Below are 72,089 nucleotides of genomic sequence, written 5' to 3'. Positions count from 1 at the left end.
TTGTAATTGACTTTGACACTCCACTTGGGTTAAGTGGCTTTCCATCATCAGTCCTGTACAAATGGTAACCGTGGTAACCAGATAACCATCTGTAGTCTGTCTGCTGTTTTGGATCACTCTGACTTCAACCCTTTTCACTCTTTCCCAGCCAGCCCCAACTGGTGAATTTCACCTAATACCCCGGTAACACAGCACTCCATGTCTAAATCACGTACAAAAAGTTATGAAAATCTGCCGGACGTGGTCGTAAGTGGTAATTTTTTGGTCAATTTTGGTTTGGCCGTGCTTTGTACGGGGTATGGCCGTTGGCGGCTGTTCCACTGCTGAAGCACTACCTAAGCACAGCTAACCACGTCCAGCCATGTGTATGTACGAGGAAAAATCAATTTGTCAGTGATAAGCCGCTAAACACACGCTATTTCCAGTGATACCAATGCGTAACACACGTCAAATGATCGTGCATATGCCCGCTAAATTTTCGCGTCTAACTGCATCTCCCCAAGCGTTAATCACTGCCGGAACACGGATTATCACGTGTATTTAACATGTATTGCACGTCTTTACCACGTGTGCCACCCTAGGTTGTCCACGGAGTAAAATTTTGAGCAGTTCAGAACTTTTTACCGCGTCCGACGCTGTTCCAAATTTTCCCCGCATCCTGCCACGTCTATAAATCGACCGCAGCTCATCTTACACTCGGCATCAAAGCGAACAACATCGTCTGCTTCACGGGAGACCACTTTTAGACGGGTTTTGGCCGTGATTAAGCCGTAAAGTGCTGTGTGACCGGGGCTTAACAACAAAAAGAAACGAGAAAAGCACTCTGAGAGTGCAGACCTCTGCCAAGCAGCTACTTTCCACTGATGATCTTGTTCTTCCATCAGTGATTTCCACTCATACAATGTATGCATGCTAAAAAATCACCCGATTTCCCAATATGGAAGCCTTTGTTACGTCATAAACCCTCTACTGTGTGGCGCGCCTCGCCCTAGCAGAAACTAGAGCATGCACATTTGTGCGCGTATGAAAACCTCAAAAATGCGCAGCTTGAACTCCCAAGTTCATTGACCCTACCTGCCAAAATATAAAAAATCCTTCATAAAATCCATAAAAGTTTCTGGATCACTACCTAAATTAAGTCATTTGTTCCTTATGTCATTCTCAACCTTTCCTGCAAGTTTCATCTAAATCCGTTCCAAACTTTTTGAGTTATTTTGCACACTGACAAACAAACGGTAATGAAAACATAACCTCCTCCCTTGGCGGAGGTAAATGGCTCGACACCAACTTTTTCTCTGGTGGCCCATTCAAACCACTAAAATCTTTAAATCCAAAAGTTTGGTGGCCCGAAAAAGAAATATATTGGCTCAGCAGATTATACAGAAACATAGCAATCCATTTTGAATCTTAAGTGCCTGATCAGGCTGGTACCAAAAGATAGCTTTTTTAGAAATTTCAAAATTCAATTTTTAGTGGCCCCAGGCCACAGGGCTGCTGCTACTGTCAAGCCCTGCATAGCAAACTTTTGGAGACCTGCATTTTTTCCCTGAGAGATCCCCCCTCCCTTTCTTCCATACCCTTCCCCTTCCCCACCCATCCCCCTCCCCACCCACCCCCCCCCCCCCCATTGTCCTACAAAATGCACTGATACCCCTTTCAGGTAATCGCGGTTCAATTACCCGCATCCAAATAATGCGGATGAAGTAGTCAAAATCGCGTTCATATATCCCATGAAGTGCGCACTACTTTTACGAGCACCCGTTCATATAATGGTGCGAAGGACGGAGTTATTTGTCATGGTTACGGCGCACGCCTCTATAATGACGTAATGCTTCCGGTGAATATCCTCAAGCGCGCGCTCGCGAGGGGCTTGGGGAGAATATTTCTAATCGACACATGCACGTGCGTGTACAACTGCAAAACTGCGTATACTATAACTCACGTGTATGCACACCTCTCGCGCGCTCAAGCTCAGCAATCAGCGGTTGTGTGGGAAATCGAGTGACCTTTGACCGAACTGTGGAATGTTAGTGCGGATAAGTCGTAAAACGCGTTCATGTATTCTCGATCTACTCCTCATGCTGCAATTATGCGCATAATAGCAGCATCAAAATAATGCGCACTTTTCTACTCCTCTCCCGTTCATGTAATCGAAATTTTACGACTTAGTGCTCCTATTATCCGCATCCACGATTACCTGAAAGGGGTATGAGTGACACTTCCAAAAGTGTGATCGTCTGCTATGATTTTACTCAATAATGGCCCGACTCTTGACAGATTGCATTTTACAGTACTTGCACACTGCTTCACGCTTTGTTTCATAGACCTCTATCTATATCTATCTATCTATCTATCTATCTATCTATCTATCTATCTATCTATCTATCCATCCATCTATTTATCTATTTATCTACCTCTTCTCTCTCTCTCTCTCACTCTATCTCTCCCCCCCCCCCTCGTTTTGTCTCTTTATCTGAAAATCTTTCCAAAAATCTGTCGCATCTATCTATCCATCTATCTAGTCATTTTTTATGTATTCATAAACTTTTTTTTGCATTGTCTGTCTCACAGCATATACACCTATCTCTTTCTGCATCTGTATCTTATTTATTTACTGTACTCTCTCCCTCTCTCACTTTCTCTCCATTTTTGTTATTTTTGTTTTATTAATTAATTAATGATTTTATTATTCCTCTTTTTCATATACAGTTACAAAATAGTTTTGTATTGCTAACTTGTTTATTTATCGAAAAACAAAGTAGATGATATTATTATAATTGTATCCATGTTTTGTTGAAACTTATGTCTTTCAAAGTTCCTTGAAATATCATGTACTCATGTAAGCATTGTGTATATTGCTTTGTATTACTTTATGTGGGAATAAAATCACTTGAATTGAATTGAATTTTCAGTGAAAATATCTCAAGCAAGCAAAGGTATGTCACGACTTATGAATCAGACATACGTCAAACGAAATTCAAGCGTGCGTAATGTGTTACGGTGACAGAGAGCCAAACTGTGTATATTAAATGGTGCATCTGTAATTTCAGGAAATTGAAGCGTTACATTCCCCCGTAGTAGGCCTACATCTGTAATTAGTTTCGATCAGGAGAAAAATGCAAAGGAGTGAATCACACAGTGGCGCATCCTCCTCAGTTAGTGATGCGCTGTCAGACAGGACGCCACATTTGCCGGTGTTTAGCATACTATGTGAATGACTCAAGTTCTGCACCTTCTATTTCTCTCCCATCATCTCCTTCTCTCTGTCATCCTTTCCATCTCTCGTTCTCTCTGTCTCTCTCATCTCATGTATTCTACAAGTTGACTCATGAATGTTTTTGCAGGGAAAATGTAGTTTTAGAGTCATATTTGGGTGTGTTGAAATGAATAAATTTTCTTGTTTTCCACCTGTACATTTGACATTTTCTTTCCATGCACTTATTTGTTGATTTATGAATAATATGAGAATTGGCAAACCATGAATGAATAAAGTACTGGAACAGCTTCGAAATACTGAATATGATCAGAATGCCAAGCATTTTCTTTGTGTGCAAATGCAGTATGTGAGTCTGGAGTAGTGTTTTGAAATGAACTGGAAGACCAAAAGTTTTTTGTCTGTGCCGTAGTATGAACAGGCATTGCCAGTGTAGCAGTATGTCGACTTCTTAGAATTCCTACAGAGCAAATTCCTTCTTTGCTTTTGACATGAGTTGTACCATATTCACTAAACACTTCAGTGGAATAGCACAAAGTATTTATTTTCTTTGTGTAGTATAACTTCCACTAACTGTTAATCTGGATGAAATCTGTAGAATTTTTCTTTCAATGTTGTTCTCACTGTTTTTCCAAACTTTTTGTTTGTCTCTCCCTCTCTGTTTTTGTCCTAGATTGGAGCAAATTGTTGTGGACACTGTCCAAGGCAAAGACAGGATGTACAATGTCATGTTTGTTGGAACAAGTAAGAGCTTGATTTAATTGTTTGTTTGTTTCTTTCTTTCTTTCTTCCTTTGTTAGTTTGAATTGGTAGTTTCCACTTCCATTATCTTTTTTTTTTTCATAAAGTTCGATTAGATTCAAAGTAAAGCAGTATGATTATCATAATTTCTGTAATTTTGTTATGATTGTCAGAGTCACAGTGGCAGTTTTCAGGTTTGAAAAATGCCTACTTATTTTATTATTATTTTTTTTTTTTTTTTTGGGGGGGGGGGTCAGAATTTTAGTGTGTTTAACCCGTTGAGGACGGACTGATTTTGCTAAAATATGCATTTCCCATAGACTCCTGCCCGAGTATACTCGGGACTCATCCTCAATGGGTTAAGATTTCAGTGTTTGGTCATCCTTCCACTGTTTTTATTTCGTTTTTTCCCCCCAGGTAATGGAAAAATCAAGAAGATGGTGAGCATTGAAGGAAGGGATGATGCCTGCATTGTGGAGGAACTCTGTGTCACACCGGTAAATATCCTATAGGAAATAACCCCTCTGCAGTGAATGAATTCTCCCCATTTTGCCATTAGGAACAATAGCATTGGATTGTACCATTTAGTTGTCAGAGGGGAGAGGACTCATCCACATGCTTTTGCCCGTAAACATAGTATTGTTTGGCTAAGGATTCCATTATCAAAGCCCTAGTTAAAATGTTATCATATGTCAGTCTTGACTTCTAGTGAAATTACCAGAAACATGAGAATAGTAAAGAAACACTCATCCAAAATCATGAGAGCTGAAGCATATGTGGCTTCTTGAGTCAGAAAGAAGTTTACACCTGTGAGTGTTTTACATCACTTCCTGGTCTGGTTTAATGCAATTTGCCTGTGGCACACAACATGTACCATGCAGTGACAATGTTATCTCTTCTCTGGCTACCTACTGCCTATTTTCTGTAGAAATGGGAGTTGTTCGGGTTACAAAGAAAATGGTTACCTTTGCCAACAGGGATAACAATATAAAGCTTGTTTCCATGAAGCATGGCAAGTCATTCTCATGAAGAAGACTACTCTGTGCAATCACATCTTACGTGTGGAAATGTGCGCACGGTAAAAGTATTCCAGCATAATCGAGTTATGAAAAAGTACCTCCATTTTAAAGGTTATACTGCTTGTTGATTTCTTTTTTCCCTGCCATGCTACCATTGTTCATTATTCAAATGACAGTGTAAACACAGGCAAGCCAGAGTCTGGTGGAAATTTCTCCATTAATTTATAAAACAAACTGCTGGTAAACACAACAATAGAACAACTGAGATAATTATGGCAAGTGTGATACTGCAAAGCAAGATATATTTTTGCGACATGTAATTTTTGCGAATTTGAGTTGCTGGCCTTTTTTGCGACATGAAATTTTCACGAATTGTCACTGGCATTCAATGCATTAAATATAGACAAAAAACTTTTGCGTGTGTTAAAATTTTGCGAATCTTGGCATTCCTGAAATTAAATTGCATGCGATCATTCCTTGTTTTACAGTAATAATATTTGAGCAGTTTTTGTGCGTTTTGTGAAATGCTGCAAATCAACTTATTTGGCATTGCACTTTATTTTTTTTCTCTTTCTTCGCTCTCTCTGTCACCATGCAGATGCACAAATGTGATCCACTAAGGGCGCTGAAGATTGACAAAGTCAAGGTGAGTCTTTCTACCACTGTCAATCGAAAGCTGTCATGAGGGTCGAGATGTGATGGTTTAAAAGTTGGAAGATTCGAGGAGGAAAACAGTGTGTAGCATTGATGACAGCTCTAATCATATTCCCATTTGTCCGTCACGCACGAGTTCTGGTTTTCAGATCGATGCCTGGCCAGGTATGTGGCCAAAAGTATTAAGCTCATACAAGGAGGGAAGGCAGAAGGCTTTCGATTGGCCGAGGATTGGAGAACGCAAACATTTTCAGCCGGCCGGCCGGCCAGGGAGCTGTGTGAAGGCGTGACGCCCAATCCTGGAATTCCTCCCACGTTTGGTTTCCGCACCCGTAGCACCCGCCCGTATCCCATGATTCAATTTCCTGGCCGAATGAAGGAGGCCATTGTGGTGCCCAATTTGTCAGCTGGCCAACATGGCAGAGGGTTTGGGGTAAAGGGTGGAGGAAGGGGTGTGGGGAGGGGGAGGGAGAGGGGTAGTTTTTAGTGATGAAGACCATTTCGAGTTTCTCTGTCTGTATTTCCGGGGGGGGGGGGGGGGGGGGGGGGTGAGAGTGATGCGCAGCGCTTCTTGCTAGCCCTAATCCCACAAGACATGAATGCTACACTCATTTATGACTGGACCACTCCACTTTCATTTCCTGTGATTTCCTGCGTGGAATCCCGACCAAATGTGACACTCTTCCACAGAAGCTTTTGCAAGATGAATGATGCATCTGTGAAGAGACTGATGTTTTTGCCGAAAATCCACTCTGAAATGATCCCATCGCTTTGCCAACTGCTGCCAAGGGAGAAAAAAAAAAAGAACAAAGGAAGAAAGAATTGATACAAGGGCCTTGTGCCAATTTGATGGCCCTTTCTCCGAAGTAAGCAAAGCTCATAGTGGAATTAGCCAGAAAGGTTGATGTATTCTATTGTTTGATGTGAACAAAATGAGATGGCGAAACACCATTTTGAGTGTTCTGCTATTTGTATCTAATTTTCTCGGTTTCCAAGCTTCTCTGTCTTGCGTTTTTCTTTTTCACTCCATTTTTCACTCTCTCTTTTTTTTTCTTTCTGTGTCTGTGTTTGTGTGTGTTTGTTGGTGTGTGTACTTTTTGTTTGTGTCCGTGCAAGTTTTTTTAATCCTGTAGTCAAGTTGTCATCACAATTCATACATGTGTCCTTGCCGAACAATCATGCTAATGAAAGCAGACCTGCTTCCCATTCGTCCAAGGTTGCATTCCTCTACAAGCCCCGAACTCACACACACACGCCGCCCACCGAAGCAGAACGCTAAGTGCAGAGTTGGACTTCAGCAAAGAGTGCTTTTTTTTTTCCTTTTTTTCTTTTTTGGTGGGGGGGGGGGGGGAGAAAGATCCTGAGGTCAAGGTGCATCCGGACCACTTGGTGCTAGCTCCGTCACCTCTAGTGGACAAAATTTCTCCCGGGATTAGCAGGGAAAAGCAAAATAGGTGTCCCCAGAAAATTGACTGTTGACGATGTCCCTTGCTTAAAAATAAAAGAGAAAAAAAAAGGAAATATGAATTATTCTGAAAGGCCATGATTCCAGCTGTAGAAATTTCTTGACAGGGTCGGGTACCCTCGATTTTGTCCTAAGTGGGTGGAGATGAGCTTAAAGCATTCGACTCAAAAGATCTGTCCATTTTATTCAATTCAATTCAATTCAAAAGGGTTTCATTTAATGAACTTCAATGCAGGTAAAAGTAAAATGACATTCACATTTGCAAAGTACAGTGTATATCAGATACATAAAAATGTAATAAATGTGTGATACAATTTAAAGTGATATTAATGATTTTATATACACTGCAACGATATCACACACACAAAACAATGCATGTCCAAGATTTACTTATATTTGTTTAGATTTAATTGTCAGACACAAGTAACGTAGACAAGATGGGAAAAACATGTCATTCATTTCATTCACTGACTCTCCTTCTGAAGCACAAATAACCACAAAACAAGGTATGTTGCCACTTATGCTTTTGCAGTGAAGACAAAACAATCTTTTCTCTAACTATTGGGTGCTTTGAGGATATTCATTCTTTAATTTATCATATCAATGACATGCAAATTGTGCAAATATCAGGGTTTTTTGTGAGAATGATGAATTTTACTGTGACTGGTCTTCTGTAAGTGCGTGGGTAAACAGTTGCTATGTTTATTGAGTTTGTTTGGGGAGGGTTTTTTGGTTGTTGTTGGTTTTTTTTTCTGAGCAAGAGAGAGAGAGCTTTGAAAAGAAAGAGAAGGGATGAGATGGAATGAGAAGCGGGTGGGGAGAACTTGCCAGACTGTCTGGTCTGGTAGGGATGATGCAAACCGCAGATGTCCGCCTCCGCAGGTCTATGTCCCTCTCTCCCTCTCTCCATCTTTCTTTCTCCCGGTCGGAGCAGACAGCTCCGGCTGGGGATGAGTCTGATGAAGAGCAATGGGAGTCGATCTCGCTCCCGTCCCCGGCTTGCCCAGGTGAGACGGTTTTGGGCGGGGTAATGGGGCGTGAAATGATGTCAAGTTGGATCCACTCGGGGTGGAAAGGATGTTGGGGAGGTGACTCATTCCAGGGAATGGAAGGAGTGAGAAACAAAAACCAGGAGGATTTGATGAGGGATACGAGACGTGGCGGGAGTTGGACAGCCGAGCGAAATTATGATGAGACATGGCGAAAATGCAAGGCGCAGTCATGCGGACATCATGTTATTGATTTTGTCTGTGTGCGTTTGCGATGAACCGCGCTTTCGTTGTTCATTGGCCATGATTGAATCGGAAGACGGGTCCGTTTCCTCCCCTCATCCGACCGTGAGATGCGAGTAAATTGGTTTCATGTTCCCGAGCGCGCAGAAATATATGTACCCAATATTTGAAAGTAGGGAAAGATGGGATATGAATGATGTGTTTCTCTCTCTCTCTCTATTCACAAGATGAGTTTCTCCATACTCTGTATACAACCCCCCACTTTCCCCCTCTTCATCCCAAACCAGTCACCATGTGTGAAGAAAGGTGCATTCTCGCACCCTTGTGAGACGGAGAGGTGTGTAAAACCCAACTTGACAATTTTGGCACCCGAATCGAACCCAGCACAAATTCTTGCAGATGTAGACTCGGCATATGGTATATCCCCTTTCCCTTCTCCTACCATTCCCAGTCCCTCCCCCATCCTCTCAGAGAGGCTTGTCCCCATTCTTCCCTTTCATCTGCGATCCTTTTGCCGCCATCGACCCGTACTAGCCAAAAGAAGTAAGAAGACGAAGAAGAAGAATTCTAATCAAAGAAAGGTGTGAGGAAGGGTTGTGTTTCGCACCCTAGTTAGCCCTGGATTTGAAAAAGAGACATGCCTGGTTTTGATATCCTAAGGATACTTAGCCGTGTCCCATATACCTGTTGGAAATCCATGGTACGCCATTCCTCTTTTACTTCGCTTTTCTCTCTCTCTCTCTCCTTGTTTCTTACTTTCCTTTTTTTCTTTTTTTTTTGAGATTCTAGAACATGTCCTGATTCTGTTGGATGCAAGTGTTTAGACATAGAGAGGAATTGTCACAAAAGAAAAAAATCCTGTGAAATGAAAAAAGACTATTGTAGCTTGCATTTTATGCTCATGTTAATAGTGTGAGCATGCAGTTATGCTGTAGGAGGTTTGTTAGATCACACCATTTTCATCTCTCATATTGTGCTTGTTTTTTGTCATTTATCATGTGTCTTGAAATGTTAAATGCTGCCCGAAGTTAAGTCTGCTTTAAACAATGATTTTGTTCTGCATTTCAACCCTTTTATCATTGATGTCTACCCAATGATAATCAGAAGTGACTATTGGAAGCTTATTTTAGTAGTCTTTTTTTTTTTTTTTGCTAGATGTTTACAGATGTGAGGTCATTCAAAATCCTTCACTTTATTAAAATTTCAGTTGATTGTAAGTGCAATATCATTCTATAGTCCCGTGTAGTCTCTCAAAGAGTATATAGTTACTATATGTACCAAGGAAAACTGGAAGACAAAAATATGAGATCAGAAATAGAGTCATGCCAGTGACTGGGACATCAGTTTCGGGAACTTTGTCAACAGTGTGAAAGGTGCTCAGCCCAGTGTGGAGAGCTGGTGTCACCCTGGTTAATTGGAAAAGGTGCGAGAGGAATTCTGGTGTGCCACATAGGCATACGGAGAACAGAATGGCACCCAGAGATGGAGGGAGGGGGGTGGGGGTGGGTAGCCCTTGTGTTACACTCTAGCCTTAGCCTCTGGTGCATTTAGCAGGCACCAGGTGATAGGAATATATCCCCAAGCCATGTAAAGGTTCAGTTCATTGGACAACGTGTCCATTTTGAGTTTGATCGAAGCACAGTTTGATAGAATAGTCAATCTATTTTCTGTATTGGTACATTTCATCTGCTTAGAAATTGAGATTGCTCTTTTTTTAAACAAGATTTGTCATCATTTTTAAGTGTATATAGTCATTGTGTAGGATACATGATTATAGTGTAACCAGAGATAATAATTTAAGTTTTGCACCAATGTATTGATAATTGCATAGTATACATCCAAGGAGGAAGATGGAATAGAGACCCAAACAAGAGAAGGGTTAATGCTTAAAAACAGATTTGTCTTACATGCAAATTGAATCGACTGACAATCACCGGAGCGTGCAGCGTAATGGCGCGTGGATAAGTGGGAGGGAATAAGGGGGTGTTGTGGTTGTGTATGTCCTTGGCACTCCCCCGATTGGCTCTCTCATCGACCCAGCGTGCCATCTTAGAAGAAAGAAGGCAACAGCATCACTCCACGCTAGTTGAAGAAAACAAAATGATCAGTGCCCCTCCCGCTCCTCATGTAGATCGATTTAAAGCTGAGCTGAGTTAGTGCAAACCTCTGATTATTTTTATTATCTGTAGGTGATAGTTTTCAATCATTAAAAGGCCTTTAAAATGTTTTCCAAAGCCACCTAATCAAGGTGCTAAAATTATTGCATTATATGATACCAAATTATTACTTCACTTTAAAAAAATAAATAAATAACAAGTGTAAATGAATATATTATATACACACACAAAAAAAAAAAAAAAATCTGATGAAGCCTCTCTGGTTCTCATGTGCAGCCAATGATATAGGAGATGCTCATTTGTGATTGCTTTTGGGAAAAAAACAAAACAATAAAGCAGGAATCCTCGTCTCACAGGAAAGAAATGGATGGAAGAGAAGACATAAGGGAAGGAAGGAAGAGCAGGAGGAAGAAGGTTGAAGGGAAGAGAGGAAGATATTGAGGAAGAATTAAAGCCAGATGTGGATAAGGATGTGGAAGAAGGGAAGGAAATAAGAAGAACGTAGAAATTTTTACGGAGAGCAGAAAAGAAAAGTGGACGCAGAACTGAAAATTTAGTATTAGGAGAGATTGAGAAAGATCTCGCGGGGAAGAAGAAAATTGTTTGCTCTGAAAGTTTTGCTAAACCACTGATAAACATCAAATTGAAAGGAAATTACTGATATATCAATCTAATTGTTTGCATGTTGATTTATCACAGGTAGATAAATAATTTCTTCCTGTAACATGCTGGTCACGTCCACTTGACGATGCATCTCTCTTCAAGTGCTGAATTAAGGGGTCCCAATCAATCGGAGACGATCGATGGAGAGGACATTTATCAGATTCTTAATTTGATTTCGCGGCACACAGGCATCCTGTTTACCGCTGAAAACGGGATCCCAACAGAAACAATCCGAGCAAAATATCGAGCTGAGGCTTTGCCAAGCTAACCGCTATCTAGGGTATGATGGGATAGGAGGATGACAGTCTCAGATATCATAATTTTTGTGCAAAGTTTCAATTAAACTGTGATGCAACGTGACACACATTTCCATTAGCTACGATGTTTATCCATCTCTGCGAAAGGAAGCATAAGGAGAGGAGTAGCACCAACCCAGATGAGGGGCAGAAATTAAAAACAGTTTATTAGCTCGGCTCCGGGAAGTAAGGGCTCTGAGAAAATCAGGTCGTGTGCCAGGCCTCGATATCTCTGGAGAAATCAGCGGCGAACCTGACATTAATTCCTACGTTGCCGATGCCTGGCGAGTTTTCGACGAAGACGTGGGAGCGGGGGATGAGAGTCCGTAATTAAGAGCTCACTCGCACACTTCGTCCTTGTCTCCTGGTGCTGTGTTTTTGTTTGCAAAGTCGAGGAATGAGTGACCGGCGAGTTCATCGAGACTGATTCGCACTCGAGTTCAGCGTGCGGAGAGATCTGATGGTTATTTGCTCTGCCAAGACAGTGCGGTTATTTTTAGCAGATCTGCTCATTCAACATGTTAACTTGCATATAACCTTGATGAGAACTTAACTGTGTTGCACTGATGTAGATGTGACGTGAGGCAGAATTGAAGTTGAATTTGTTTGTGGAGGGAGGTGTTGCTACACAGGTACTGCAAACATTTGCTTGCCTTCAGTTACTTTTTAATCATATCACTGATTTCACACATAAATGCGGAGAAGGCCAATTAGACGATATTTGTTTTAGTCTGTTCATTTTAAGACAATTGAATAATCACTCTTTGTTTTTTCCCCTTCTTCCTTAACCTGCTTTTCATTATTTCCCCTATTCCTGTCTTTCTATTATCATCTGACTATTTTCTTCCCTCATTTTCCAACTGTTTCCTTCATTTCTAAATCTCACACTTCTCATTATCTCTTCTACCTCCATTCATATTTCCATTTCTCTCTCCTCTCTCCCTTTCCTCACTCTGTCTATCTTTCTATCTATTCATTTACTGCAATCTTTTTATCCATCTATCTATATCTATCTATCTATCTATCTATCTATCTATCTATCTATCTATCTATCTATCTATCTATCTATCTATCTATCCACCAATCTGTCTATCTGTCGCATCTTCCTGTGTCTTCGCCCCACATAGAATGCCCTTTACATAGGATTGCCGGAGGCAGTGGTGAAGGTGAACGTTCAACGCTGCCACCAGTTCGTAACCCAGAGGTGAGTCCATCCCTGAGGCGATCTTGGGGCAGAACCATACGTCTGTCCTGCACACCTAGTCAACCTGTGTCCCAATGCTTTAATAGCTGATGTATGAATTCTCTTTAAAAAAAAAAGTGATCTCTCATAAGTGAGGGTACAAAGCAACACTATGGAATATATGTAATTGCACAAGGAAGTCTTGCTTTACTTTAATACACAGTGAAGGTCTCCTTTTTGTTGTTGTTCAGATATTTTCTCTTTTTTTTTGGGGGGGGGGGGTATGAAACATCAAGTAATTCAAATATCTTTACACAAACTCTCACATTGACCTTTTTTATTCAATATTCTTCCATATTTACAATACTCTTTTCTTAATTCAAGGTAGTAAACATATTTTCTCCCCAAGGATATAGGATTTGAGTATGATCTGTAAACTAAGAGAGTTGTGCTGATTTTTGCTCCATAATCTTGAAAAAAAAAATCAGTTTATTTTGAGTCATAAGATAGATGATGTTTTGTATTCTGTTGACCATCATGTGGTGTATACAGGCAGTGCTGTAAATACATTAAACACAAACAGATATGCTTTCTCAACTTCTCAACTTACTTAGTGCGGTAAGGGCTGTGGCATGGTCTATCCACAGATATTGGGTTGATTATTCTGTGGGATTGTGGTGGGATATAAGGATAGAATATACCCTCTCTCTCTCTCTCTCTACATATACACTGTATGTGTATCTCTTTCTCTCCCTCCCTCTTATATGCAGGGAATGCCTGAACGTGAGGGATCCGTATTGCGGTTGGAATCAACTCGAGTCTGCATGCACAACATATCCAAAGGAGTGAGTATACAGAACCGCTAGCTCTATATCCACTACTCATATTACATCATGATATATACTCAGTGAGATTGGTACATGAAGTATTCAACAAGGAACCATTGGGCAATATTTCATATTTGCTATGCATATCCACAAGCTAAGAGTAATATTATGATGTCACAATTGTGCTTTGTTTGGCTTGTTTATTCGCTGCCTAGAGTGATTTTTTTTTTGGGGGGGGGGGTGGTGATGATGTTGTTGTTGTCTTGTACTTGCCAGAGATCATGTTAGAAGATTTAACTCAAACAATTGGACATGAGGTCTGGGTCTAATTTGACTTCATTAAACATGCCAGACACATGATATTGTCAATAAGTAGGTATAACTATAGTTAAGTTTTACGTGGGCGTACCTAAGCACTATTCAGGCCGGTGTCTCTTTATACTGGTTGGAGTCTAATGACCCTCAGCGCTGAAATTTCCCTGTGCCGGCATCGTACTCGAGCGTGAGCGAGCCCGAAGAATCGTCGTTTCATACAGAGAACAAGATGACATCTCTCATGATGACATCAGTGGACATGCTCTTAGGGGAAATAAAATTCATTATGTGGATCAAGATACATCATTCATTGATTGAGTGCTAGCATTCGATACTGTGTTGCTTGGTAGTGGTGTCTGGGAAACAAAATGAACAAGGATGGTACAGTGTAGAGAGGAAAACCCCAAAAGGACCTGCAAATATGTCCAGTCGATCCATCCTACCAAGTGATTCCTTCATTCCCATTCTCTTTTTTTTTTTTTTTCTTCATCCTCTTCATTCGTCTTCATTTCTCCGTCGTTGTAGCTCGGAAGACATGTCAGAATGTATTTCTCTCGGATGCCTCTCAGATAGGAATCCGATCTGGAAATGCCGTCCCCACGAAACGCGGCGTAATTGTTTCAGTGTGATGCATGTGACGGCGGAATCCGATCATCCGTATCACTTTCACTTGCTGGGCGGTCGGGCAAGCGGGGCTCTCTGCCTCTCGTTTGCGGAGCCGTATCGTTGCGGAGCAGACGATGACGAAACGGGGACTGAATCGATGAAGACTGATTGAGTCTTAGTGAAGAAGTTTTTTAGCTTTATGGAAAGGAGAAGGGCAGGAAAGGGGAAGAAATTAAAACCAACATGTCCAGGAGTTTAATCTCCGTCTGAATGTCTGCAGCTTTTTTCTTTCTGAATGGCATGTGGCCTTTGCACTATATGACTCTACATGGTTAAATTTTGTACTTTCCCCCTGGGTGAGCCATATGAAATATATCCCCTTTTATTTTGTATCTAGTTAACCTTTTTATTTTCCCTTCCATCCCATTTCTTCAGCTATTGAAGCTCATTTTGTCATGGGGGGGGGGGGTTAGGAGGGGTAATTTTTGCCCATTTTTCTAGTATTTGAAATGACTATCACATTCATTTGGAGTTGTTTGGTTATTGGTCTATATAAGTCTTGACACAAACAATATAAATTTTGTTCAACCATTCTTCCATGTTTTTATTTTTTCTAACTGTTTGGGTGTTCAAATTCAGATGTGACCATCCATCTTCTCTCCTTTTTTTCTGTTTTTTTTTTTTTTTGAGAGAGAGAGAGAGAGACAGAGACAGAGAGAGTCTGACTCTTGAGCCAGGAGTTGGAGTGCCTGTGCTCTCAGAGGTTTCCAGTCCATGGTTTCTCAGCACATTCTGCGTGGCGATGTTGTAGAAGGAATGCGGGGAGCAGTGTTAAGGAAATCATTGTTAGCTGTGACCCCAGCCTGACATTCTGAAAATCCGCTAGCTGCATCCTGCTTAAGCGAGAGAATGTTGATAAGAAGGCGTGAAGAAGGCCAAAAAAAAAAAGTGACAAAATGGTCTGAAGTATGCAGGGCACTTGTGAAACAATACACATCCTAAAAGAGAGCGAGATAGTTCTGTGAGAGGGAAGTTTCTATCAGGCCTTTTTTTTCTGCATCGTTCTTTCTTCTTCATCTTCTTCTTTTTCCGGAATTGTCGCCACTGAACTTTCACTGACCTCCTTGCCTGAGGATCCAGGCTTCGGAAGTTGAGTTTTGATTTGGGGGTCCGTGAGCCGCCTCCCTTAGGAGCACACCAGCTAGGCCAGTACTGGCATCGGTTACATGGATGGAAATGCCCCAGCTTGTAGAAAGTGTTTTTTCAGGGAGGATTTACTTCTCCAAATTCTTAGTGTTGATTTTTCTCTTGGACACCCTGCCCACCCCCACCCCGCCAAAAAAAAAAAAAAAAAAAAAAATGTAATCTGGAATAGCCTTTTGATTTACCAGGGTGAAAGTAAAGTCAATAACTTCCATGGTTACTCTTAATGCCACCTTTTGATTAGATTTAGTGATGAAGCAGTTCACCTACAATATCTTTTCAAGGAGTATTTCTGAATAATGAAATGATATCCAAAATATACATCTGCACATAATTATTAATACCTATACTAATTCGATTATGAATGACCATATTTGAGTATAAGTATTGCTGTATATATGTGCATCTAGTACATAGATTTTTAAAGAACTCTATTGATAGAGTGATATTTATGCCTACCCGTAAGAGGGCATTTGGTATGAAGAGAAGTATTACAGTTCTAAATGGGACAGGACTTTATAAGAAAGTGGAGGAGGAGAGAAGAGGAGAAAGTGAGAACAAAAAGATAATTGAAGAGGAAAAGTTAGAAGGGCAGAAGAAAGGATTTGGATAAAGTGGATATGGTAGTATGGATATGAGTTATGTTTACTGGCACACACACACACACACATGTAGTAGTAGTAGTAGTTGCATATCTGTTGTTTGCATCACGTTTCTCACTCTGTCTGCCATCTTGCGCTCCTGGCCTTGAACTCCTTTCATCTCCATGGCAACGCAAGTTCGCTGGTCCCCCATCAGTATGCGAGCGATGTGGAAGAATTCGGTCTTACAGGTGGTAGCCCCTTCTTGCATGATGCCTTCCAAAGCTACAGGAAATAGCAGCATCAATAAGATTCAATAACCTTAGTTTGTTGTTTTAGACAATCCAATTGTATATTTAATTTTTTCATTTCTTTTTTTTTTTTCCTTTCTTTCTCTCCTTTGCAGTCCTGAGGACTTGGAATTCTGGATTCAGGAGATGGTTGGATGTCCCATAGTAGACAACACAGGTAAAATTTTCATTCAATGCATCACTTAGATTGAACTTTTGGAATATTACAGGGACTTATGTTTGTTTCTCTAGTGAGATTGATTCTTTTTGACTGACATAAAGGTATGACTGATAGATCATGATTTACAATGCTTTGTGCAGATATGTTTACACCACAAAGAATCACTAATCTTGTGACACTCAAGTATGGAATATCAATGTTAACAGAAGACAATTCGTCACAGCAAAATAAGGAAAATATTTATCATCCACCTGTTGCAAATTGTGTTCTTCATGAAAATGACATCCATTGATGCCTTTTATTGTATCAAACATAAGAGCAAACTGCATATTAAACATGTACAGTATCTTGCTGCAAAAATGTCATCAAAGTTCTTCTCTAAATTTCTTCCAACTCACAGTGGACGGTGGTTTCGGCCAGTGGTCCAACTGGACGCAGTGCACTGATCCCCAGGGCCTGGAGGCGTGCATGTGTCGGTTCCGGGACTGCGACGCGCCCCGCCCCCAGTGCGGCGGAGCAAACTGCATCGGAGAGTACCAGCAGGTTGCCAACTGTACAGGTAGACCCAAGAGCACCAGCACGGCCGTTGATAGTTATCGACCAGGTACTTGGATGCATGTCTGTGCATTTTGCCATCCATTTTGTGTTGCCATCTTCAAGGTTCTAATGTTTCCATCTCCTTGTTCCTTGTTCTCTTTCTCTCTATTTCTCTCATCATTTTCCCTTTCTCGTTGTATTTTCCCCTTATTTCAGTCTAATATATCAGATATTCTGTCCCTATTAGCATTCTATATTTAATGGTATCTTTTCCCTCACTTCCTCTCCCTCTATTTTCCCTCCCATATATCCTTTTCACTGATTTCTTGGTGTCATCCTCATAATAAGTGCAATGCTGCATCAGTCGAGGTCATGAGGGAAATAAAAAAGGAGACATTATGTCGGGTCGAATGTAACCATACCTTTGATCTGATAGTTTTGTTTTGGGTTTGTTTGTTTTTTCACTTGTGAATATTTATGATGATGCAAGAAGTTGCATTTTATGTCACCCAAAAGCCGCACATTTCAGTCTTGTTTGTGTGTTTTTTCATATGCCCCATCTGTCACCTTAATCATTTCTTTCCCAAGTTAGTGTAATATAGGGACTTCTAAGACAAACTTCGGCAGCATATTTTCAAGTCACTGGTCATTTTTTTGTTATCTCTAACACTGTCATGAGAAGTTCAACCTCTTTTGTGGTCCTTTCTTGAAATCAATAAAGTAGAGTTTTTCATTGTCCTATTTCTAACAAATCTTCAGTGTTGTCCTGAATGTAACATGCATTTATGATGAGTTTCTTGAAGGGTTGATTAGCACAATTTGTTTCGCATCCACCTCTGCAATGTATAGTAATGCTTCAAAAGTGTTACAGAAAATGGACTTCTAACACCTCATTTATTTTTCCTCTAAAGCTGAAACTTTTCTTGATTCTTCACTGAATGTGTGTGATGTTAGGTCCTTTCAGGTTTTCTCTTTCTAAAGAATCCTTTGGGACGTACTGTTCACTCAACTTCAAGAATTCTCTAAAATGGTCTATTCTACACTTATTTCTTCATGCATGACCAGCTTGTAAATCTAAATCTGACAATGTGATTTTTAAACAGAATGACAGCATGTTAAACTGGTGCATCGCATGGTTCGTGTACATAATGCAACCATCTTTTTTTATCCTCAAACTTGTCTCTGTTGAAAACAATATTAAGTTCAGTCAATGAAATCCTGAAAATGGTTATGTGAGCACTGTGGCATGGTTAGGGAGCATTTTGGATGCCATGATGGTTATGGATTATGTATAGTTTCTGTTGAAAATGAGACAGATGTAGAGTCTGATGAGAGAGGGGAAAAAGTCAGTGCATGGTGTCAGATTTTGAAGACAGTGAGTTTTGCAAAAGATATGCAACTTTAGCATGCAGGCACTTCCTTTTCCGTCTTTTACTTTTGCATTCTCTTTTCCATCTTTTACTTTTGCATTCCATCTACCCTAAATGTTTTATCATCATTAGACATCATCTTTAGTTTATCATAAACAAATGGTCATTTACGAGATATGCACTTGAAAAAGAAAAAGAATTCCACATTTTGCACCCATCAGACACCCTTGTCCAGGGACAAATTGTAAAATATGACCAATGGCTGTATAATGGAGGCCATGTAAGATAACCCTGACAAGTCTTTCAAACTTCAGGAAGTCAGACGTATGTCATGCATATATGCATGCTGCATAAATTAGACTTTGTGGAAGAATCAAGCACAATATATATACTGTCTACTAATGAGGTATTAAAAATGCCCATTATCAATATATGTGTTACGCAAAGCTCTGCATAATAGATCAAAAATTATTTGAATTTGGATTAAAATGCTAATATTGTTTAATCTAAACATGAATTGGGTGTAGGATGTTGTTGCTTCAAAGTCTTTGTAAAATCTGAGTCTTTTGAGTATGGTATTGATTAAATGCAGGCATAAAACATACAAATATGTACCTTACAAACGTACACTTGTTCAGGATGGAGGCATATATATTACAGACTGTTTGGGTCAAAACATTAGGTGTTTGCTATACCATTTTGAACAGTCCATTTTTTATTTGGTGTATAATTTATTGGGTTTTTTTCTTAATGACAGGTTTCTGGGGTGAATGGACCTTGTGGGGGCAGTGCTCCGCCCCTTGTAATGGTGGGATCCAATCGCGCGTCAGGGAATGTGTGAACGGACAGGCTTGTGTGGGAGATTCCACTCAGACAAGGGAGTGCAACAAGCAGACGTGTGAAGGTAAGGCCAGAAAGTATTCATTAATAATCTGAACATTACTCTCTTAAGAGGAGGGACATGAAAACTGTCTGTTTTTACATTTCATTAAAAATGATTTTTCTCTTGTACCCCATATTTTGATATCAAAACACATGATTCAATGGAGGCATAATTTTCATAGATGATCCTGAGGCCATATTGACAGCCGTAATAAGTCCAACTGTATCAATTGGTGTAATAATCAGCACCACACCCGTTAGTTGCCTCTGAGTCCTGGGCAATCCAAAAAGTAAGCTTATTCTATGATGCACTCATCTCAGGGGCATGATACAAGTGTACATGCCTCTCTAAGATTTGTGATCCCATGATGTGGAGAGAGGAAAGACCATATAACTAGTAGAGTGATGCTTGGGAACACCCATTAAACAGTGGAAGTGGTTTTTAGATGTGCCATTAGACTGGAAGGATTCAGTACCATCAGTAATGGATGCAGACAGCTTATTACCATGGAGACCAGAGAGTGAACACATGGTGTCCCCCCCTCCCCACCCTTGGAGTTAACTACTAAGTTTTAATGTAGTCAGTCAATGATGCAGAAAGACCGTTGCCATGGAGAGAAGAGAGGTGATGCATCTCTTATATCTTTCTCATCGGTACTTTACAGCCAAAACATATAGTTCTCGCATGCCTGCAGAACTGTCAATTTTTGCTCTAAAATGTACACATACACATAAAGAATGTGTGAAATAATGCTGTAATGATATGATGTCAGTTGGGTAACTATGCCAATGCAAAATATTAGCCAAAAAAGTTCACCAGATGTAGTACAGTCTCCTAGAGCATACGCGATCATGATTTGCAACATAGTTTTCATTATCGATCATCAATATAATAAAAAAATGAGGCCACAACAGTATCCACCGATCTTCCATACTAAAGTGAATCGCATGCAGCTTGTTGAAAATTACAATCGCTGAGGCAGGATTGATACGTAATCATGTATTGTTCTACCTACCCACTACCGAATGGGAGAGCATTTCATTGATAAAAGTCGCATGCATACAATCAAAATCATTTTACACTTTTGATCTCAAAATACCACAAAACGCTTAACTTGTTATCCTGGCCAATTGCATTAGCCAGACAAGTTTCTAGGTAGAACCTTTCAATATATTACAAGCAAATTCCAAATGTGAGAAGATGAACTTTGAGCCTTTCTGAGAACTTAGTTTTATAGCTTCAACTTCTCTGCTTCAGTTTTATCATTTTAAGGATGTAGACAGATTGTTCACTGTACCTTGGAGACAGAAAGAGAGTGATGTCTACTGTCTTTCTAAAATGCCGGTACAGTATATCCCTTTTTTTGCATGGTCAATTTTTTTGCAGAAATACGTCACCCCACGCAGTGGACTCCTTGGCTCGTCCACAACGTGTCCGAAGACGGCCTCCTAATGCAGCGGTTCAAGTACATCTGCCGAGCCCAGGTCCCATCAAAGACCATGATCTCCGTTGGAAGGCTGAAGAGCAAATTTAAGTTCTGTCCCTTTGGCACAACTACCCGGGGTTGCTGGGCCGACAGTGGTGAGTGGAAAGCATTGAAATATTCAGGGAGCACCCTGAATTTTCATAGTTTGGGAACCGAGTTACCAAGTGGTGTATAGTGTAGTGTAACATGAGCGATGTAGTGTTAACAGCTTTTAAAGTGGTGTTGATTGGTGTCATTTTGGCATAGGGCTACAAAGCTTTGTAGTCATGAAGGTGGTGTCATGAAGTAAACCCCATAGTGTAACACGGTATAGTGTTGCATACGTGTTTAGTGGTGTAGTGCGATATACATGAAACTCAGTGCGAAGTGGGAAATCTTCACACAAGCCACAAAACAACAAGACCAGTGGTCACATCATATGTGCACAAGTGATGATATTAAGTGACAACAAGCAGTGGTCAGATGCAGTTCAGAGCTAAGGTGTAGAATATGGACAGTGATACAGAGTGTGCCGTCCAAATATGTCAACGTTGGTGCAAAATTGATCCACACATAACTGTTCGCATCAAATAAAGAAGATAATCAGAGTGATTGATAATGATTACAATGATATTGATGACAAGTTTATTGCTATGGTATATGAAAGGAATACACTGTAGTGATGACATGATACACCTATAGGCCTACTGATGATATTGGTGATGATAATGATTAGGGTCATAATGTTGATGACTGTCGTGGTGGTGGATGGTTTGGTAGGATTTGTGTAGCTGGCCATGATAAATTGTGAGATGATAAAAGGTGTAGATTCAGGCTAGTCATGATGATGGTGATAAAACTGTCTACAAGGGGACTGTACCTTTTAAACATGTAAACAAAACTTAGCACTAGTTGTATAGATCCATCACATTCAAACTCAAGTTTCTTTTACATCTTTTGTATAAGTTGATGATGTTCACTGTGTTGTTAACACTCACATGTTGATTTTCAGTTGTTGAATGCCTTGCACTGACATACTGCTGATGTGCAAAAGTTTTCCAATCTTCATCAATGAAAACTGCATGAATTGCATTAATTGAAAAAAAAAAAATGAATTAATGTTTGTTCTGTCCAGTGTGTAGCCAACGGCTAAAAATGTCAGTCACATGCAAAACAGAAGTCATTGCAGATTCTGCGGTGAGCGTCCAAGTTAACAGAGACTGGTTTGTTAACCATAACAATTAACAAGTTGAAACTTATTCTTGATGCAGACAGTTGTCATCTGTTGCCTTTTCATTCTGATAACACGGATCAGGGAGCATGGTTTTTGGCTCTAACAGGAAAGCATTTTTGGAATTAATCAACTAACAATGGTCAGACTGTTTGCAAATACATTCCGTGACATATTATCAAGAGGATGTTAAAAGCCAAATCATTTTTGCCCTACATTGCAGCAAGGACTATTCAAAAAAAAATCATACCAATCAAATATTTTGATGATTTTTCTTACATTCATCATCCATCATCTTCAATGTATATGCAAAAGTGTAAAGTTATATAGCAGGATAACAGCATTCCAGAGGCAGTACAAAACTAACAGCCGAATCAGCTCACAAGGGCATGTCACCAGTTTTGCTCTGTCAACGTCACTTCAGAATGATAGGCGAGTGGGAATGAACAGATTACGAGTTTGTTTCCTCTTTTAACTCATCATTCTAACATGCCCCTCCTTTCCCCAACTCTCCTTTCTCTCTCTCTCTCTCTCTCTCTCTCTCTCTCTCTCTGTCTCTCTTTTCAATCACCTCCCTCCCTGAATTCCCTCCCTTCCATCCAATCAGAAAATTTTGGTGGCTGGACCATGTGGTCACCATGGCAACCGTGCAGCTCATCCTGCGGTCATGGCGTGCAGGTCAGGCATCGCAACTGCTTCCCGGACAATGCCGAGTGCACTGGGCAGTTCGTTGAAAAGCGCGACTGCTTGTTAAGCATCCCTTGCCCAGGTAAATATGAACACATAGTCGTGATGAATGTGCCTTCTCCCAAGTGCAAACCGTACCCCCTCACCTTTCACCTCTGTTTACCATCATCTACCACCCCTCATGATCCCATTGTGGTGGCCCTCATCCTTATGATACCCCTCCCCCCTTCCAGTTCTTCTTCATCTGTTACCCCATCCTTCTACCCCCTCCCCTGCAGAATAAATCGTCAGCCACCTGCCGTTCATTGTCTTGCCACAGTACCTTTACGGAATGCGCTTGAGGACATGAGATAACTGATGTGGTGTAATGAAACATTTGCTGCTTTATATGTATGTAACACACATTTGCCTGGTATTAACTTGCACATCACATGTCTCAGGACCTCCTCTCTGAGCAAATTGTGTATACCCTATCTCATCAGTTTAGATGTAGAAAGGCAATGAAATTGAAAATACCTAATTGACTGTCGGATGCCCTCTCTCTTCTCAACTGTTGTTGTGTTCCGTTGTCTGTGCCCTCTTCAGATGTGTTTTGTAAATACATGCACTGCGGAGATCTACATTTACTAGCCTAGATATGTTATAATGTTTATACATGTCTGTTGCTAGAGAACCAGCAGGGCATTAACCCCAATCCTGAACTCTGCACAGAGTTGAGATCCGTTAACGCCCACTAGGTTCTACACCAACGCTCTTTGGTTTAGTCAAAACGTTATCTCAACATGCCTTTCTGGACCCTGTCATGAACGTTTCACCAGTTAACGGCGACTGGAACTGCTGGGGCGAGTGGAGCGCCTGCTCGGTGACCTGTGGGAAAGGGGTGCGGCGTCGCTCCCGCGAGTGCAACATGCCGGCACCCATGCACGACGGTCTTGACTGCGTGGGCGAGGCCACGGAGGAAGAGGAGTGTGATGAAGGAGATTGCAATAAGCAAAACCTCTTTGAATGTAAGTGGGACTGTGATTTGGACTCTCATAACTCTCTCACTGTCAATTAACAGATGAATTAACATATTATCACTGGCAGTGCATATGAACAGGTTGCTTGTGAATATCATAGGGTCAGTGAAATTTTTCCTTTTGTCATTTTGTTCTCAGCACATACTTGATACTTTTATTCAGACTGTCTAGTAAGATTTGATGTCACAAAGTTTTCAGCTCTCTCATCCCCCCCCCCCCCCCCGACTAAATGGCTTGCCCATAAGACTTGCTGCTCTGAAGACTATCGAAAGTTTATTTCAGCTTCTTGTCAATCGGCACATTGGTACCGAGCTTGTTGCTTTGAATTTGAATTGAATTGAATTGCTTCACCCTTTCACATGCAGTTAAGTGTGGTCTAAGATGGTCTCAGATGATCAATTGTGTTTGAAGATTTGGTGGAACTTGCAGTAAAAGTGAATTTGTCTGTTTCATTTTAACAGAACAGGTGCGAAGAGATAATAGAGACAAAATTATGAATTATCGTCCAGGCAGAGCACTGCATTCTAGCTGAAATCTTGTCTATTTACCATTCTTTTCTATGTTGAATTCTCTAATTTGAAACAAGAACAATTCTTTTTGTCCAACAGTACCTGATTGGCCAGGACTCTCTGTGAGGTCTGGTCTACGTCCATCCGACCCTTCGTCGGAGGCCAGCGAGGGCTGGAAGGAGTGGAGCAAGTGGACCTCCTGCAACCACAAGGGGCGTCGGCACCGGAGTCGCAAGTGCGAAACGGCTACGCCCAACTCTGGCCAGTGCGTGGGCTGCATCAAGGAGATTGCGTGGTGCTTTGGAAATGGTAAGGGAGATAAACGGATTCACACACCGTGCACTAAACCCATTCATTTCCCTCCTGAGATTCTGAAATGCGCATATAAACTGTGTGTAGACCGCATCAGTTTTCAGTAGCTAATGGGACAGACATACCATTATCTTAATGTGTTCCAGGGAAAGAGGGCAAACTTAAATGGTAGGCAGTATGTCTCATGTTTGTAGTTGTTTTTACAGATGCTTCATTCCAAAGAGTAAGAACACTTGTTGAATTATATAAGGAGTTTTGATGTAGAATTGATACTAAGAAAAAAGGAATGTCATTCTCAGATGTGGGAAAAAGAAAAGATATGATACTGTACACGCCATATATTCAGCAAGTTTGATTTTGTGCAAATCAGGACTTTGCAACAATTTCACGTGTGGTTAAATTCACGATCATGGAGTACGCTGAAGGACAGAGAGTGTACATGTGCACGTCGCATTCGTGTCAGGATCAGAATTAATATTTATGCATGTCTTGAAATTTGTGAATAGCACCAGACTCGTAAAATTCACAAAAATAAAATCCCTGTGAAACATATTGCGTATATATATATATATATATATCCCACAGTAGATTTGCTTTGAATGGCATCAGAATGATCTCATTCATTCCTTCCTTCATTTATTTTTTTCATTTCCAACAGAAACATGTAAATATATTACAGAAATTGAATACAAAGATTTCATCATATTACAAAATAAATACTCAAATTGCTCCTCCTTCCCTCTGCCACCTCCCAGGAGAGGACTCACAGTCCTCCATCTTCCAGGCTCCAGAGGTGCAGCGGCTCCAGGCCACGCCCGCCAAGTGCCCCTCCCAGACGGAATCCATGGAGCCCCTCTATTTCTGCGTGGTGGCGCTGGTCTCCGCTGTGGCCGGTTCCATCATGTCCCTCTCGGTCTACGTCTCCTGGCACAAGAACAACAAGCGTCGCCAGGGCAACCACCCCGACTACGACGATGAGGAGGATGACTTCGGCGACATGGGCCAGTACTCGGACTCGGAGTACTCGTACGACGGCAGCGAGACGTCACCGGCGCACATCACGGCGAATCCCGCAGATTCGGACAACGAGAGGTGAAGAGGACGGGAAGATCGAGGCAAACGGATTGGAGTGGTCCCCCCTCAGCAAGACCGAGCAAATTCCAAAATTGAAAGTACATGCACACTGCATAGTGAACTAAAAAAGAAAAAAAAAAGATCCCAAAAAGAGTTTCCGAGCTAGTTGTCGTGCTGCAAAGCTAAAATTGAGAATGTGACGTTACATGACGCCATTTAGAATCCTCACCTTCGGAGCAGTGGATTATTCTCTTCTGTGATATTGTGCACCTTATTTATATATACATACCTATTTTTCTCGTGATTTTTGACCATATCTTGAGTGATGTAATCATCGTGTAGTACAGTGTGTCTGTGACGAGCAATTCTGATGGGTGGATCCATCTTTAATCTATGGAGCAAACGTTAAACTGTGTCGGACTCCCTGCAGCGTTGGATGAGACAAGCGAAAATCTCTGACTGCCATCTATGCAAAGACTAACGTGCACATTTTTATTCTTCAGAAGGATCAGTGCGAATGCCAGACAAGACGATGAAACCTGCAGAGACTGACAACTAGGATGGAGAAATGAGACTTAATGTGTGCAGTCATAAAATCATGACTTGTTGGTTTTATTTTTTAAAAAGTACTTAAAAAGAGTTTATTCATTGTCAGATATTCTGATGCACTTTAAAATTGATGTACTTATCACCACAGCTATGCGTTGCATTGTCCTACCGCAGTTGGTTTGCTTTCTGAGGGTAAAGTATTACAGTCAAAGGGGAAAAAAATGTAATAGGATGATCCCAGTGATGAAAACGTGAGGATTAAACCCTGGTAGATGCAGTAATTGGTGTTGTTTTGTTTTTTGTTTTTTTTTCAATATGTGCATGTAGGATCTTCATTTCATTATTTATGATATCAGCAATAAATTTCCTTTTCATTGGAGATCTAATTTTGAATTTATCAACCATAACATGGAAGTAAGACATGTATATTTCTGTATTCATTTTTGATCGGTCTTGTCAAGTTTCAACATGAATAATTGCATCTGATTTCTCGAAATATGCTTGTGAAATAAGATGATAGAGAGATGTTTGCATTTTGCACATCAGCATACTATTGCAGGAATGCATTCTTTCCTGTTTGTTATATAATATATATATTATTATATACGTCACCTGCAAGCGACAACTTTATATAGATTAACTGCCAACCTGAGAGTAGCATGTTCCAGCATCATACGATTTATCCTCTCTCTCTTGCTAGTTTGTTCGTTCAGCCTCACATTTGCACTGTACATAGCTCTTATTTATATCTGCAATAGTCCCCATCCTGTGCTGTTGCCTCCAGTGTACCGGTAGTTCTCACCAAATGCAAAATGTTTCTTTTGTTTTTGTCTTTTTCCTTGTAAATAGCCGAGGCTTTTGTTGATTTTCTTTTCTTTTTTCTTTTTTCTTTTCTTTTTTTGGGGGGGGGTTGTGTTTTTTGGGGGGTGGGGGGTGGGGAGGGCTTGGTGAGTCTTGTGAATATCGTGGCATTTGAAGTTTGTTGATGACAAGGGAAAGCATTAGATCAATGAAATGAAAATCAGTGGAAATGTTGCATCCCTCCACTCTGCGGTCCGGTCCTCGTAAGTGTGAAAGTGCGTTTGTGTGACCGATTCATGTCGAGTTAGCTATGCAAGTAAATAAATCATATCATCACTTTGCTGAGTATGATCTGCAGCTTTTCATCAATCCTTTAGGGACCGTGCTCCTCCTAGCTTCATTTTCTTTGGCTTGACTTTTCCTCCTCTTCTACTTTAACTCTTGATCCATTTGGCTGTGCTTACGCTTTCATCTGATGAGCACCCAAATCCCTTCCCCCCCCCCCCCCCCCCCCCCCCCCCATCACCCAGTGATCTCTCCTTATCGATAGGGGTTCAGCTGCTAAGTTATTCTGCTGTTAGCAAGTTATCAGAGGCCCCCACACCTCGGTAAACAGTAATTGATTTGAGAGCTTGTTTAACATGCCGTAGCCCTTTTAGTTAAGACTGATATGAATCTAGTGATTGAAAACAGATTTTCCTGGCTCAGATCATACCACTAACTCATTGAGGCCACTTGTTGACTTGTCCATAGCAATAACAAACTGAAAAAAAAAAGATTAAAAAAAATAAAGGCTGCAAGCCCAACTTTTGGCAAATGAAGTGGCAGCACAAATGATTTATGATATTATTTTCTCTCATCATGTCCCAATATATATGTTTGTTAGTTTGTTGTTGTTTTCATTTTTATCTGGTTGTATGTATTAAAATGTCAATATGGTATTCTTTTTAATATGCTGTTCAAAATGTCTGTATTCTGACAGTGGTATTTATTTGCCCGCTTTGTTTCTTAAATGTCTTACCAAATTTGCAGCAAGTGTTGAGCATAAGCAAAGTTCTCTAACTAGTAAAAGTTAAGAGAGATTTAAAGAGAGAGGGAGAGCGTGTGTGTGTGTATGTGTGTGTGTGTGCGTGTTTCTGCGTGTGTTCATGAAGTAAAACTCACAGCTGTCATTGTGTATTAAGATAATGTACAAAGCCAGACAACTATATATCGTATTTATATTATTGTAATATATACTGTAATGAAATTGTACAGGTTGCCTTGGCTAAATATACATTTTTGTACTAGGTGGAAACTGAAACAACAAAAGCACATGTCAACATTGTGACTTTTTTTACAGAATCAGGTTTCACACAAAAGAATATTTTTGTGGATTTGTATGATGTATTGTGTGTATATAATTATGTAAACTTGATCATGTGTGTTCAGAATATGTAAAAACTGTAAAACAAAGACAAGAAAACTGGCCACTATGGTGAGATAAGGTTAATATTTTTATTACATTGGAAAAAAAAATTAATGTACTTGCCTTTTGAACAATCAAACTGATAATTATCTTAGAACACATCACTGCAGTGCTCCTGGCATCTCAGTTATGTTGATGTAAGCTTTGCCTTTTGAAGGACACAATTCTAAAATCGCTGCAGATATTTCATGTAGATGGGCAACGATTCAAGGTAACCATTGGCTCACTTAAATTGCGCAGTGTACAGTTTGATACCATGCATATGTACTGCACACGCTATGCACTGCCAGTAAAACAAGCATGTTTAAGGCTTCACATAATTTGTTCCGACATAGTATTTATGTGAAATTCACTAAGTCGATGTGAAGTTACTGTCCCAAGAAAAGTTTAATTCTTTTGATTTTTTTTTTTTAATGTGGGATAGAGATACTATGTTATTGTTTCCAAATATTTAAACTTTCCACCCATAATTACATTTGTCTTTTCATTGTAAACCATACCAAGACACATAAACCTTTACCCTAGTCCCACATACTCTAATTTGTTGTATGCCATCATGAAAAACAATCACAATATTCTTCCAGTTTTTTAGTTGTTGCTGTAGGAAAATGAAGATTTCTACAATCTCTGAACAAGTAATAAGTGCAGATAGCCAAGTGAACTTCCATTTTAGACATATTTTGCGTTTCTTGATATTTGCTTTAATTTGTTGCACGTTAGCCGTTCTTTGTAATGTATTCGCGTCTTGCATAGTTCATGTAATATGTATATGAAGGGGGCAGCCTGAACAACAGATTCAACCTATCAATAATCTTTTATTTTTAACCAACTAGTGTCATTATCTCATGTGTATTTCTGTATTCAAATCTATGTTGTTTTTTCTCTCCCTGGAATATTTCTAATCCAAGTTATTTGCATAAAGTGGTCTCATTTTCCCTCTTTACCAGTATTTTACCTCGCTCTTTAGTCATTAAAAGTCAGATTGCTCTTCTTAAGAAAAAATCCAGATAATGAGTTTGCATGCTGTTCTCATTTGTTCCAATACTGATACTGAGTATGTTAAAGGGACTGAACAGTACTGGTTGTGGTGAGGATTCAGGTTTATAATATTTTTTTGTCAGATAATGAGAAACCTCTTATGAAATATGAAAGAGCATGTAATTCTAAGAAGGATTCAACGTTTATTTGATGAAAATTGGCCTTGAAATGGCAGAGATATCAACAACAACAACAAAAAAAAAAAAAAACCGATCCTAATAAAATTGACAGGCCACAACTTTTATAAGGATCTCTTTGTTTTTCCTTGTTTTTAGATATCTCGGTCATTTCAAAACCGATTTTTATCAAATAAACTTTTGATTTCCCTTAGAATTGTACGTTCTTTAACATTTCATAGAGTGGTTTCTAAATATCTCGCAAAACGTTTCAAGCTGAATCCTCACCTCAACCAGTACTGTACAGTCCCTTTAACACGTGTGTGTGCTAGTGTGTTTGGGATGGTAAACACATTTTATTTCACTTGAATACAGCAATTGCAACAAATCAACACAATCATTGCTATTGACATTGTTTTTAAGGTGTGCAATGCTCGTTTTATTTCTGTATCTTATAAAAGAAAAAAAAAAGATAAAGACAGCAAACATGGAGACTGCCTATATTCATTGAACAGGAAAAAATTCACACTGTATACAGGTATTACAATAACCTCATCCCCTCCCCCACAATAAAAACAGAAGCTTGCAACAAGTGTTTTCATTCATTACAGGCTTGAACTGTATTTGGTGGTGACAATATTACCTCGAAAGAAACTGACGGAATATTTTGTTTCAAATTACTGATTATGGGGACTTCCATACACAATTACTGAATTAACATTTGCAGTAATTTGACATTCCTCTCAGGAATGTTTTGTACCATTTATTGACTACTGATGTAACAAAATAGGTGTTTTCACATCAGCCCGATGTTTCGAAATAGCGCGCTATTTTCTGACTTGGGAAATTAACCCGATCACGAAATAGCGCGCTATTATGATAATGTGAATACAAATCAGCGCGCTAATTGACCGAGAAAATTTCTTGATTCCAACTCGGGAAATTTCTGAAATAGCAGGATAATTAATGCGAACTAGCGCACTATTCAATAATATTCGGGCTGATGTGAATAGGAAATGAAATAGCGCACTAATTTGCGATCGCGAAAAATATCTCAAGCTTGGATTTTTATCGGGCTGATGTGAAAACACCTATTGTGTCTGATGGAAAGCACAAATTGTCATGGTCCCAAGGATCTCGTTACACTGAGTTTCCACTGTATGTTTTACTGTACTTCAACAAGTGGAAATTTTGGCACAATTCCCCCCCCCCCCCCCCCATTATTAACTTCACTGACCATTAGCATGTTGCAAGCACTTGTAAAAATAACTCATGTGATGAAGCAAGAGAATTTTGCAGTTGTATTTTTTTCCATAGACACCTGCCCAAGTATACTCGGGACTAGTCTCCATGTAAGGGTTAAAATGAAATATCCACACCACAAAATTTGTCTCATGGTGGTGTTCTACTTCTGTTAGGGTAAGATCAAATCAATAGCATGCAGGCGACTATATGTACACATGATCAATTTAAAGTTTGTTAACATGTCATACTTCTATAACTGTAATGTATTGCCTAATCCTACACCATAAAAGATTAAAACTTTGACAACTTTACAACACTGGTATGAGAGAAAACTTAGGAAAATTCAAACAAATAGTGACAAAATTCCCTCACAACTTGATTTTTGTTACAGAGAACCCTCATTGTGACACTGAAAGGGTAGCAATAACTCATTATACATTACACAACACATTTCTTTGTCATTTTTTCAATATCACATATCAGACACTGACATTAAAACAAAAAGTTTCCATGACATTACAAGTGAATTTGTACTCTTCTTGTGTCTATCTAAGTACACCATACCAAAATTGTAAGAAATAACATCGCAAATGATGCTTATTCTGGATAAAATCAAAGCGCTTCAGACATACACTAAAAAGGTATCAGTACATAAAAAGTGTAAGAAAATGAGATAAAACCAAATCTTACTTCAATCATTCACATACTTCTTTTCAAGACATGATCCTTGGGGAAATAAAGGAAAAATGGCACGCGTTGGTATCTGAAGATATTTAAACAGTTCTGAAGTTGAGGACATTGATGAGAGTGAGGAAAATTAAGCCAGATAAACAATTTCAAGTCGAACATATCAAACTGAAAAATCCCACAAGTATCTTTAAAAAGGAAAAAAAATAAAAGGAATCATGCTTTTCAATTTACGACACGAATCACAATGTATGAATTACGTCTACAAGAATACAAAATATGTACATAATTTGTGTACAACCTTCAGCATGTACAAAAACCACAAGAGATGGAATGACCCATTTTCTTTTCAGTGGTTCAGAAATGTCTTATAACTCGATATTCCATCTAAGTTTTAGTCTTAAATATGAACAATGAAATCAATGTATTCCTTCCATCCTGGTAGACACATTTTCAAGTAAGTCTACTCACATTATTCGTGATTTATATTTGTAGTCATCTTTTTGTTACATTATTCTTGTTTTGTTACATTATTCTTGTGATTACACAAGGTATTCTCTTGAGTAAGCTCAAACCACATGGAAAAGTGCATTACATTTCAAGTTAACAGAATCTGATCATTAACAATTGTCATACTTGGAGAAAAAAAAAAAAAGAATTCAACTCAAAACACTGTATTTAACATCCTTCAAATATCATCTTGCAAACACTCTTATATTCCGTCCCTCATACTGCCTAGCGACGCCTGGTCCTTCTCTTTCCTCTGGTAGCAGTGGCAGGACTCTTCTTGGTAGTAGGGGGCTCCACCTCCTGCTCCTCTTCCACTGGCTCTTCCTTGACTGTGACAGCAGCGGCAGCTGCAGCTCCTTCCCCAGCCGCCTCCTCCTCCTTTTCCTCCTCGGCACCCTCCCCCTGGTTCTCCCCTCCAGCTTCGGCCTCCTGCTCCCCCTGCCCATCCTGGTCTCCCTGCTCCTGCTGGTCCCCCTGCCCCTCCTCCTCCTCCTGCTGCTCCTCCTCCCCCTGCTCCTCTTCTCCCTCTGGCTGCACTTGGTCCTCTTCTGCAGCCTCCTCCTCTGCAGCCTCCTCCTCCTCCTCCTCCTCCTCCTCCTCCTGCTTTTCCTCCTCTGCCACTTCCTCCTGTTTCTCCATCTCCTCCTCCTCCTCCTCTTCTTGTTGTTTTTCCTCCTCCTCTTGCATCTTCTCTTCCTCCTCCATCCGTTCCTGCTGGCCCTCCGCCTTGTTCTGCTGGGGCTGTGCCGCATCAGCCTCTACCTTCTCCGTACTCTGCTCATCACTTCCAGATGGCTTGCACTCCATCGCTTCCTCGCCTTCGGGGGAGAACACAACGTAAAAATTGGACATGTGCAACTTTCACACTGTGCTATCAGTTGTCAAGTCACTTGCAATTAGCCAACATGAACCAGCAAGCAATAAATGCTGAGCACTTTTTTTCCCCCTCACTCTGCTTCTCTATGGGGAAAATCTCTTTAGATATTAGGAAATGTTTTCTCTTGATCTAGAGAGACTTGGGACCAGATCAGACCAGTGAGCTCAGTTTTCTGATTTTCCCATTTTGAAAACCTGCTAAACCTAAAATTTAGCATAGGTAAAACTCAGAGAAAAATAATACAATAAAAATGTTGATCCATCTCCTATACATCACCATTAACAGGTGCTGATAAAAAAAAGAACATGAGGTTGAATGAAGTTTCTTTATGATTATGGGTTGGTCTCTAGTCCATTGTCCTATGAACAAATCCTGAGCTATAACACATCCTTGTAATGTTTGCTGTTGCAAGCGAGTGGATAAGACTGAAGAAAGCTACAGCGGCAGATTTCTACAACTGTTTTCTTACTCTTTTTACAGAGGAAACCTCAAACAAGAGATTCAGAGAATATCTGTTCCCAAATATGCTCATTTCTGACAAATTGAGAAATGCCATGAAACAATGGTTCAGAGATTAGCAGCCTGTTTGAACTTACTTCCTTCTTCATGTCTAATGGCATGACATGTACAGGCAAAGGTAGCTTCAAACCTTGCACTTACAGAGAACTATGAAGTAAAAGAACTAAAGCATAATCACTTGTGTATCATACAATAACTCAAATCACAGCACACTTATATCTGATTGGAAGCAACAGCTTTATCTTCAAACAATTAACTGAACATGATCAGTAAATTATTGCTACCCTGCTGGCATTGTAGCAAACGATTTATGATAGTGCAGAGTTAGCCTTGGGGTCCGGCCATGTTCGTGGCAGGTTATGAGGTTCGTCTTACCTTTAGCCTCCTGTCCAGTCTTGCTCTTCTCTTCGCTCTCTTCCTTGCCCCCAGAGTCCTGGCTGGCCGACCGCTTACGCTGGGCCAAGGCAGCTGCAATGGCTGCTCTCTTGATCTATGAAATGCAGTGGACAAATTCGGACACCATTCCTAACATAATTCGACAAGTAGTATACATGTGAGCCTGTTTAATTAAGCACATCACTGCCCTAGCACTGCACTAGTCCACAGTGCTGTTCCATAGACACCCACAAAAAACTTGATTAAGTTTTCAAGGTAATATAGTTTGTTCCTTCATTTATTTGACTTGACATGGTAGCAATGTGTGCAAACAAGCTATCTCGGTGCTTTCACAAGTCTATTTCATGTAAGTGTGTACCTACACGGGGATCAGCGACAATGCTGTAAAATAATTCGTTGCAGGGATTTTCAAATGTATTGGAGTCAGGTAAGCTTCCCATCGCATTGTCTCCCCACAATACCTGGTCTTTAATGTGAGCAGACAAAAAATACAAAGAAGCAGAACACGAGTATGAGGTCCGACATACCTTCGTTTGCTTGTAGTGGGCTTCGGTGCGGCAGTGGGTCACCCAGGCGCTGGTCTCGTTGGTGTAAAACTTGCGGCACAGCTTGCAGAAGAACCCGGTGACGGGGACCACAAACTCAACGCCTGTGTGGAGATCGTCCAGCGAGAACGGCAGAAAATTGGTGATAGGCTCAGAAATAGCACTCCGGGTCAAGATGTGACCTCTAACTCCTCTCTGAACCCCCCCCCCCCCCCTTAGTACTGATCATGTAGCCCAAACACAGAGATGAAAGCGCCATCACACAATAAACATTCGGCAAGTATCTCACAATAAGTGGAATTACCATAGGAACACACAAATTCTAACACTATAGCTGAGAGGGTGCTACCACTATACTCAGTACAGCTGTATTTATGTTGATGAAAGTCTTTCCTGCTAGTGCAATCTTGAGCTATTGGGAAGATAGGACAGTAACAGAGAAGGTAAGGTTGGAAAGTGCATAATACACGATGTACCCCATCTTCAACAAAATGCAATACGTGTATTGTGTTTTATTCCTGGATAAGATAATGCATATTATACATCTAACAGTAAAAGAAAAATGTGTCATTAAAGAATATGTTTTATCAAAACAGCCAAAAATTTCCGTTCATAACGTCTAGTGCCATTTTGAAAACAATGTCCTTGTCATAGCATAAATACGCATAGTGACATGATGCAACATGAAATTAATGAAATATCCTGAATTTTTGCTGAATTATTTTTCACCTTTCCCTTATTGAAGTCCTCTGCAAAAGGAGACTCATTGAGTTGAGAAAATTACAATGAATATATAACATCAAATCAACATCATGCCTTTAATTCATGGGATTTTCATGTAATGTTTGCACTCACCTTTCACTCTCCTGAATCAAGACAAAAATTCAGCTGCAAAGATCATTACTGTGAGACAACTACACTTGACAAGATATTTCACACTACCGGATGTAGGTTCCGCTACAACGACAATCATCATCTGAGCAAAATAGCTTCTAGCTACGCTATAAAAGAAACTAAAGAAAAATTTCCTACTCTACCAAACTTATCTGGAGCTCTTTCAGTGTAGAATATATAGTACATAGGTCCTGCTCTTTAGGAATTGATATATCATAATTATTATTATTATTATCATTATGAATACAGCTACAAGCTCAGAGTCAAATTTATCATGCTAATCCTTGAAAGTACAGTCTTCAGTTGCACATCAACCAGCAAGAAGTGGTCCATCTCTGTTGCTACTGCAGAACACACATTGTCCATTTGTTCACCTGTGGATGTCGAGGGAACGGATGGTCGGTCATCTCTCGCTCTGTTGTATGACAGAAACAAACGTACGTTCAGTTCTGTCGGTTGGAGTTTTGTACTATTTTTCACTTTTCCTCTCAAAGTTTCTTGCAATCCTCGCCAGCAAAAACTCCTCTTCCTTGGAGTCTGTACAGTTCCGTATTGTTGGCATCTTGTAGAAAAAAAGTTCCAAAGCCTTGCAAAAGGCAGGACCATTTTCGTATTTCGATGACGTTGCAACGATGCTGTACACTTTATGAACATGTAGTCCAGCTCATACATGGTTTGATATAAATCAATATCATTTTCATAACTTGGGAAATAAATGTGACTGTTGTATATCATTTACAACCATACTGCAGACTTCCCCTCTGAATTGAGTTAGTAAACATCCTGTGAAATGGTGCTGTATGGTCTCAAAGAGACCTTACATAAAATATCCACATCTGGTTTTGCTTGGACACTCACAAGAGAAGTCATTCTAGTGTAATGTCTTCTACCACAATGTGGAAGCCAGATTGGTTTATATCATCAAAATAACCTCTGTGATTATCAATACATCTTTTACTTTTCATTGATATAGCTGTCCAAACAAATGCAAAATACTGCATATTTAATTTCAGCAAACTTCCTATTAAAAAAAAATAGCAAGTAATTGTTGCTTTCATGCAAATTTGAAACAGACAACTGTTCATTACCTTTGACTGCCGTCATTACGACATTTCACGTAAATTATGAATCGTGTCTGCACGGCACAATTGTTCTTCAAACAAGAAGCAGTGGCTTTATCAATTGTCAACTCTGCATTCATGCACATTCTGAGAATTCACACCCTCTGAAGTGGCAAACTGGACAGACGACAGTGGAAGAGGGTGTTTGAAGTGACGACATCTTTGTGCCCTGTCAGCCTGCCATGAATGAGGAGTGTTCAGACACTGGTGTGGGTGTATGCTCTCCTTTTCGCTCTTCTAATCAGAGTGGCGGGTGCCATCCAAGTCGAGCAAGATAATTTCTTCCACACGCTGTAACCGTCAACATGGGCACAAGAGTTACGTCACTGCAACACGCGGCCTCTGATCCACGAATCCCTGCCATAACGTGACAATGTCACGTATTATTTGGCCTCCCCTCCTGCATTGTCGCCTTTCCGTGTCAGATTCGAAGGGCCCCCACGGAATACTGGTTGTGACATCTCGTCCTTTCATGTCAGTGCAGTAAATGCCCGAACGGTTTGCACAAGTGGGTCAGGATTCAGCTTGAGGGTGTGCAGCCAAATCTGAAGCGTCGGACATTTCCTGACATGTGCTATTTCCCTCCTGTCTTTGAACGTGGTAAGTTCTTCTTGAGAAAGCGTGGACAAATTTGGCTTAAACAGTAAGTATCAAATGCACGAGTGTCACAGGTTCCAATGGTATCTTCTCACACTCCAAAAAATGTTTACAAATGCCATCTGTCTCTCATATACGCCTGTCCTTTGCCTCTGGGAAGAGAAGGAAAACACTTGGACATAGCTCAAATTCTGTCCAAGCCTTTTTAATAGCTCCTATTTTTATTCTACACTAAAAACTTAAAATACTAAGACTCAACCAGAAACACCAAAGGGGAGCCCTCTGGACGCATGAAAGAATCTTGTCAAATGTAAACTACATCAGTGATCCATATGTACTGATGTTAAAGGAAAGAAGAGATCAAGGGAGTCAACGAGGAATGATTGACAGAATGAAGGAAAGGAAGAAGAGAGAAGGACCAATCATACAAAGGTTGGACACATTTTATTCAAACGCATAGGGGCATTTGTAAGGGGGTGTGCTTAGTTCACAATGTCCCTACACAGACACACCAAGAGACTAAGGATACTTCTACACTACAATCATTTGTCAGTGCAACTAGTGATAGGTGCATACTGCAACATTCTAGCACTTGTGCAGCACATCTGACCCGGCACACGCTCCTTGGTGGGAAGGTGGGTGGGTCGGTGGCTCACACGATCCACTTCTAACACCAAAGTATGCATGGCACAGGTTGGGGCATGGCCCTGCCTATCTTCAACAACATGTTGGCAAACAATTACTGCCATCAGTAAAACGGTAGGTAATGATAAATGACAAATGCCGCTCAAATGCGCTACATCAACTGACAGCCCACCTTCTACGTAGAAACAATTGTCAAAGAGTACCTAGGCAAGATAATCAGCAATCGATAACTGAGTCACCAACTTCTTTGAACTGTTGGTGTAAATCTATCCATTACCAAATTTGTAAAGTGAATTAATCAGTGAATTCACAGGTGATACAATATGATGTCACTGAAGACTTCTAGTAGTCTTCAAGAGGCAACTTTCTACTGGTCTCATTTAGAAGTGGTGGTGGTGGTGGTGGTGGGGGGAGACCTGATTTGCAAAAGACTGTCCACTTTTGAATAGCCAAATGCACTGTATGCAGACATGCCCTCAGCATGCCCCAGACAAAAGATTTGGAGATGTACATTGTAGTCATATAATTGGCCAATCCTTCTTTGCACCTCTTCCCAGGCAAAAAAAAAAATAATAATAATGCAAGTTATACTGCCCCCTACCCACATGTTCACCATGTGCTTGTATTCATGGGGATGGTCTATAAATGGGGAGGGGGCACGCAAAAAAAAAGGGGCCGACACAACTTGTGTACGCGTGCCGGAAACCACTCTTCACCCCTGGTGTAGGCCATTCTGTAGGGTCAGAGTGATGGGGTGGTAGTTCATGTTGAGTTGTCATCCTGTATTTAGGATCACACACGACTACCCCACTCTTCCCACTTACAAGATCTACATACGGAGGCCTTGGGTGCATAAATGCCACTCCAGTGTAACACTGAGTGGCAAACATAAAAAAAAAAAGATTAAAAGGTGACAAAAGGGGGAATATGGTGGCTCACGGACCATTGAATGGTCTACTTGGTTGTTCTTAAAAAAAAAAAGAAAAAAAAATAGGGGGCTGGACCTACCCACAGAGACATTCGGATTGAAAACCGACAAATCTTCATCTGGATCTCCTTGCCTGGCCCGAAGGCCTGCACTGCCATCCTGGGCCGTATTGGCCTGGCCAGAGGGAGCGGTCGACTGACCAGACTCCGTCTTATCCTTGGGCCCGGCGGCGGTGGCGGCCGCAGCAGAGTCAGTGCTCTTTTCTCCGTCTTGGCTTGCCGCTCCCCTGGACTTGCTTTTCGCCTGGATAGAACGTTTTCATTTGAAACATTTTGTGATTCTCAGCACAGGGCTTTTCGTTATAACGCCATCCCCCTCACGACCTCGGGCCAAGACGACCCCGATTTCAAGACAGAATCATTAGCGTACAGTTGATACATCACAAGAGCCTCAAGCCTCGTCAAAAGTTATTTTACATTCAAAGAGACACAGCATTAAAGGGCTATTCAAGTTTACTTAATACCTTCATTATGTCTTGAAAATAATTTGCCATGTTAGGTCCAGCATTTCTTGGTCTAAACTGAAGAAATATAAAATCTATAGATGCCTATTTTCTGAAACCAAACTGAAGTATAGCTTGTGGCTGACACAGCATGTCCATGCAGATGTGTACTGATTTACACATACAGGGAAACCTCGTTATAACAAGCTGCTCGAGACTTCTGAAAGCTCCCCTTTAATTCGGGTATCTCATTATATCACGGGAAAAAAACAAATGCAAGTAAAAGGAACAGAACCTGCAGAATCAACTCATTACATCAGGTATCTCACTACATCTGACCTCGCTACTGCGAACATCGGTATTTTTGCGCCATCAATCTTCCACGCTTTGCGGCTCAAGAACAGATTTGCGGGTTCTGGTATTCAAGCTGCGGCGTTTGCTTTATGCTCATGCTGTCATCCAGGTCATAGAAAATGCATGAATAATTGATGCACTGCCCTTTCCGTCTAAATGTACAGCCTGCACAGAAACTAATGCATACACACATGCGCTCAAATGAATACCAGTAATAGTAATAGTGCACATGTACACATAACACACACACACTCGTATCGGGAAGGCATCACAGACGAAGCGCACTATTCAGCCTGTACAAAATGTGCAGAGAAAATCGCGAGGATATCATCGGGGCTTATTATAGAATTCGCAAAGTCTTGCTGAATTTGCAAAGTGATGCTAAATGCGCAAAACTTAATGCGCAAAACTTAATGCACCGCAAGTACTTCCGCGTTGACAGTATAACGAGGTTCCACTGTACATCCACAGATTATCCAAATTACATGCATGATGAAACCGAGTCATCAACAAAATCACCTGTTTATACCTTGTTTCTTCAGACAGGAAATGATCATATAAAACTTAACTATGTCATAACCTTTAAGCTTCCTCTAAATTTACATCCATCATGTCCAACACTGTAGTGTGCTAGTTTCAATGTCTTGAAGCCCTACTCTATAACAGCATTCTACTTTGTTAATGATGGTAATACAGAATTACACACACACACACACAAAATGCATGAAGTTTTTATGTGCTTTCTTAAAATAACTTCAAATCCAGCTTGAAATCCCTAACCCACACCCTGATCCCCTTCCTCGAATTTACTTCGTTGGGAAAGCAAAACAAGCTGACTGAAGCTAAAGCATCATCAAAACCAATCACAGCATTAATTGCCATGGTTACCTTCTCCAAATCCTGCTGCTTCTTTTGCACCTCCATTTCAGGGTCTAATCCCAAAGATTTCAGTTTCTGTCAGGGGCAAACATAAAAAGAAAACAGTGCAGAATGAGTAATTTATGAAGTGGTGTAAACCTGGAAGCATGAAAATTGTGATGTCACACTCCCATTCATTGTACAAGATTCATCACAGCCTGCTGACTAAGGCTGTGTTTATCTAACTTGAGAGAGAGAAACACATTTCAAAACGCGTTTGGAATGGTGTTTGAGAACGTGGTTTGAAATGCGATTCTCAAGGTGCCGCGTTTATCTAACCATCATGCAATCGCGATTCGAGTGTTGTCACTGCGCAGCTGCTTTGCGCCATTCGACCGGGAAAGTAAATATCAACTGTCTACCACCAAACATGCCTCATTATTCACCCACAAATAACGACCAGAAAACACAACCAGCAACAGCTAGGATTTGACCTTGAGAAATAAATGTGTTTCAAAATGGCATTGCGTTTATCTACTTGCAGAAAGGCAATCTTGGTCTCAAAACGCATTTCAAAACGCTCTTTGAATAGCATTTCAAATCGGTATTTCTACATGCATTTGAAAACAAAGCTGCCTTTATCTAACCCCTAAAAATGCCCGAAACGTGTTTCGGATCGTGATTTCGCCTCAATTTTTAGATAAACACACCCTAAGACTCTACAATGTATTTAGGACAGTTCAGTGCTACTATAAGGGAGTCTCTCTAAAATGAAAGAAAAGGCATGAAATACATCTATATGAAGTCAATTTGCACATGAAAGGGCTTTGACTTTGATACTAGCAGGCCCTGAAATCTTGCTTTTTCACTGAAAACTGGCATCCCCTTAGTATGCACTGCGGTCACATTTATTGGGGTCTATACTTGAAAGGTTCTCTCAATCAGTCCATCATTTACCCCTCACATTTGCATCGCTTAAATCATCACATAAGAGAACCATAGAGGAAACTCAAGATCTCACCTCAACGTGATCGGTGCACTTGCAGTGGCGAAAGAAGCTGCCCACAGAGTTAAAGGTCCTATTGCAGTACTCGCATGACGCAGTCACCTTTAGTGACTCCTTCTTCAGTTTCTGCATGTGACAAAATACAGAATAGCGGTATCTTTAAACCTCTGCCTGTGTTGGGACCACATATATATGGCAAATCGTTATATAAACACAGATCACACATTATCTCATATTCAACAACAATTTCAGAAATTGTCCACATGCAGATATAGGCAGTCAAATGTGGTTCAAATTTCTGTACAAGCTACAGATCGAACATTCTTATAGATACATTGTATAACACACAATACGCACAAAAAATACAGATATAATAACGCACAAGTACTTCAACAAAGTGTGTTTTCAAGATGTCAAGACGTACAACCACACTCCAGCTTGATAACTTCCTTGCTAGCAGTGACCGACCCAGCAGCACACACCATCATAATTATACCGTATGCTGCCAATGCAAACGATTGCTACTGGTACTATGATAGTTTAAACCACACTTTACATTTCACAGCAGCTGGGTGGAAATTTTTACCGTATGCTTCTCGGTCTTGACATGGGTCATCAGGCTGCCAAAGATGAAGTCCTTGCAAAGCTGACAGAACCTGGCCTGATACAACATCTTCTTTTCACTCTCCGTCTTCCTACAGAAGTCAATAAGAGAAGTACCAGCGCATCAAATCGCAGACAGGATAACACACAGCATGTTCACACCTATCCATAATTCCATTCCATTCAATTCGATTCATTTTAATTGTCCAATTAAAAACATGATAGGAAATTCAGTGCAGGATTTTTACATATAAATGACGAAATGTAACAAATACAATGTAGGCCCTATACATAGAGAGAGAACAACACGAAATAGTACATGATAGATAGATGAATAACCGAACATGTATGCAAAGTCAAACTGTAAAGAACAATCGTATAAAAATGTGGCATAAAAACCAACTCCATTGGCATGAACAACTCCAGACACCTTCCCTGTTGCTACGTTCCCAGTCTCTAACCCCCCCCCCCCATGTCAGCCCGCGATGCAATAAACTGAAACATCTCAAATCAACTCGCCCTAAAATACAACACAACATACAAATTAACACATAATTTTGTGTTACGGCGTTTGGTCGCATTTGTCTAGCAAGAGGAATGTGTGATCTACAGAGTGTATCAAAATAAAAAAGGCAATCCAACTTTGGACAGCTTGTATTTCATAATTGTCGGCTATGGAGAGTGCAATGTTGACTGCAACGAAAGCAGAACTCTTCCGTTTCCATTGGTACCTAATTATGTTGACAAATGTCATGCATGACAAGGCACATGAACTTTAAAGACAACAAATGACAAATTGCACTTTTTCCAAGTTTGAGTGTCACATGAAGGAACAATGAATGTCTCACTGAATGGATAAGATCAGTCAAATGGCCAAATGAATAGGCCACCCATATGAATGCATTTGCATTTAGGGCTTGCGTTTAGGGTTTCTTCTAACATTTTATGGTCCATAACCTTTAATACGGCTACCTGTCCAATAACTTGGTCACTCCAACAAAGATCAACCCACACATGCCCATTTTTCTCTGTTCATATCCAACACATAGCTCGCAGCTACAAACCATGTCTTAAATATGAAGAGAGAAAAAATGGATAACAGGTTAGCCTTTGTGAGAGGGACCAAGCTATCAACAACGTGGCCATGTTGAAGGTTTTGGATCATAAAAGGTTAGAAGAAACCTTTAAGACAAATCTGCACCCAACTCACACTCATCCTCCCAGCAATCACGTTCTCACACCTATGCCTGAAAAGAGAAAGGTTACAAAAATAATTGTGGCAATGCGTGGTGCGCACTTTGCCAGCTACACAGCCAACACAGCCAACCCTGACTGGGTTGGCTATCCACACTGCTCTGCTCGTGTCAATGCAAGCGCGCACCGCTGGCTCTGCACACACTGCTCTGCTCGTGTGTACATGCTCTTTCACAGTCCTTGCGCTCACTTTGGGAAATCAGAAGTCTTACTCCAAGCAGGTCTCTCACCTTGACGTCTCTGCTAAATACAAACACAGAAGGAGAAAAGTGCACTGCCCTTTTGTTGTCTGCTTTTTTGGGGAGCTTCTGCAGATTTAACTCCACTCACATAAACCACGCATTCACATTAGACCCTGCGTCGCGAGGACAATCATCAGAGATCTTATCTTTTTTACAACAGACGGTCCACACTACTATATCAAGTGTCCCCAAGCAGTTGGGGCAATCGTGGCTTGAGGCGAGCCCTGCGCATGCGCATATTTGATGAATACGACTGGACGCCATCAATTATGGCACTGGGTCACTCTCCCCTCCAAATTTTGTCCCCAAGAATTGACTTGCTTCATGGGGACTGGGGAACAAGCCCCAGCGAGCATTCACACCATGGTTTTTTGAGGGGAAAGTCCTGTGGCGTTGGACTTTCCCCACAACATGGGGACTAATGTGAAGGGGGGTGAACTTCCAGCTCACTAGGTCTGGGGTTGTGAAGGTTGGGGGGGGGGGGGGGGGGGGAGGAAGGCACTTACCCGTCCTTTTCCTCCCCTTCTTTGGGCTTATTCTCGATCTCCTTGTTGACCAGGTCGAAGTCCTTGATGTTCTCCAGATGCATGTTGCTGAACATGTGAACTCTGAATCCCTGCAACAGACAGTGAAGGGAGGGGGAAAATCCATTTATGATCTTACATTGCTAGTCTATGCAGTGGTCTTGGCTTCCCATACACTCGTCTCTGTTACAGAAATGCCAACCCGGTAAAAAGCATCACTGACTCCCCCCCCCCCCGGCCCCCCCCCCCCCCACACACACACACACACACACACACACACACACACACACACACACAATCTCCATTTCAAGAAAGTCATGTTTCGTTTCTTTCATTCTCATCAAAAATGCAATGTACTCTGCATGTTGACATTTTTCACACTGACATCTCTTTCCATTCATGCACTGTTTGTATATACTATTGATTATGTTGGAGATTTATGAAATATAAATATATAAACATGAATATGCATCTGTACCTCAAGCTGTCTACATCTTCAAATCTACACATTTATAATACTTTGCTTAAATGCTTTGCTTGAACATATGTTTTACAGCTCTTGTGCTTATTGGGGATGTGAGAGTACTTGTAGAAAACAAAAAAAAATTAAAAAAATCTTTCAACTTATGGAAAAATGTATTCTGAGGAGCATTAAACTGTGAACATTTCAATGCATTTGAATTGTCAAGAAGTCTGATATCCCTTGCTTTTGACCATCGATGGAACTAAAATATGGGGGGGAATTCTCACATTTGTGTTTTTGCTCTGATATTGGCAAATGTGGCAGTAGAGGTTCTCTGGCTTCTCTGCCAACAGTCTGTTGGCATGCAGCTGTCCGCCCCTGACTCCTCCCCTGGCTCCGCCCCTGGCCCCACCTCGGGCTCCACCTCGGGCTCCACCCCGGAACCCGCCCCTCACTCCAAGGGGCATAGCACCGCCGCCTCTGCCCCTGAAACTGCCGCGGGTTGACCCGCGGGTTGGCCCACGGGTTGGCTGTGGTCGGCCTCGTCGGCTTATTGCTTCCCTCGCTCTGTCCTGGGGAATCTGTCAGCGAGAAAGGAAAATGATTAGGGAATAATGCCTCCAGCGACACTTCATGGTGAAGGCATAAAAAAAAAGATAATCAGGGTTTGCATACTGTACTTGAAGAAAAAATGTGACCATCTTCGGTTCATGACATAATTTATATTACGTAAATTCCGAACTCAAAGTTCACTGTTCGGGACCATCTTTGTTTTGCTTGTTTTAAATCATTAACCTCGTTCTCTCAAACAATTACATCCACTTTCGTTAGATATCTGTAGTAAGATGAAACAAAATAAGAAGTTTTTGCGCTTCCTTTTAGATTGTCAGGAAGCCAATATCCCTACACACATGTAAGGACAATAAGGTGTGCAATAAAACATGCAATATCCTCAGAAAGTACTTCACATATACAAATAAATACATACGCATACTTTGTCACAAGTTAAAGTATACATGGCTCTGATTTGTTTCTTGTGATGTTTGAGTTCATTATCCAAAAAAAAAGTATGAGAAGCTGTCATGATAATCAATTCAGAACATATTCTCGTCACATTAATTCTAGGTACTGTTACAAAATCATTGCTTTCCATGGGTCACGATACAGACCTACTGACAGAAAGCTTTCAAGGAAACCACTTCAGCACAACTCCTGTCTACATGACTGCAGTCAAAAGATTCTACAGTTGCGCTTCTCAACTTTCTCAACCCAAGGACCACTTTGGTTCCTGAACAATTTCTAAGGTTCAGTTTGATAAGATATGAATATTTTTTTATTACCTCTGCCAAGGGAGGAGGTTACATTTTCGTTACCATTGGTTTGTTCGTTTTTTTGTTTGTCCTTGGGCAAAATAACTCAAACTTACAGGAAAAATTGAGAATGACACAAGTAACAAACGATTAAATTTTGGTAGTAATCCGAGAATATTTGGGGAATTTATGAAGGATTTTTGATATTTTGACAGGAAGGGTCAATGAACTTGGGAGTTCAAGCTGCGCATTTTTTAGGCTTTCAGACACACAATAAAGTGCGTGCTCCAGTTTCTGCAGCTGGCGAGGCGCGCCGCGCAGTTGAGAGTTTATGACGTAACAAAGGCTTCTATATTGGGAAATCGGGCAATATTTCAGCATGTATACCTATGGGTGTGGAAATCACTGATCTCTATTGGAAGAGCCCAAAGAGCTTTTCCCCAGTGGTGGAGAGGAGAAAAATCTCTTTGGGAAGAGCAAGATCATCGGTGGAAAGTAGCTGCTTGGCGGAGGTCTGTGCTCTCAGAGTGCTTTTCTAGTTATCATTATTTTCTGGCCAATATCGCAGCCCACACGCACAAGCTTCTTCACAGCCCATAGGTTGAGAAGCACCGTTCTAAACTGCTCTTACCACTACACCAACAGCTTGACGTTTGAAAGGCGGAGGACTTCCAAGGATGCTCTCCGGGGCACGCCCTCCTCCTCCTCCTCCTCCTCCTCCTCCAGAAGACGAACGTCTCCCACTTCGGCTTGGACCCCGTTCTGAGCGATCTGCAGGAAGTGAAGAGGGCTTTTAATTTGAAAGAGGGTTTGTAACACAAGCCAGCAAATTCAGGCCACTAGAAGGGTAAAAAAAAAAAAAGAAAGAATATTTGTCTAAAGGAATATATGTGATGTAAAGAGGGGCATGCATCAACACATGTTAACATGAACCAGTAATCGCTGTGGAGATTTCCATAGCAGAGTCTTAACCCTAACTAGGCTGGGCTATTTAGGTAAAATGTAGATGATAGAGCCTGGCCTCCCAGGCCCCCCCCCCCCCCCTCCAGAACTCGGCCATCGACCGCGCGTTCGCGACGAAATTGGCACACACATAGCCTGTGACAAAATCTAAAATACTGTGAAGTTGATTTTCCCAAAAAAATTATCATTTATGATAAACTATGCTAATTTATGCATAATGATGCATGAAATCAGACTATTTGGTATAAATCACTAAATAAAGCTCAAAACAGGCACATTTTTTGCATAAATATTCTTCTTACCTTCCTTAGCAAATGTAAGAGAAAAAAGTTGTGCCATCAGAAAAATTTCTGAAGTATTTCATTATTTTTTAATTCCTTACGTATTTCATTGTTTTTCAACTTTATGAAAATATATTATTGACTTTAATCAATAAAACCCCAAAATAATCATGCTTTTATGAAATTTGCCTGTAAGCACAGTTTGCATTTAAATTGTACACGAATTCATGTTTTCAGCAATTTTTGGTGTGCATGCATGTACATATCTATGCATAACTTCGGAACCGCGCTCCCGAGTATCGCAAATTTGGTGTCAAAAGATGTGGGAGACTTGAAAGAAAAAAGTCATGAAACATCGTGGGGATACCTTTTTGCAATGGCGATATATCGCACGAAACATCGAGGGGGGGCCTGGGAGGGCCCCCCCCCCCCCCCCCCCATGTTAGGGTTAAAGGTAGGGAATCCCATTTGCATGCCTTAAATGAAGAGTTGTGTAAACACAGTGGTATGTTGAAGAGAGTATCATTTTAGAAACTCCCATAAAGTATTGAAAGTAGAAGGTAACATTTAGTACATTTTTATTGACCGTTAGATTTTGAATTGAATTTTTTTCGGGGCTGACCGTAAATTCCAGTACATTACTAGGCTACCTTTGCAGACCCATGCACTGCATGTGTGTCCATCATGTATATTTTGTGAATAAAGTTCATCAAAACTTACAAACATTTCTATATACATTCTTGCCACACACTCTATATGTTATTACATCAGCTCTTATACTCTTAGATTTGTGTTTATAGAAATAAATAAAAAAAAAATACAGAAGACTGCAACAAAAAGGCTAAAGTGTGGCTGACACACAGAACTACTGAGTAGTTGAGTTTTGTGCATTATTCAAATTGTAGATAACTGTTGACTTCCAAATTTCTAAGCAGTGGCCTAAACAAGTCCCCTGAGGTTCATATTTAATGTTTTGCCGCATTTTGGGAGTTCTGTAAAAGGTATCCCCTACCTTTAAAGGACAAGTTCATCTTCATATACATGTGTCATATAATGAATTGAGATCATGCAGTAATATAAGTAGAACAAATCAGTGAAAGTTTAAATATTAACTTTGATTTCTGGACTTGGAGGCAGTGAGATGTCACCCAAACAAATACATTTAACTGTACATGTATGAAAATGAATACTAAATGAGTAACCTTGCATATTCATACCTGGTGATCTGTCCAGCTTGCGTTTCATACTCTCACTACCCCGTGGACCCTGGTTGGGCCCACGCTGCCGGCCACGCTCGCCCAGATTGCCCCCACGCGGCCGGCCGCGCTCGCCCAGATCGTCGTCCCGCTGGCCCGATCCTCCTCTGCCTCTCCCTCTCCCTCTGCCTCTGCCTTGGTTACGGCTACCTCCGCCCCGTCCTTGGTAACGGCTGCCGCCTCCGCTGCCACCACCGCCTCCTCCATCCCTTCCCATTCCCCCTCCGGGCCTGTCGTTGTGGCTCCTGCCTCCGCTCTGGCGTCGGCCTCCCGCCGAGAACCGGCCCCCGTCCCCTCCGCCACTTGACCTGCGGCGTTCTTGTCCGAAATCTTCCATCCGACTGCTGCCACCCAAGCCGCGCGACAAGCTGTCCCCGAAGGACAGGCCCTGACTCTGACTTGCCATGATCAATTTACTCCGCTCCCTGTCAGGATAAATATATAAAAAAACTAGAAATGTCGCTACGGCGACTGGTGTATGGCTCCGCCATAATGCATGGTTCTCCTAATAGGTCTATAGTACAATGTCTTGACAATGTGTGATGACAGTTTCACACAATTGGCAAAATATTAAAATGACAGGTTTGCCACAAATGTGCTGAATGTTCACTTTCCTAGAACTAGGTTCAATTGGATGAATGATTAAAACGTCAGAGTGCAGATATTTGGGGAACTGATGATTTTCACTTGACTTTTGACCCTTTTACAAGTTTATGCATTGAGTACTTTTCAAGGTATTGAGAAAAAGTATAATTTCAGTATCAAATGGTAAAATAGTATTATCGAAACCTGGCCTTTGACCTTTGACCCCACAGTTCCAAAGAGAATCACTGTTAGGTAGAACATGCATAAATATGTAAGTTTCATGATAATACCTCGAGTTACTTTTGAGATATGGAGGAAGAAGTGCAATTTAGCACTTTCACTTGACCTTTGACCTTTTGACCTTTGACCTTTTGGCAAGAAACTTCCCACAGAATATATATTGGGTTATACATGCATACATCAAGTTTTAAAAGAATCCTTCAGGCATTGCATAAATATAAGGAAAGTAGTGATATTTTGAGGAGTTGACCTTGACCTCTGACCCCCTGACCTTTGACCCATGACCCCCAACTTCCCTAGATAATCACTGCCCATCGGTACATGCATATATACTAAGTTCAATGAAGATACCTTGAACCATTTGCGAGATATGGAGAAAAACATGAAATTTCAACCTTTTTTTCACAAAATAACCTGTGACCTTTGACCTTTGACCCCATAACCCTAAAATCGAAACAAAGTATTATCCCCCCAGGATATACCCTCATACCAAGTTTGATGCAAAACCACCTCACGGTTCTTGAGATATCGACAAAAACAAAACGGGACGGACGTACGGATGGACGTACGGACGACCCAAAAACATAATGCCTCCAGTCACTTCGTTGGCGGAGGCATAAAAAGGTCATAAATGACTTATCTCATAGGCATCACAGGAGAGGCTATGAAACAAATATAATAACATCAACTGATTGAATGCCAGATTCTTAGCCATGTGGCACATTTATGACATGATAAATTATCAATTCTTAGCATATTATTGGTCTATGAGAGAAAGGGAAGTCACAGAGGATAATGAGCAAACATTCATGAGTTTTATTTCCAATTTTCAGGGCCAGAGCAAACTAAAGCTGGCATAAAGAATGAGACGTGACACCAAAAGGTGACGACAGCTCCACAATCTCACTCATGTTTATCTCCTATTAAGACGTAGACACCCAGCCAGGCTCAAAAACTCACATCTCCAACTGCATAGCTTGCTGGGCGAGCAGGGCCTTCTGCATGCGCACTTTGTTGGCAAGCTCGTCTGTGCTGCTCGACTGCATACTCCCGCCACCAAAGTCGTCGAAACCTCTAAGGTTGGACAGCACTTTGTCGAGCGGCAGGTCCCTTCCCAAATCCGAGGAGTATCGATCCTGAAAGCGCCCAGAGTCCGATGAAGAGAAACCGATGTCCCGCATGTTCATGTCGGAAGAGAAAGAGTCCCTTGTGGACAGTCTACCACCACTGCTAAAATCATCACCTAGGACAGATCAAGCATGCGTAATTGAGGTTTTCAACATGAAATACTGCACCAGTTAATTCCTTGCTGTGGGTGAAACAGAGTGCAATAATTTCACACTTTGATCAGCAAATAAGCAGTTTTCAATTACATCGTACTTACAAAAATCAAATTCTCCAAAACAAAGTTTCAATGAATGAATTCTACAGATTAATGTTTATTAAAACAAAAAAAAAATAGCCTAGATGATGTTAAAAAACTCACAACTCTCAGAAAAGTTTGTGTACAAAATTTCATGAGATTTATGTTCGCTTTTGTAGGTAATTCAGGAACTATGACCTTTCACACTAAATGTTATCATGGCTAGGTAACTAAAACACAACAAAAATTATATGTCTTGAAAAGGATTTAGCTCTTTCTATCAGATCGAATCAGGGGGAAACTAGATATATCGCTACGGCGACTGATATGCCTCCGCCATGATGCATGGTTCTCCTAATAGGTCTATAGTACAATGTCTTGACAATGTGTGATGACAGTTTCACACAATTGGCAAAATATTAAAATGATAGGCTTGCCACAAATGTGCTGAATGTTCACTTTCCTAGAACTAGGTTCAATTGGATGAATTATTCAAATGTCAGAGTGCAGGTATTTGGGGAACTGATGATTTTTACTTGACTTTTGACCCTTTTACAAGTTTATGCATTGAGTAATTTTCAAGGTATTGAGAAAAAGTATAATTTCAGTATCAAATGGGAAAATAGCATTATCTAAACCTAGTCTTTGACCTTTGACCTCACAGTTCCACAGAGAATCACTGTTAGGTAGAACATGCATAAATATGTAAGTTTCATGATGATACCTTGAGTTACTTTCGAGATATGGAGGAAAAAGTGCAATTTAGCACTTTCACTTGACCTTTTACCTTTTGACCTTTGACCTTTTGGCAAGAAACTTCCCCAAAAATATATATTGGGTAATGCATGCCATACATCAAGTTAAAAAAAAAAAAAACCTTCAGGCATATTGCATTTTAAGGAAAGTAGTGATATTTTGAGGAGTTGACCTTGACCTTTGACCCCCCTGACCTTTGACCCATGACCCCCAACTTCCCTAGATAATCACTGCCCATCGGTACAAGCATATACATGTATACTAAGTTCCATGAAGATACCTTGAACCATTTGCGAGATATGGAGAAAAACATGAAATTTCAATTTTTTTTTTCACAAAATAACCTGTGACCTTTGACCTTTGACCCTGTGACCCTAAAATCCACACAAAGTATTATCCCCCAAGGATATACCCTCATACCAAGTTTGATGTAAAACCACCAGACGGTTCTTGAGATATCGACAAAAACAAAACGGGACGGAAGGACGTACGTACGGACGTACGGACGGACGGACGGACGGACGGACAGACGACCCGAAAACATAATGCCTCCGGCCACTTCGTTGCGGAGGCATAAAAAGAGATCTACAATGCATTTTTTTTCATTGGTTACATGGACAATTACAGGGCTATGATGCGGTTGCAGCTAATATCATTTTCTCAGTATGGTAAACAAAGGAAAAAAACACATGCTTCCCTTTTCCAGGGCCACCACTGCTGCTGTCATGAACAAATATACTTTGTAATATGCTTAACCTCCAAAGGTATTACAATGTGACTTGGCTGCATTATTCCTGCCAAATTTTATTCAATTAAGATTACACCACTGAAAGCAAAGTGCAAAATGTAATATCATGCATAACTGTTCCATTGCAAAGTCCCATGCACTATTTGCTATGATAAATCTCACAATTTTTTTTTCAAGATTGTACAAATAATACTATAGAAGATTGACATACGGAAAGAAGATCTGTTGTCGTTGAAGCCACCTCTGTCCTGATCACGTGATCGCATGTCTCCACCCGAGCCATAGCTGTCCCCTCGCAGCTCCTTGCTGAACCGGTCGCGGTCGAAGCTGCTACCTCCGAAGCCACCACTCCCCGACAGAGAAAGGTCCCTGGAGCTGAAGGGGTTGTAGTCGCGATCACGGTCCCGGTCGAAGCTCGAATCCATCTGCCTGCGGTTGGGGCTTGCCCCTAGAATTCCGGCACCATAGCTGCTGCGTGAATCTCGGTTTCTGGACTCCATCTGGTGCCCGCTCCTTCTGCCATGTCCTCGATACATGCTGTCACAGTCTGAGTGGTCAGAGAAACTTTTGTTTTCACATTCCATATCATGCAAAAGCCACAAGTATGGTTCAAGAGATTAAAGACTCTACTTTGAGTGGGGGCATGGGGAAGGTGACAAATACAAATTCAATAGCAAAGTTATAATTGATTGGGGGACGTTCGACTGATTAGGCAGCAGCACATAAATAATCGCAACTCCACAATAAAGTCTTGGGACATATCGAGACTTTGGCTCCGCAGCATGCATGCAAGCAAGCTATACATATACAATTTACGTACTTGTACCAGCTTTGCAAGTGAGGTGGTCATGGTGTATTCCATTGTGTGTTCATGTGACCAACTCTATATAACAAACAGGACCGTGTGTATGGATATGTACAGTCTGCACGTGTGCTGCTGTATCTAGCGACTCAGGGCATGGCATGGCTACACCTAGATAGAAAAATCCATCAATCTGGAGGAGTTTTTTTATCATCTAGAGTCTGAAGACACAAGCGTGTGGTTGTATGTACCTGCCTTATAAAAAATTAGGCTTTCTCGTTTTGTGGTCATAAAACTGTCTTCAATCGCACTCATCTGTACTGTCACAGCACATCCCATCCCACTCCCAGACCCAGTTTAGTTCAGAAAGAGCTGCTTCAGGGATTATCTCGTCAAGGTTCGCAACTGTCTGTTGAATGATCTCCAAGCATGCGCAAACTCAAGTGCTCTAAATATCCAACAGCCTCAAATATTTGCATCTGAGTGAGATTCAAGTCCAGTAGAAAAGGAATTTTTCACCGTTCTGACGCATTTACACTTGTCGGAATATGTCAATCGCAGCTAGTTCGCTCTGTGATATTAAACTGCGTTGCACAGGAGCAGACAGCGCAGCAGGGTATGCAAAACATGTTCATGGCAGCTAGCGCCAGGATTGATCTGAATGTAGCTATCTCACAGCGATCAGAGCAGTGTTCTTCTATGGTATCTTTAAGAAGATAATACTTTTTCCACCTTTCTCTTAGCTTGTAATGAGTCGCGGTAGCAATCGAGGATTGGGGTTGTTCATGTTGTATGTGTGTGTGCGCACGTGCGTATGTGTGAGGGTGTGTGTGTGTGTGCATGAAAGAAGATTGTGAATAATGTGGTTATAAGACAAGGGTGAAAGAGTAAAGCCTTTAAAAAAAAAGGCTAGGAAAAGAGGGGGGATAGGAAATGAAAGAAAAGATATTTAAAAACTGGACAAAATAAAACAAAAGGTTACAAAATAGAGAGTTCACTAAAAGATAATGGAAGGAAAGAAGAGAAACTTGCCTTATAAAGAAAAGCAAGGGAGAGATGGATATGTTTGAAAAGAAAAGAGGAAAGCTAGAGAAAAATATAGATTGAAAACAGACAAGCACCAGACACTGTATAACTATAAGCTGTTATTTTGTGAGGGTTTAATTTTCATGAATTTCGCGAATCAAAGTTGGATCACAAATTTAACAACACACGAAAATGTCTCCATGCGCTTTGGTATATAGTGCATTGACGTTAGCATCGGCGTCAGTTCATAAAAACAACATCTCGCGAAAATGTCTATGACTTCCTCATTTGCGAAAATATCTGCACATGAAAATAACAGCATATACAGTAGAATATTGGAATAAGAGGTGAATCAAAACAGGGTGAAAGCAAAGATGATTAGGAAGGAAAGAAAGAATTATACAGGTTTAAAAGGAAATGAAGAAAAAGATTCCTTAGAATAGAACGACATATTTGTAAGAAAAAGATATTAGAGATAGAAAGGAAAAACTCTTGTAGTTGAATTGGAGGGAAAAACAACCCATAAACATGATAAAGGTAACAAAGAACAATTGTAATGTACATACATGTAGGCAGAAAGTACAGTTAGACACCTAAATAGGAAATTGAGAAAGTTAGACAAGAGGAAAACCATAAAGAAATGATTCATAGAAAGGAAAGGGAAATTTAGGTAAGATTCTACTTGAAAATGAAAGAAGAAAAAGCCGCTGTGTCACTACGGTCAGACCATAATGATCGATCCTTAAAGGGAAGATAAACCCCAAGAACAATGTGGATTGAGTGAAAGCAGCAACATTAGTAGAACACATCAGTGAAAGTTTGAAGAAAACCGGACAATCGATGCAAAAGTTATGAATTTTTAAAGTTTTGATGTTGGAACCGCTGGATGAGGAGACTACTAGAGGTTATGACGTATGAGTGGACAACAATACCAAGAAAATATAAAGAAAATTCTGCAAAAATCCATTTTTCATGAAAATTACAAATTCCATCAACTTGATATTGATATATGTTAAGGGTAGCAATTATTCCCCCTGCTTTCTGAAAGCGGTTGGTCCATTGTTTTTTCATAATTCTAGAAAAGTGAATTTTTGTTGAATTTCCTCTATATTTTCTTTGTATTGTTGTCCACTCATACGTCATATCCTCTAGTAGTCTCCTCATCCAGCGGTTCCAACACCAAAACTTTAAAAATTCATAACTTTTGCATCGATTGTCCGATTTTCCTCAAACTTTCACTGATGTGTTCTACTAATGTTGCTGCTTTCACTCAATCCACATTGTTCTTTGGGTTTACCTTCCCTTTAATCTTAAGCCTTAGGTTAGCATGCACAAATGCATTTACACTGTGCTTGTGTACACAGCAGCATTTCAAGCGATCAGATTTTCAATGATTTTTTCGACAATTGTAAATATTAAGTGTTAACATTATTAGAAGTTAACGTCTATTCGACCTTGTTGGAGAATCAGATGCAAGTAGCTGTCTTATTTTAGGTTACTGAATAACAAGGGTGAGCATGATGGTGAGTTTGTGAACTGTTTGGAGATCATTTGACATAACATAAATTTAAAATGTTAATCTAGATCTTCTAGGGCCTACACTAAACCACCATGTTGTAAACAGGTGCAAAGCACACAAGCTCCAACTGTCTTGGTTTGACTCTTGCACAGGCCACAGGGCCAAGATCTAGAAAGGCATCTACAGGAGTACAGCACAGCACTGCCAACATTGGAAACTACAGACTGTAGTTGAGAGCGACACTCCCGTCATACTAAGCATCGGCAATGCTATAATTTAGGAGTCAAAATGAGTGAGATCATTAGTAATAATAATGCATGCAAATGTCCAGTGAAATAAAGTTTTGGACCAAAATCAAAAATGAGCGAGTCTCACTCTCAATGACTGAGAGTTGGCAGCCCTGCATCTAACTGTTATACTAAATATATAGAAGTCTAGAAGCCTAGATCTAATTCTTTTAGCTGGTTTATGTATCATGAGCATACACTGTAATTTATAACGTTAGAGGTAGGCATCCCTATGTTTACTCAGTAAATTTAACGTTAGTTAGTAGAGCGTACAGCGGAGGGTCTGCAGCTGCTCATGCTCTGTAACATTAAAATTCAGGGTGGTCTATTTCTAGCATTTGCTTGGTAACAAACTTACCGGTAAACACTCGATTATTGACGGAGGAACTCTATCTATCAGTCAGTCAGAGTACGTGCATGTAGAAAAGATGACTTTTGCAACCTGAAGCGTATCATAAATGTACGAATTTTGCTCTTATTTTAAGGTCGACACTACTCACTAACGAGATACTAGAAAACAGCACAACGCAAGCCGAAGGTACAGTATTCTGTGTTGAAAAACGGAGCACGTACTGCATGCGGAGGATAATGCAATGACACACGTTGTCCGCATAATACAAACCCATGCGCTCGTTCGCAAACGCTCGCTCCCTATGGTGGTACGCACGCCTCAAAATGGTACCCACCACAGTGTGTAAGAGTTCTGTGGTACCCACGCCGAAAGTCAGTTTGCTGTTCCAAAACCAGCTAATACAACCAAGCGAACGGGAGTAGAGCAGCGAAAATTTAAAAGGTTACTGAGTACTTTCACACCCCTGAATTACCGAGGCATTTCTGTTCTCAGTTGTGTCGGTAAACTGTTTACTCACTGTTACTTAATAATAGAATTTCTCAGTTTCTGGAAGCGTCTGGCTCACTTGGAAGTGAACAAGCTGGTTTTCGTCATAATTATTCCACATTGGATCACATATTTAGCCTCAAATCAATTATTGACCTTTACCTCAATAAAAAGAAGAGATTGTATTGCACTTTTATTGATTATCGGAAGGCCTTCGACTCTATAAATAGGGTCAAACTGTGGAATCGACTTATCGCTTATGGCATAAATGGTAAAGTCCTAAATGTTATTATTAACTTATACAAGAAAGCCAGATCATGTGTTAAGTCCAACGCTGGCCAGCTATCACAACTTTTTCCATCATTAGTTGGAGTAAGACAGGGGGACAATATGTCACCCCTCCTTTTTGCAATCTATTTGAATGATCTTGAAAGGTGCCTCTTGAATTCCCTTGACTTTCCCTTATTTCAAACCTCACATCGTATACTCCAGACCGATGATACATTTGTTTACCTAAATTTAATTACACTTTTGTATGCTGATGATACCATAATTCTAGCAGAGTCAAAAGAAGATATGCAAAAATCATTAGATACTCTTTATTCTTATTGTAATGAAAAAGACCTGAATATAAATGTTTCTAAAACTAAAGTTGTTATATTTTCAAAAGGCAAGGTGAGAAACATCCCCTCATTTCACATAGGAAACTCGTGCATAGATGTTGTAGATGAGTATGTTTATCTAGGTATTACTTTCAATTATAATGGAAGCTTTGCTAAAGCCCAGAAAAAAAAACTGTATGATCAAGCCAGCAAAGCTATGTACTCTTTGATAGCTAGATGTAGGAGACTTGCTCTCCCTATTGATATCCAACTTGACTTATTTGATAGTCTAGTACTACCAATTCTTACCTATGGTTGTGAGATTTGGGGCTACTCTCATTGTCACCTCGCCGAAAAGCTCCACCTGAAATTCTGTAAAATAGTTCTTAGCTGTAAATTGTCAACTCCTACCTGCATGGTGTCAGGTGAACTTGGACGCTATCCAATAGCAAACAACATAAGGTACAGAATGGTTAATTTCTGGGCAAAACTCATACACAAAAGCGAGAGTAATATTGCTTTTACCATCTATAGTCTTATTTTTCAGATGCATAACACCCAAGGTTATCAGTCAGAATGGTTAGAATGTGTTAGAAGAACTCTTTCAGATTGTGGTTTTAGTGGGGTTTGGTCATCACAAACATGTAACCTTTCATGGTTGAAAGCCAACATTCAACGAAGATTGGATGACCAATACATCCAAAGTTGGTATTCTTCTATTGAATCATCAAGTGCCTGTATAAATTATAGAATTTTCAAGAAAAAATTTGGCCTTGAGAAATACTTATTAATACTCCCACGAAAATATGCCATTAACTTGACTAAATTCAGATTGGGTTTTACCCATCTCCCCGTAGTACTAGGAAGATTTGGAGATACTAGTTATGATGAAAGGTACTGTACTCTGTGGAAAAGTGAAAAGATTGGTGATGAATTTCATGTCCTTTTTGAATGCAGTTCATTAGAAAATACCAGGTCAGAATTATTACCAAGTTATTATTATACTAAGCCAAATACATATAAAATGGAAAAGCTGTTTAATGTTGCAGATAGAAAGATTTTGATCATACTTGCCAAGTTTGCCCATACTATTATGGTGGAACTCAAGTCCTCTAAGCCACCATTTCAGCTCCTCCCCACCCTGATCCCTCCCCTTCCCCATAGAATACATTTCCCCCCTCCTAATTCCATGACTCTTGATATTATTGTTTTACTTAGAAACTATAATGTCTTATGCACCATTACTATTTATCCGGTTCCGACTTAAAGGGATGGTTCAATAGTGGAACAAAATCGAAGCTTTCAACTGTCTTTAAAAAAAACTCTTTGTTATTGTATACTCCGATTAAAATGTAACTTTGTTACTTTAGAACCCATTTGCATTTTTGTCCTAGTTTTTGAGAACTTACAATTCAAAAGTGATGAAAAATTTGTTAATCGATGAATTTATAATCGAAAATCATTTTTTATATATATTTTAGACCTCCCTCTACCCCACTGCTGAACATTCCCTTTAAGTAATTAAGTAATTAATTTTGCTTACTGCCAAGTAGACCTTGATTCACAGATTGAGTGACGGCTGACAACTGTATATACATGTATATTTGTAAATATGTTCTTTTATCGTTATAGTATTATATTATGTTTATGTTATGTGCGTTTAAGCCTTTATATGCCCCCACGGGGCCAAAAGGTGTTATTCTCAATAAAGTTCAAAGTTCAAAGCTTTCAGATACTAGTAGGTCCCTAAACTCGAGAAAAGTGTGAACTGAAGCTCTTCCTGGGTCTATAGTATTTACCGTGCCAGCTGTCTGTGCGATGAACTGATGCTGGATTGTGGGACGAGAAACACGATAAACCACCGCAGAAACAACAAGAAAGGGATTATCAGGTTAAAAACTGAAATTGAGCACGCTCTATCAACATATTCGGTCTATTATTAATACCAACTATAAAAAGACATATCATATCACACTAAAAGCTGCTGAAAACACACTTTCCCATTTATTTTATATAGAAGAAGAATATAATATTATGCATAGCTCTTTCAGAAAATATGAAAAACTCAAGATTGACTTGGTTGACCCGTTTCACATTTTTGAGTGCTGACGTAAAATCACGGAGTGCGACTTTTTCTTGCTTTTGTGATGCACGGTCGCATATTTCTGTATACATTTATTTTTCCCTTTTCATCAATCGTATTACATTCACTCTTTCTTTACTTTGTGATACTAGTAGTTATTGGATTTTTAAAGTAGGCCTAATTTAGAATTAAGTTTGCATTACTGAATTGAAATTGTGAAATATGTTTTTACATTGGACTCCGATACCCGAAATATGGGTAATTGTTGAGTAAAATAAACTTTTAAACTTTCAAACTTAATAAATAACACTCCGTATGTGAAGCAAATTCTGCAGCATTTCGACCAACCGGTTACAATAATGTTGGCCTGGTCTCCGCCCCCGGCACAGTCAGGTGGTGCCACACTCAGGTGGCCTAATTTAGGCCTAATTTAGAATTAAGTTTGCATTACTGAATTGAAATTGTGAGAATTGAAAATGTGAAATATGTTTTTACATTGGACTCCGATACCCGAAATATGGGTAATTGTTGAGTAAAATAAACTTTTAAACTTTCAAACTTAATAAAAAGCACTCCGTATGTGAAGCAAATTCTGCAGCATTTCGACCAACCGGTTACAATAATGTTGGCCTGGTCTCCGCCCCCGGCACAGTCAAGTGGTCCCACACTCAGGTGGCTATCATAAGCCTGCATGCCCCGTTTCCCGATTTTTCAGGAATGGGGTATATTTCAGGAGTTAGCCCACCGCGCAGAAATGAACGTGTGCCTATGGGGATCGCGAACCCCGATAAAAACGTCTGAAATTTCATTTTTACGTCGTTGTATCCCCAAAAAGTTGGAAAATAGTTTTTTAAGAAACCACTGAACACAATTCCGTAAAAATTACGGTTAGAAAAGACGTCATAAAGACAAAATAAACTCAAATACAGACAAGCGCTCACGATCACTATATCGATACCAATGGGTGGGACAGCTCGGTCCACCCTCGACGGGTGGGACGAGATGTCCCGTGGACCGAGTTAGCCCGACCCCATTTCAGGGGCTCAACTGGGGCGAGGGGAATTCCGAAGGAAAAAAAAAAACCGTTAAATAAGGGGTATTTCAGTATTTTTCCCTAGATATTTTTCATTAGGGGTACAGTTTTCAAATCTTTCCCAAACAAACCTGAAATAAAGTGCAGAATAGAGCTAGTTTTCACCCCCCCCCAAAAAAAAAAAAAAATAGATAAATGAACAAATAAAAAAAAATAGAGGTAGATAGTGGGGTATCTTTGGTGTCTGCCCGATTCTCCCGAATACTTTCTGTGCATAAAGCATGCCGGCCCGGGCTGGCTTCCCTTCCAAAAGCCTGTGCTATATAGGGAGTCAAAATCCCTATACCCATGTCATATTTTCCGTCCTTTTAAGAATCTTGAACAAGCATGGGCCTATTTTGTGTATAGGGCCAATAAATGGTTGACCACGGTGCATTGGGGCGGTCCAAATTTCGAAGTCCAATGTATTAATGACGTTTTGTCCCAGATGTTTGGGCATTAATCTAAGTCCTTTAACTCACATTTACAATGGCAGTTTACAATGGCATTTGTAGAGTTCTGAAGAGAATGAAAATTTCGAAGGTTATATCACACCTTATTATGAATACGGGGTTATCGCCCTGTTTGTATTATACTAGGGTACACACAAACAGGACAACAAAGAATACATCAATAATTACAAACATAATCCAAGAGCCTATATCTGTATTTTCAAAGATACACTTTCATCGAAAAAGCAATTCACTCCAGGGTTATAATCGTGTTAACATTCATGATACTTTTGTTGTTGTTGTTGTTGTTGTTGTTGTTTTTGTTGTTGTTGTTGTTGTTTGAAATTCGTAAAAATCACTGTATACTTCTCACGCAAATTCTTACTTTAATTTCAATTCATTTCCATATTTTAGCATAATGCACATAAAACGATACAAAATAATTGTACAATAATATATACAATGCAAGGAAAATTTCACCGAATTTATCAGTCAATATAAGTCAGTGATGCAAAAAAGATACATTAATTATCAGTTGGCGATAACGTGACAAACAACCAAAGTAAAACACAGTGCATCTATTTCCATGTCATATGGGCCCTACATTAATCAAACTTGTATAGGTAGACGTATAACTGGATAGCAAGCATGGTGTTATTCTTTTGTTCTTTTTTATTGGCGACATATACTTAACTCAGTGAAAATATGGAGGAACATGATATAGAACGCAAAATTTGTTGCTTATAGGTCCCAGTTTCCGAAGCTATCGATAATCATTCTAACACAGTGATTTTTTTTCTTATTCTCCTATAAGGTCTTCAATACCATATCAACCACAATATCATTCTTTTGTATAATTTATATGGCTATAAAATGGTATCAGAGAGAAGGCCTTGAAGTGGTTCAAAAACTTAACCTGTTACGTTAAACGGTCACAGTTCTATAGTACAGCCGCATGGCGTTCCCCAAATATGTCTTTTTTTTTTTTCACTTGAATGATTTTCCAAGTTCTTGTGATATTCTCTCGCTCTTAATGTTTACATCAATAAATAATTGTTCTCTCTCTTCAGTCGGATCCAAATGTTTTGGTATAGATACGGGATAAATCTATAAACCTTAGAGATGATGAAGTGGTTTAAAGCAAATGAGTTATCATTAAAGGGAAAAATCCAGTCCAAATATAAGATAGTCTGATATAAAAGAGTAAAATCTTACGAGTTCAACGGAAACTTCAATAATAATATTGATAAATAAATAAATTGGATGAAAAATAAGGCAGTTATGACATTTTGAAGTTTTGCTAATTTCTGCAAAACAGTTGCGAATTGTATATACAGTGGATGATTGAATAATAATAACAATATGCAAGACTAAGTGAGCTAACCATGTCATATCCTCACAATTTTCCATTGATCCTGTACCCAAAAAAAAAAAACACCGAAAATTCAATGTTTCTGTTATTGAAGTCTGAAACATTATGTTATTCCTGATTAAAGAACTTCAGAATAGTGATCAGTTAGATATGTACCAGGATTTGAAGCTCGGACATAATTGCGCTTGAGTGAAAAACTGGAAATTTCAAAATTATATATACTTATACACGTACGTACAAACTATTTTGCAAGTTGTGAGGGTATACTATGACATGCCCACTTTGCCATTTGCATATTTATATTGACCGTTCAAGAACTGCTTCCTGAGAAATTGACGAAACTTCAACATGTCATAACTTCCTTATATTTACCCGATTTTGATCAAAATTTTACCTTTGAACTCGCATTATTTTACTCTTTCTTATATTAGATGTGCTTTTAGTTGGATTGTATTTCCCCTTTAAGCCTATCAAAGTAAGCCAAAGGTTATGCTTTTTAGTCAATATATAAATGATTTACCTGTTATGAATTACTTCTTAATAACATAACTATGAGGTAAATCCATCGAGACTTATAAGTTAGATTTTGGAAAAGAAACTTTCCTGCATGGAAAAGTACGAAGAGTGAGTTTGTGCTGACATTAATATCGAAATGTAGGTATTAGGCCCTATAAACAAAATTAAGACTTTGTTTCTTTGCTTTGCTTATCAATAATGTTAGATTCTACATTAAGTTGAATACCTTGCATGATGCCCCGGGCCGTATCAGGGCAATTACCCCCAGGAGCCCCCCCCCCCCCCCCCCTCCCCCGTTAAATACTGGTTAGTGATAAGGTTAAGAGTAAAGGTTAGAGTTATATGATTAGGTTTATAGGGTTATAGTTTGGGTTAGGGTTAGAATTAAGTTCAAGATAACGATTAGGGGTAGGGACAAGCAGAGGGTCTGTTGTAATTGCCCTGGTATAGACCCATATGGAATGACATTTTTTAAGGTAAAATTATAATACGAGGGCAATGTATAGTTGGTACAATGTACACTACATCTTTAATGATTTCGGCCTACTCTTGCCTCCATCATTCATGTATTTAATTCATTAATGTTTAGATGAACTTATTATGGTGAAGTACCGGTAAACATTTACTCATAAATACTAATTTAAAACAATTAAAATTGTTCACTCCGTCAATGCACATTACTAAGTCTATCAAACATCAAGTTGAGCCGGGTTGAGTCAATTTATTGACACCATGCAGACAAAATCGTATTATACAATTACTGTACACAGCTTGTTACCATAACATACATGTACAGACTAATTCTAAGCAATACTTACAGTGCAAGGACGTAGCGAGGGGGGGTGTTTTGGGTGTTCAAACACCCCCCTTTGCCGAAATGGGGGTGTTTGAGGTGTTCAAACACCTCCCTTGGGCAAAAGGGAGGTGTTTGAGCTGTTCAACACCCCTCTTCAACAGTGTTTAGATGTTTAAAAAATGAAACAAAAGCTGTCTTTACCGCTTTTATTTCCGTTTTGAATTCCGCCTTTCCTTTCTTTTGTGTTCATTTTCTTTCTCTCTCTCTCTCTTCCCTGCTTTGCTTTCTGGTCGAATCGCGAAGATACATTGCGCATAATGTTCACCGTTTACCGGTATTAAACCGTACGCGGTACCGTAAATTGTGTATGATGCATAATTATTATGTGTGTGCAATGCATGCTATACCGATTCTGTGACGCGCTTTGTGTATTATCGAAACATCGACGTTTCTACTTCTTCTCTTCTTTCTTTTCCTTACCTTCTTGTCTTTTTTACTCCTTTTTTTTCTTCATGTTTTTTCTTTTCCTTTTTTTTTTTTTTGCGTTTTGGGGGCGACCACACCCATCGTCCCCCTGGCTACACGGGTGTGGTCTGGGTCAGGTTCTCCCATAAATTTGTTTATACATAAAATGCGTCGGTTACTTATCCAATGCTGTTTTGCGCCCTTTTCCTTATTATGCATGGCAGGCGTTACACCAAAAACGGCGATCTATCCGGTCTTCCCCTCTCCATTATCTTTTGTAAAAGTAATTCATGAAATTGGGGTCTTAAGTCTTAACTATACTGATGCTTCATACATGTATTACTAGTAGTAACATTGGTTATACGAGCACAATTTCGCCGGCGGAGGGGAGGGGAGCTGAACCTTTCGGCTTTTTGCCAAATTATCAACTTCCTTATTTTCCCAAAATAAAGTGAGAAAAAACGCTACTCAATGCACTGCCTCAAATTTTGATTTTTTGTTCTTAATAATTGAAGTTAATTTAAGCTAATTTGTGTGTGTGGGGGGGGGGGGGGGTCCAGACTATTAACACTAATATAAAAACAAAAGCCTTTAGCTGCACACTTCCGAGGCGGGCCACCAAATGTGCCCTTTTTTGAAATTTGGTGGCCCGACTTTCATTTTTGGTGGCCCCGGGCCACCGGGCCACCGTTAGTGTCGAGCCCTGCCTACAGGAAGATAATACCGGTACGTTATTACATACAAAGAAATGGAGATCCATATTACCATTTCATTGCATATATTTGGGCATTACTCAGGGCTATGCTACGTTTTTAAAGGGAGGGGGGGGGGTCAAAATCACCTGTCAGTCAAGAAGAAAGAAAATCAAAAGATAAGAGAAACAACAGCAAAAACTCCTCGTTCTTTCAAGGTCTGATTTTCCACCAAAAGTCGGCTGACAAGCAAAAGAAAAAAAACCCAAACAAAAACAAAAAGTCTTCATATTTTTGCTGCCACTTCCCTCATACTTTATATTTCATGCAAAACAGTGGTACATTCGATCCCTGTTAAGTGTGTGTGTGTGGGGGGGGGGGGGGCGCCAAGCTTTCCCCCCCCCCCCCCCCCCGCATCCGCTCGTAAAAAAAGAATAAAAAACTTACCAAAATGGTAATTCAAGGGTTACTAAACTGCTTTTGAAATCCAGAAATAAGATATTTTTCTAAGATTTCTTGTAACCATAATTAAAGAGGTATATAACGTGAAACATTGTGCAAAAAGTCCGGAGCCGACAAAATATTGCGATTCAGCATGATTCCTGGTTGGCATTCTGAATATAAGCAGGATGTGTGCAGTGTATTCAGAACATCCGAACGGCAAAAAGAGTCGCTGTAACGTTGCGCAATTTGATGTAGAATGTACACCTTTGTACCTTACGCTTCGTTTATTATATCAAAGCTAGATCATTAATGATTTTGCAGTGTTGCTTTACATACTAGTCTATATCAAAATGCCTTGCATTGCCAATAATAAGACTTGACCTGGGCTATTTCCTAACTTTTTCATGTATATAAAACACACACACACACAAACACAAACAATAATATTAGAGGATGTTCTAAAGTGCAGGTTTTGGATATCCTTCCCCCATTTGGTCACTTCGACGTCCCCTCGCTGGTCATACCTCCCCAAATCATGAACATAAACCGACACCATTGACTACCCTCTCAATTTCCAAAGCGTAAAAATATAGCTACAAAAGGCAGTTTTTGGAGTGCAAAATGTCAAAATTTTCAAGCTCACTCGGTCCGCTCGATCGCATTATTTTAATCGCTATGCCATTCTCCTGATGTTGCTGCCAGTAGTTGCGCCCGGTGCGCCCCCCTTATTATAAAGTATAGCTACAAACGGCAGTTTTGAGACTGAAAAATGTCAAAATTTTCAAGCTCACTCGCTCCACTCGCTCACATTTAGTTGTTATGCTATTTTCCTGATGTCACTGCCAGTTATTGACAGCAGTTGCGCCCGTTGCACCCCCTTAATTTCCAAAGCCAAAAAGTATAGCTACAAACGGCAGTTTTGGGACTGCAAAATATCAAAATTTTCAAGCTCACTCGCATTTAATCGCTATGCCATTCTGCTGATGTTGGTACCAGTAATTGCCAGCAGTTGCGCCCGGTGCGCCCCCCTCCCCTTAATTTCCCAAGTGAAAAAATACAGCTACACAAACGGGAGTTTTGGGACTGTAAAATGTCAAAATTTGCAGGCTCACTAGCTGCGCTCGCTCGCATATTATAATCTTTATGTTATTCTCCTAATGTTGCTGCCAGTAATTGCCAGCAGTTGCACCCGGTGCCCCTCCCCCCTTAATTTCCAAAGCGAAAAAATATAGCTACAACCGGCAGTTTTGGGACTGCATGTAAAATGTCAAAATTTTCAAGATCGCTCGCTTCGCTCGCTCGCATAATAATCGTTATATTATGTCATTCTCCTGATGTCGCTGGCAGTAATTGCCAGCAGTTGCGTCCGGAGCGCCCCCTAATTTCCAGAGCGAAAAAATATAGCTACACAAACGGCAGTTTTGGGACAGTAAAATGTCAAAATTTTCATGCTCGCTCGCTTCGCTCGCTCGCATTAATCGTGATGCCATTCTCCCGATGTTGCTGCCAGTAATTACCAGCAGTTGCGCCCGTTGCGCCCCCTTAATTTCCAAAGCGAAAAAATATAGCTACAACCGGCAGTTTTGGGACTGTAAAATGTTAAAAATTTTAAGCTCGCTCGCTTCGCTCGCTCGCATATAATCGTTATGTCATTCTCCTGATGTCGCTGCCAGTAATTGCCAGCAGTTGCGCCCAGTGCGCCCCCTTAATTTCCAAAGCGACAAAAATATCGCTACAACCGGCAGTTTGGAGACTGTAAAATGTCAAAATTTTCAAGATCGCTCGCTTCGCTCGCTCGCATATACTCGTTATGTCATTCTCCTGATGTCGTTGCCAGTAATTGCCAGCAGTTGCGTCCGGTGCGCCCACTTAATTTCCAAAGCGAAAAAATATAGCTACAAACGGCAGTTTGGGGACTGTGAAATGTCAAAATTTTCAACCTCGCTCGCTCCGCTCGCTCGCATTCATTTCAATTGTTATGTAATTCTCCTGATGTTGCTGCCAGTAATTTGTCGTTTCACACCGTCATTCCATAATCCATAAGGAAAAAAATGACTGCGCAGTGGAATGTATCATATTCCGTTATGTATTGCAGTCCCCATTACAGTTTCCAGACTGACAGCACACGCACATACGCGCACACACACATACACACGCACGCACGCACAAGCATGCATACACACCCTCAAAATTACTTTTCCACGAGGTGCGCCCCCCCCCCCCCCCCCCCCTGTCTTGACCAACCCGCCACGGTACGTCACTGGCTGCACCCGTCCGGTTATGGGCTTGTAATCGTGGTGATTGTGACTATCGCCGATCACCCCCCCCCCCCCCCACACACACACACACACACACACTCCTCAGCACGGATTTACGCCGTTGACAGTTTTGACACACACACTTGTTCAACGTCCGTTGGCAAAAGCATACGGATTTGGGAGCCCACAGACACGACGTACCAATTTTAGGCTACTGCATGAGAAACTTCTGCTGCGTCCGGGCTGCGATTTTTTTTTCCGTAACCCTAACGCGTCGAAATTGCCAATTGTGGCACTTGAGCAAAGACTATCAGAGTACTAGTTGGTTGCGATGCTTGTGTTGCTTTCCTGTATACAGTATCATGGTCGTCTGCTAACCACAGAATCAGATTAGAATGTCAGAATGGCACGCCGCCTTGTGAACTGTCATAACAACGGCTTCGGGTGTGTGTGTGTGCGTGTGTGTGTGTGTGTGTGTGTGTGTGTGTGTGTGTGTTTTGTGTGTGTGTGTGTGCGTGTTTCCACTTCGCCATCGGCATCGCGTTCTACTTTGCCGTCTGCTTACACTACTGGTATTCCTGTGGTTTTGTTCGCCGTCTTCTGACACTTTTCCTTTTGTCTCGCAAGACTTGCGTTGTTAATGATAATAATCATTTATAAAGCGCTTATTACAATGTTTCTAAGCGCTGAGCGTCTCGATGAAAACATTAGAAAAGAGAAATTCAGTCATGGAGTACAAGATGCAAACTCGAAGTTTTCATCAATATCTTGCAAAAGTAAATTGGAAATCTAAGCTTGGAATGAATTATGATATAAGTATTATATAGGCCTATATAGGCGTACAACTGCAGCAATTGCTATTGTTAACATTGATCATGTCTATTAAGCCACGCAGAATCAGATTCGAAGTGTCCATTATGTCTAATTGGGTAACATGAATACACTACTTAATTGGTTAATTTGGGTTTATACTTCTCCAACCTCACAATGATTGTGCTTAAAAAAAAAAAATGATTCAGAAATGCGTAGTAGGCTCCTTTTTAGTTCAGGTTCATGTAGATCAATATATGATTAAATTCTCATGCACTAACATCCAAGATGAAGATGGGGGAGGGAAGAGAAGCTGGGGGAGAGTAATCATTGATTTCGATCGATGGAATCTCTATATTGATATATTACTTCAATCAGCTTTATAAAGGCATTTTGAAACAGCATTTATAAAGCAAACAGCAACTCATTTTCATTTAAATTTCTAATATCACGTACGGATTATATAGGTCTATATTTTTGGATGTTCACTTTATCATTGCCAACCCTATAGTTCTCCTCATCACTGTGCCTCGTTGCCTCTACCAAAACGACCATCAGTGAAGGAATCCCAAACCCAAAGAGAAATGTGGATTGAGTGAAAGCGCAGCAACATTAGTAAAACACATCAGTGACAGTTAAAGGAAAATCGCACAATATTGTAAAAGATGCAAAAGTTATGCATTTTTAACGTTTAAATGTTGGTACAACTGGATAAGGGGATACTTGAGTTCATGATATCATGTGTGGACAACAACATAAAGAAAATATAAAGAAAATCATAAAACATGTTTTTACTTTTCTTGCGTAATGAAAGAACATTTGACTATAAAAACCGCTTTCAGAAAGTAGGGGGAATGATTACTGCCTTTAACATAACTTATGTCAGTATCAATTAAGTTGATGGAATGTGTAATTTTCATGAAAATTACACATTCCATCAACAACTTCACGAAATCTCTTGCATATTTTCAGCTTCATCATTATCATCAGTTAAATAAGCATTGCGACTATCAATATATCCTACTCGATCCCTCCCTTCAATGCCCACATGGCCTAGCACCCTTATTGTAAGTCGATTCAATGAAATGATGAAGATAATTAATGATTGAATATTAAAACACTGATTGTTTGTTTGTTTGTTCGGTGTAAGAACACTAGCCGCATTCACACGTGTTAGCTGGTTACCGAGCGCGCTCCAAAACTCGAGTTCTTGTTATACTCGTAACTTTTTATGAAACTTCATGATCGATATATTATAGAAACAATCACCTGGCATTAACTGGTATCAGATTCCCAGGTGGGTTCATGAGTTTATGAGTAATACACATTTGTCGAAGCGACTTGAAACGATCGTTTTATACTGTGTTGTTATTTTGCACAAATTAATTTCATTTATTGTAATGGTGAAGGATAACCAAAAGAAAATTAATCTACCCGATATTAGCCAAATTTAATGTCTTTTCATTAAGTTGGAACATCAAGCATCTGTTCAGAGTCACAGACGCTACTTACGCGTTTTGATAATATGCATTTATAGGAAACTGATATACGTTTAAACGATGATAGCCATCATATTATGGTCACCTATATAGCTCCATACCAAGCCTGGACAAAAATACGGAATCTATCAGCAATGTTGCAATGTGTGTGTGTGTGTGTGTGTGTGTGTGTTTTTTTTTTTTTTTCTTTGCACCGAAAACTCGAGAGCGGGCGCCTGAAAGTGCAATGATTGCACCTTCCATGCACTTTGTGTGTGTGTCTTTGTGTGTATGTGCGAGTGCGTGCAATGTGTGTTTATGTGTTTGTGTGGGTGTGGTAGGTGTGCAGTATATCGTTACTTGCAAAGTTTTGTGTATGCTAACGTAAAAAACGCATGATAATCAAGAGTTATTCTGAAAGAAAATGAAAGCGAGGTCACAGCTGGTTGTTCACGTCTGAAAAAGTAAACATTCTGGTCATAATCATTAAAGTGTCAGAAATTGTGCACTCTATTGTTAAAAAAATGTTTGTTATTCAAACTTCAGCGTGTTTTATGAACACATATTTATATATTTCAAGATTGAGCCTGCTGTGACCTAGTTTAGTAACCATGTCATAAAGCATTACAAATTTTTTTCCCTTAAACGTGATACAACAGAACTAGCAACTATTTTATATATGAATAGGTGGTAGACGTAGATGTAAGGCTTAGGACATTTGCAGGAGTAGGGTATAGGTTAGATTTTTATCATGATTGTACCTTGAGGTGCTCACAAGCGCTTTATTAGATCTTAAACTGAAATACTGATAAACCAACTGGCCACGACTTCAAAATCACGTCAAAATCACGTCCATTTCCCTTGTTCTGGAAGAAAAGGCGTCTTTCAGATGTATTCCTTGTTTTCTTTTCCAATATACGTTAAAAAGTCATGAATTGACGTGTAAACGACGTGCTCATGACGTTCTGACGTACATCTTGTCTTTAGAATTGTGATTTACACGTCATTAAGACGACTCTTATATGACCACCAATGACGTCTTTTGGACAACTTCCATTTGAGCAAAAATACGACATATTGACGTCAGTTTGAAACGTTTATATGACGTCCAGTATCTTTGTTTATTTTGGTCTAAAAGATTTTTTTTTGACGTCAGTCTCGTCTTTAAATTAGTAATTTGCACGTCTTTATGACGTCTTTGTATAACAACCCAGACGTCAGAAAGACGTCACAAATATGTCGTCTTTTAGACGTCATCCATTTGAGCAGAAATGCGACTTTCTGGCATCAGTTTAAGACGTCTAAATGATGTCTGCTTTCTTTGCTTATTTACGTTAAACAAACGACAATTATTGCGCCTTTCTGAAGTCTAAATAATGACGTCATTTTATATCTTCCATTTGAACAAAATTCGTCTCATTGTTGACAGTTTCGATGTCTTTCTGACGACAGTAATGACGTGAAAATGTCGTCATTCTGACGACATTATGTCGCATAGCAAACTGATATAACTCTATAAAACTCTATAATTAGTAGTCCTAACTATATGACGTTATAAAGACGTCGAAAAACGTACGTAAACATAACGTTAATATGTCGCTTATATATAATAACGTCGTAAATACGTCGCAAAACAACGTAAATTTAATGTCATAGTACGTCGTTAATATGACGTGATAAATACGTTGCAAAACAAACTGATATAACTACAAAACTATAATTCGTAGGCCTAATTATATGACGTCATGAAGACGTCGCAAAACTGACGTGAACATAACGTTCATATGCTAATAAAACGTCATAAATACGTCGCAAAACAACGTAAATTTAACGTTATAATATGTCATCAATATGACGTGATAAACACGTTGCAAAGCAAACTGATATAACTATAAAACTCTATAATTCGTAGGCCTAATTATATGACATCACAAAGACGTCGCAAAACTGACGTGAACATAACGTTCATATGTCGCTAATATAACGTCATAAATACGTCCCAAAACAATGTAGCCTAAATTTCACGTTATAATACGTCATTAATATGACGTGATAAATATGTTGCAAAACAAACTGATATAACTCTACAAAACTATAATTCGTAGGCCTAATTATATGACGTCATAAAGACGTAACAAAACTGACGTGAACATAACGTTCACATGTCGTTAATATAACGTCATAAAAACGTCGCAAAACATCGTGAATTTAACGTTATAATACGTCATTAATATGACGTGATAAACACATTGCAAACAAACTGTATAACTATAAAACTATCATTCGTAGGCCTAATTATATGACGTCACAAAGACGTCGCAAACTGACGGGAACATAACGTTCACATGTCGCTAATATAACGTCATATATACGTCCCAAAACAGTGTAGCCTAAATTTCACGTTATAATATATCATTAATATGACGTGATAAATACGTTGCAAAGCAACGTAAATTTTACTTCACTTATCCGTCGGTAATACGACGTGAATAATACGTCACAAAATTGACTTGAATTTTACGTCTTTAGTTCGTCGCTAATATGACGTCATAAATACGTTGCAAAACTGAAGAAAATTTCACGTTAATACGTCGCTCATATGACGTCATAAATGCGTTGTAAAACAAAGTATATATTACGGTATTAAGACGTCATTTAA

The 72,089-nt window shown here is 40.0% G+C and overlaps 3 protein-coding genes across 3 annotated transcripts in view; 2 read left to right on the top strand and 1 right to left on the bottom strand.

Moving 5' to 3' along the window:
* LOC140238204 (semaphorin-5A-like) overlaps positions 1–21,886 on the top strand; it is a 134,440-nt gene extending 112,554 nt beyond the window's left edge. Inside the window, exons 11-20 of the mRNA XM_072318141.1 lie at positions 3,888–3,958; positions 4,373–4,452; positions 5,573–5,620; positions 12,529–12,605; positions 13,355–13,429; positions 16,523–16,584; positions 16,988–17,191; positions 19,252–19,398; positions 20,764–20,958; positions 21,855–21,886. Coding sequence (XP_072174242.1) covers positions 3,888–3,958; positions 4,373–4,452; positions 5,573–5,620; positions 12,529–12,605; positions 13,355–13,429; positions 16,523–16,584; positions 16,988–17,191; positions 19,252–19,398; positions 20,764–20,958; positions 21,855–21,886 — 991 coding nt within the window. The remainder of the gene's footprint in view (positions 1–3,887; positions 3,959–4,372; positions 4,453–5,572; positions 5,621–12,528; positions 12,606–13,354; positions 13,430–16,522; positions 16,585–16,987; positions 17,192–19,251; positions 19,399–20,763; positions 20,959–21,854) is intronic.
* Positions 21,887–22,687: 801 nt separating this feature from the next.
* On the top strand, positions 22,688–27,090 carry LOC140237555 (semaphorin-5A-like). Its single transcript, XM_072317491.1, has 4 exons — positions 22,688–22,842; positions 23,579–23,767; positions 24,388–24,597; positions 25,356–27,090. Exons 1-4 carry the CDS (start codon positions 22,701–22,703, stop codon positions 25,694–25,696), a joined length of 882 nt encoding a protein of 293 aa, XP_072173592.1. The 5' UTR covers positions 22,688–22,700; the 3' UTR covers positions 25,697–27,090.
* Positions 27,091–32,313: 5,223 nt separating this feature from the next.
* On the bottom strand, positions 32,314–56,092 carry LOC140238203 (uncharacterized). The gene is made up of 14 exons (XM_072318140.1): positions 55,911–56,092; positions 52,130–52,465; positions 50,012–50,294; positions 48,188–48,651; positions 46,358–46,497; positions 44,704–44,997; positions 43,936–44,045; positions 41,917–42,025; positions 41,346–41,456; positions 40,355–40,420; positions 38,691–38,913; positions 34,408–34,529; positions 33,860–33,974; positions 32,314–32,906 (listed from the first exon to the last, which is right to left on the bottom strand). Exons 2-14 carry the CDS (start codon positions 52,452–52,454, stop codon positions 32,314–32,316), a joined length of 2,955 nt encoding a protein of 984 aa, XP_072174241.1. The 5' UTR covers positions 52,455–52,465; positions 55,911–56,092.
* Between the last annotated feature and the right edge of the window lie 15,997 nt (positions 56,093–72,089).

The sequence above is a fragment of the Diadema setosum genome, chromosome 14, assembly GCF_964275005.1.
Source record: "Diadema setosum chromosome 14, eeDiaSeto1, whole genome shotgun sequence".
NCBI classification, from domain to species: domain Eukaryota; kingdom Metazoa; phylum Echinodermata; class Echinoidea; order Diadematoida; family Diadematidae; genus Diadema; species Diadema setosum.
This window is presented reverse-complemented; position numbering and strand designations above follow the sequence as displayed.

What these genes read in the sequence shown, in the direction of transcription:
- LOC140237555 (XM_072317491.1), top strand. Translation starts at nt 22,701, where the DNA reads ATGTGGTCACCATGGCAACCGTGCAGCTCATCCTGCGGTCATGGCGTG. An exon ending in GTTAAGCATCCCTTGCCCAG is followed by an intron (nt 22,843 to 23,578) that starts GTAAATATGAAC and finishes ACGTTTCACCAG; the next exon opens with TTAACGGCGACTGGAACTGC. An exon ending in TGCGTGGTGCTTTGGAAATG is followed by an intron (nt 24,598 to 25,355) that starts GTAAGGGAGATA and finishes GCCACCTCCCAG; the next exon opens with GAGAGGACTCACAGTCCTCC.
- LOC140238203 (XM_072318140.1), bottom strand. Translation starts at nt 52,454, where the DNA reads ATGTATCGAGGACATGGCAGAAGGAGCGGGCACCAGATGGAGTCCAGA. An exon ending in CCCACTACAAGCAAACGAAG is followed by an intron (nt 33,975 to 34,407) that starts GTATGTCGGACC and finishes TGCATTTCATAG; the next exon opens with ATCAAGAGAGCAGCCATTGC. An exon ending in GACTGGACAGGAGGCTAAAG is followed by an intron (nt 32,907 to 33,859) that starts GTAAGACGAACC and finishes TCTCCCCCGAAG; the next exon opens with GCGAGGAAGCGATGGAGTGC.